Raw genomic sequence first — 70,745 nt, forward strand, 5'->3', positions numbered from 1 at the left:
CCGTTATCTGGTTATAAGGTGTTCATTGCTTGTAGGTTGTTTTTGTTGGTAGGACATTTCAGTGAAGAGACCTAGGAAATACATGCTTTTTAGAAAGAAAAAAAGAATTTATTGCCAAGTGCGATGGTGCATGCCTGTAGTCCCAGGTAGTTGGAAGGCTGAGGCAGGACAGCTCGAGCCCAGGAGTTCTGGGCTGCAGTGCACTGTGCCAATGGGGTGTCCACACTAAGTCTGGCACCAATATGGTGACCTCCCTGGAGCAGGGGACAACCAGGTTGCCTAAGGAGGGGTGAACCAGCCCAGGTCAGAAATGTATCAGGTCAAAACTCCTGTGCTGATCAGTAATGGGACCATGCCTGTGAATAGCCACTGCACTCCAGCCTGGGCAACATAACGAGGTTCTGTCCCTAAAAAAAAAAAAAAAAAAAAAAAAAAGACTTTATATATTTATACTGATATTCCTAAATTTATGATTACAGGGTTTTTTATCTAGCTTTGTCAATTTTTTTTTTTTCTTTTTTGAGACAGGGTCTTGTTTTGTCATCCAGGCTGGAGGGCAGTGATATAACCACGGCTCACGGCAGCCTTCACCTCCCCGGCTCAAGCAATCCTCCCACCTCAGCCTCCTGAGGAGCTGGGACCACAGGCATGGGCCACCATGCCTGGCTAAATTTTTATTTTTTGTAGAGATGAGGTCTCATGGTATTACCCAGGCTGGTCTCAAAGTCCTGGACTCCAGTGATCCTCCCACCTCAGCCTCCCAAAGTGCTGGAATTAAAGGTGTCAGCCATGAAGCACAGCCTGGTTTTTAAATTTGGATCTCTGTTTTTTATGCTGAAAACCTTGTTAGTAAGGACATTAACATCATTGTTTGTGCACATATAGTAGTAGAGGATAGTAACTGCACACACACACAATTTCAAAATAACAATACCAATATAATTATTAAGAGGATTCCTAAGTACTGTTTAAGATTCCTTGGTACTTCTTCTTGTCCTTAGGATACACTGCACCAGGTAGGTAGATGAAAACTACTGTGTCTAAAATAACATGAAAAAATCCTTCAGTGTTTCTGTCACCAGCCCTAAGTACAATTGTTCAGTTGTTCCGCTATATTTTTATGTTGAAACATAACTCGCGTTTTATGTTTCAGGAATGCTTTTTTCCTTACTTACTTAATTTTGCTTTGCAATTACATAAAGCCTAATGTTCCAAAGTCAAAACTACCAAACAGGGTACATCCAGAAAACTCTACCTTCCCACCCCACCCTCCGCACCTTCCCCTGCCTTCTCTTTTTAGGAAACCATTTTAAGTTATTTTTGATTTCTTTCTCCCTTGTTTGTGCTTGAAAACATAAACAAATACTTAACTATTTTCGTATTCCTAACTCTTCTTGTGCCATCTGTAAAATTGCTTTTTGCAGGCTTAAAAATGTAGCCTACAGTCCAAGCGCAGTGGCTCATGCCTGTAATCCCAGCACTTTGGGAGGCCAAAGTGTGCAGATCATATGAGGTCAGGAGTTCGAGACCAGCATGGCCAACATGGCAAAACCCCTTCTCTATTAAAATTACAAAAATTAGCCAGGGCGTTGGTGGCATGCACCTGTAATCCCAGCTTCTCAGGAGGCTGAGACAGAAGAATCACTTGAGCCTGGGAGGCAGAGGTTGCAGTGAGCTGAGATCACGCCACTGCACTCCAGCCTGGGTGACAGAGCGAGACTCCATCTCAAAAAAAAAAAAAAATGTAGCCTAGAGATTATTCCCTATGCAGTTCTCTGCTGTATGAATAGTCCTGGTTTAGTCAACCAATCCCCAGCTGATGGACATTTGCAGTGTTTCCTGTATTTTCCTGTAAATAAGGTCAGCATGAATGGCTTTTTTGCAAGTCTCTTTCTTTCTTTTTTTTTTTTTTTTTTTTTTTTGAGACGGAGTCTCACGCTGTTGCCCAGGCTGGAGTGCAGTGGCGCTATCTCGGCTCACTGCAAGCTCCGCCTCCCGGGTTCCCGCCATTCTCCTGCCTCAGCCTCCTTAGTAGCTGGGACTACAGGCGCCCACCACCGCGCCCGGCTAATTTTTTGTATTTTTAGTAGAGACGGGGTTTCACTGTGGTCTCGATCTCCTGACCTTGTGATCCGCCCGCCTCGGCCTCCCAAAGTGCTGGGATTACAGGCTTGAGCCACCGCGCCCGGCTCTTTTTTTTTTTTTTTTTGAGATGGAGTCTCACTCTGTCGCCAGGCTGGAGTACAGTGGCACGATCTTGGCTCACTGCAACCTCTGCCTCCCAGGTTCAAGCGATTCTCCTGCCTCAGCCTCCCGAGTAGCTGGGATTACAGGTGTCTGCCACCATGCCCGGCTAATTTTTTTGTATTTTTAGTAGAGACAGGGTTTCACCATGTTGGCCAGGATAGCCTCAATCTCCTGATCTCATGATCCACCCACCTCGGCCTCCCAAAGTGCTGGGATTATAGGTGTGAGTCACCGCGCCCGGCCACAATTCTCTCTTAAGGATAGACTTTCAGGGGTGGGAGGGCTGGATCCCTGAGCGCAGGTGAGTGTAATCCCATGTTCATCTTCATTTCCTTGTCTCCCTCCCCACAGGAATATAAGTAAGCTCTTTGGCTGTACGGTCCACTCTTGCATCTCTCATTCATTATAGACACGCATTATCTGGTGGAAAGAATGAATCTCGCCATGTCATTCCCCTGCAGAAACCCTGCAGTCTCTGCCATCACCCACAGGGTAAAATCCGAAACCCTTTAGTGGCACAGAAGATACTAGTGATGGCCTGACCTCCCCTGGCCACACCCCCGCTTTCCGTGCCAGCATCCTTGAACTTGGTCCTCTGACCACGCCAAATCGCTTCCACTTCCCTTTCCGTCAGCACATGCTACACTCTCGGGTTACAATAACCCCGCCCCTCTCTGACTTGGTTCCCCAGGTGAACTCTTTTTCAGCCTTCAAAACCTAGGCCAAGCACCTGGATTTTAAACGTAGGCGTTCCCTCCACAGTACGGAGATACGATGATTGCTTATTTCAGTGTCTGTCCTGCTCACCAGACTCGAGCTGTAGGAGTGTGGGAGCTGTCCTCACCCATCTCTGGAACCCCCAGCAGTTAGTGCTATGTCGGGCTCAGAGCAGGTGCACAAGAAAGCTTGTTGAGAAAATGAAAGGGAGGCTTCCTATAGTTAAAACAATGTGGGTACAAAAGACCTGAGTTCAAGTGCTGGCTTTTCATCTGCCACCTAGGAGATCTCGGGCAAGTCGACATCTTGGTTTGCTTTCTGTAAACTGGGGATAATGCAAGTTCACTGAGGGTGGCCGTTGGGGCTGAGGGCAGTCACATGTGGTGGAAGTGCTTAGGATATCATAAATAATGACATGGAAAAATAAAGGTGGTAACAAGAGCAGAAGAAATTCAGAAGAGCCAGAGCGATCTCAATCAGAGGCGAGGAGGAAGCTAGGGCGTGGGTAAGGAAGGGGCATCGATGAAGGGAATGCATAAGTGACCAAGAAAAATAGTAGCAGCCAGGTGTGGTGGCTCACGCCTATAATTCCAGCACCTTGGTAGACCAAGGTAGGAAGATTGCTTGAGCCCAGGAGGCTGAGACTACCATGAAGCTAGGATCACTACTGCTCTCCAGCCTGGGCAACAAAGCTAGACCCTGTCTCAAAAAAATAAAACTAAAAATAAAAAATATTGGTCACTCTCAGTGTTATTTAATGAAGCCACAGCCCTATGGGCCCTGTGGGGTCATGTTATCATCCCACATAACTAATGGGATGCCTGAACCTGGGTCTGGTAACAACACCCAGGCACTATTTGACCAACAAGGTGGTTTGCAGTGAGGTCCCCTCTCTTCCTTCCTTCTGTCCTGGGAGCCCTTCTTCTTTCTCATCTCCTGTTTCTCTTTGACTAACAGCCCCTGCTCCAAATTCCCCCACTGATAAATTCTCAATGTAAGAATCTCTTCCTAGACCAGGGGCAGTAGCTCATGCCTATAATCCCAACACTTTGGGAGGCCAAGGCGGGAGGATCACCTGAGATCAGGAGTTTGAGACCAGCCTGGCCAACATGGTGAAACCCCATCTCTACTAAAAATACAAAAATTAGCTGGACATGGTGGTGTGCGCCTGTAATCCCAACTACTCAGGAGGCTAAGGCAGGAGAATTGCTTGAACCCAGGAGGCAGAGGTTGCAGTAAGATTGTAACACTGGATTCCAGCCTGGGCAACAAAGTGAGACTCTGTCTCAAAGGAGAAAAAAAAAGGCTGGGCGCAGTGGCTCACGCCTGTAATCCCAGCACTTTGGGAGGCTGAGGTGGGCGGATCACAAGATCAAGAGATCAAGACCATCCTGGGCAACATGGTGAAACCCCATCTCTACTAAAAATACAAAAAATTAGCTGGGCGTGGTGGTGCGCACCTGTAGTCCTAGCTACTCAGGGAGGCTGAGACAGGAGAATTGCTTGAACCCAGGAGGTGGAGGTTGCAGTGAGCCGAAATAGTGCCACTGCACTCCAGTCTGGCAATAGAGTGAGACTCCATCTCAAAAAAATAAGCAACAGCAACAAAAAACACCTCTCTCCTTTTTATTAATCTTATTAATTTATTAATCTTTATTAATCCCTCCCACCTTGATCTCTATGCCTTCACCTGTGTGTGGTGTTGGAGGGGGGGAAGTGGGGAGGGAGTGGGGGGGAGAAGGGGGGCAGTGGGAGGTGGGCAGGACAAAAGAAGGGATATTTGAAGTGATACAAAATAATAGAAATTTTTTAATGACAAATTTCCAAAATTATTTTATTACGTCTAATGCTAAAGGAAAGGTCAGGCTGGTTTATAATTTAGACAGGTCAACATATATGATTTGATAGGAGAATAGTTAGGGTTCTATTTCCTTTAACTTTCTATTCCAATCAATTTCCACTGGTGATGTCTAACTCAGATCCCTTCTCGTGAACTGAAGCCACCTCACTTCCTGTCCAGGACGATAGCATCTCACTTCCTGTCCAGGACGATAGCATCTCACTTCCTGTCCAGGATGATAGCATCTCACTTCCTGTCCAGGATGACAGTTTCCTCTCTTTTAATCGGAAGCTCAACAGCTGCCCCAGGGGGAGCAGCCTGTTCCAGACACACATGGTCTCTTAGACAGGGCAGGGTGTGGCTGCAGGGGACAGGCGCCTCTTCTGGTTAGGTCAGACTTCAAGCTAGTTAATATTGAATATTCCTCTTAGCTTTCCTCAGTTCAATGCTCTTCTTAAGTACTCAAGAATTTCCTCAATCTTACGTAGGTAAAACTGGAATTCGGAGCCTAGAGTATATTCTGTGAAAAGAAGAGTTAGTTGGAAATGGTTAAACCTTGTACAGTCCTCACAAAAACAGAGAAGGGGGACGGCCAGTTACCATACCCACATCGTATTTTTGGGAAGTCTTTTGATTCCTTAGAATGCTCTCCGTGTGCCCAGTACATTGTCTTTATGCGTCTTCACTGTGTTTGAACTCAGGCTTCTAGGCTGCCGGGAGCCAAGGGGTGGCGTGTTGACGTGAGCTTTACTCTTGGATTTTGTTTTCTCCCGTGATGCCAGGTGGCCCTTGCCTGAGGGGATATAGTATAGAGGTGTTTTCTAGTAAATAAATTGCAAGAGGTCCGTATTTGGCCATCGTCTTGTTTTTGTAGCTGACCTTTGGTTTCTCAGGTCATGCCTTCCGGACGGGTGAATCCTATCAACCCCACTGGGGTACAGTTCTCTACAGAGCAGTGCAATACCATGAGTAATGCAGCTGGATTGACCAGAGCCAATCACCGCTACATAGAAATCTGGGCCTGGCCAGGCGCGATGGATCATGCCGGGTAATCCCAGCACTTTGGGAGGCTGAAGTGGGTGGATTGCTTGAGCTCAGGAGTTCGAGACCAGCCTGGGCCACATGGCCAAACCCCATCTCTACAAAAAAATACAAAAATTAGCTGGGTGTGGTGGTACATGCTACTCCCAGCTACTTGGGAGGCTGAGGTAGGAGGACTGCTTGAGCCCTGGAGGTCATGGCTGCAGTGAGCCAAGATCAAGCCATTGCACTCCAGTCTGGGCAACAGAGCAAGACTCTGCCAAAAAAAAAGAAAAAGAAAGAAAGAGGGAGAGAAGGAAGGAAGGAAGGAAGGAAGGAAGGAAGGAAGGAAGGAAGGAAGGAAAAGAAAGAAAGAGAGAGAAAGAGAGAGAGAGAGAGAAGAAAAGAAAAGAAAAGAGAGGGAATCTGGGTCTGAGGGAAGGTGGGCCAAGATGATGCCCAGTTCTCTGTTCTATAATGAGCAAAGGGAGGCCACAATTCAGGTTCCCTGGGGGTAAGGAAGCCCTCTGATGCTGAACTGGGAGTTGAAGTAATAAATCCTGAACAGCGATTCTCAGTGGACCTACAGACAAATCACCACATGGAGTACCTCAGTCTGGGGCCGGTACCTAGAACATCTGAGCCCCCTCGTGAGGAGACGCTAGAGTGACCCTCTAATGGAGAAAGCATTTCAGATGTGGCATATTGAAAGATACGCAGTCTGTTGGTGCCTATTGCCAGAATAGTGTAAAATTGTTTTAGGGAAAGCAGGGGAAACGTGGCAACATTTAGAACAAGAAGACAGGCCAGGCACAGTGACTCACACCTGTAATCCCAGCACTTTGGGAGGCAGGGCAGGCAGATCACCTGAGGTCAGGAGTTCAAGACCAGCCTAACCAACATGGTGAAATCCCATCTCTACTAAAAATACAAAAATTAGCCTGGTGTAGGGGGGCATGCCTATAATTCCAGCTACTCAGGAGGCTGAGGCAGGAGAATCGCTTGAATCCGGGAGGCAGGGGTTACAGTGAGCCCATGAGATTGTGCCACTGCACTCCAGCCTGGGCGACAGAGTGAGAGACTCCAAAAGAATTAGGAGACAGATGCATGAGTCTAAGCTCCCTTTGGTCAGCCTGCTTGCAGTTGGACCTGTTAAAGACGACATTGCCTTTGGAAAAAAGAATTCTTGCTGTTAATGTTGTATATAGCACAGTATGGAGAAATGATCACTATAGCTGACGTCAGTTTTTTTCCTCTGCTAGTATTGTAATGGAGGAGTGAATTGTATTGGAGGATTGAATTGTGTTGGAGGAAACAATATAGAAAACACCTATATCCCCTGTTAATTCAATAAGTGAACCAGGAAGGAAAGGTGGGGAGAAAATCACAAATAGGCCTTATTGGGGTGGGGGGTGGAAATTTAAGTTTTTTTTTTTTTGAGACGGAGTCTTGCTCTGTCGCCCAGGCTGGAGTGCAGTGGCGCCATCTCAGCTCACTGCAGCTCCGCCTCCTGGGTTCACGCCATTCTCCTGCCTCAGCCTCCCGAGTAGCTGGGACTACAGGCGCCCGCCACCTTGCCCGGCTAATATATTTAGTAGAGACGGGGTTTCACCATGTTAGCCAGGATGGTCTCGATCTCCTGACCTCGTGATCCACCTGTCTCGGCCTCCCAAAGTGCTGGGATTACAAGCGTGAGCCACCACGCCCGGCAGAAATTTAAGTTTTAAAAGGTACATATAAAGGTGGGATAAGGCCGAATGAGGTGGCTCGTGCCTATAATCCCAGCACTTTGGGAGGCTGAGTGGGGAGGATTGCTTGAGGCCAGGGGTTTGAGACCAGGCTGAGCAACATAGTAAGATTTCATCTCTACAAAAAATACAAAAAAAATTAGCTGGCTGTGGTGGTGTGTACCTGCAGTCTCCATTACTGGGGAGGCAGAGGTGGGAGGATCGCTTGAGCCTAGACGGTTGAGGCTGCAGTGAGCTGTGATTGTGCCACTAAGCACCAGCCTGGGTAACAGAGTAAGACCTTGTCTCAAAAAAGAAAAAAAAAAAAAGTGGGATAATATTGAGAAAACAATATTGATAGGATACTGATTCTACTGTATTGAAAAATATAAAAGTATCAGGAATGGTTAACAGAATGGGCTATAAAGACAATGGATTCACCACAACTTTACAGAAAGCAGACAAAATAAAGATGAGGAGGCTGTGAAATATTTACATTCTTGCCAACACAGAAACAAGGTGAGCCAAGGACACAGTTGGAGCCTGATCCAAGGAACTGGAGGCTGCAGCAGAGGCTGGCCTGCCTGCACCTACTTCCAGCACGCTGGGGTCTGGGGCCTGCGCCCCAGGCAGATGCCGTGAACAATATGTGGTCTAGTTAACTCCACCTTGAGAGAATGTATAGGAGGCGTTGGGGGTGGGTTCATAACACAGACTACGATCAAGCGGTGCAGGAAATAATCTCAGTGGGGTTAATAAGGTTAACTTGGCCAGGTGCAGTGGCTCACGCCTGTAATCCCAGGACTTTGGGAGGCCGAGGTGGGCACATCACTTGAGGTCAGGAGTTTGAGACTAGCCTGGCCAACATGGAAAAACCCCATTTCTGTTAAAAAAAAAAAAAGCTGGGTGTGGTGGCAGGTGCTTGTAATCCCAGCTACTGGGGAGGCTGAGGCAGGAGAATCACTTGAACCCAGGGGGCGGAGGTTGTAGTAAGACGAGATTGTACCCCTGCACTCCGGCCTGGGTGACGGAGCGAGACTCTGTCTCAAAAAAAAAAAAAAAAAAAAAAAAAAGGTTAACTTGAACCTACACTCTTATGAGAGCTTCTGGATGTTGTGGTCTTTTTGCTTCTCCTGCTGTCTCTAGCCAAGGCTATGTAGGTAATAAATCACGTAGCTGTCTCTCCTGATCGTCTCTTGTGTTCTACTCACTGGCATCCCTGCCTGGACTGGGAAAAAGTGATCACCCTCTGCCCAAGCCCCGTGCAGCTTGGCCCACCTGAGCCTCCCGCTACTGAAATGACTCTCCTTCCCTTACTATTGCCGGAAGAGATGGGTCCACCTAGAGGAAGGAGCAAAACAGGAGTTAAACTGCAGAACATGATCCAGAATCAGTCTCACTCACCCTGATTTGGGAAGCTGGATTCCACTACTCTGTGGTTCAGGGGCTGGGTCCTGCGGTAATCGTTTTGGATGGTCTTGTTGTGGTGATCCAGTAAGGAATTCTCCAGCTTCCAAACCTGGGGGCAACATGAGTGCATGATGGAGGGGAAGAGGCACTGGGTAATTTAAAAGAAATAACAATTGGCCGGGCGAGGTGGCTCACGCCTGTAATCCTAGCACTTTGGGAGGCCGAGACGGGCGGATCACGAGGTCAGGAGATGGAGACCATCCTGGCTAACATGGTGAAACCCCGTTTCTACTAGTAATACAAAAAAATTAGCCAGGCGTGGTGGCGGGCACCTGTGGTCCCAGATGCTGGCAAGGCTGAGGCAGGAGAATGGTGTGAACCTGGGAGGCGGAGCTTGCAGTGAGCCAAGATCGCACCACTGCACTCCAGCCTGGGCGATAGAGCAAGACTCTGTCTCAAAAAAAAAAAAAAAAAAAAAAAAAGCAATAACAATTGGCTGGGCACAGTGGCTCACACCTGTAATCCCAATACTTTGGGAGGCCAGGGTGGGTGGATCACTTGAGCTCAGGAGTTAGAGACCAGCCTGGCCAACATGGTGAAACCCCTTCTCTACTAAAAATACCAAAATTAGCTGATCATGGTCATGTGCACCTGTAATCCCAGCTACTCAGGAGGCTGAGGCAGGAGAATCACTTGAACCTGGGAGGCAGAGGCTGCAGTGAGCCAATATCACACAACCGCGCTCCAGCCTGGGAGACAGAGCGGAACTCTGTCTCAAAAACAAAAGAAAAAGAATTAACAACTGGGCTAGAACTCGGATTTATATAACCCTGATGAAGCAACTGTAAGAAGATCTCAAGTCCAGGGGAGGTTCTGGGTGCTGTGTCAGGCATTATTCCAGAACTAATCTATCCGTGCATTCTTCCAACAGAATCTCTCTTTTCAGCTTTTTATATGAGTATTTGTCCAATAGTAGAAAGGAGAGAAAGAAGTAAGCAGAAATACATCAAGTGGCAAACTCAATTTTTGTTTTTCTGAAAATATCAGGGTTTTTTTGTTTGTTTGTTTGTTTTTGAGATGGAGTCTCGCTCTGTCGCCAGGCTGGAGTGCAGTGACACAATCTCAACTCACTACAACCTCCACCTCCCGGGTTCACATTATTCTCTCCTGCCTCAGCCTCCTGACTAGCTGGGACTACAGGCACCCACCACCACACCCAGATAATTTTTATATTTTTAGTAGAGATGGGGTTTCACCATGTTGGCCAGGCTGGTCTCAAACTCCTCAGGTCATTCACCCTCCTCAGTCTCCCATCGTGCTGGAATTACAGGTGTGAGCCACCTCACCTGGCCTGAAAATGTCCGTATTTTGTCTATATCCTTGAAAAGCATTTTTGCTGCACATACAATTCTATATTGGCTATTTTTTTCCCTCAGCACTTTGAAATTATGTTTCCACTCCCTTCTGACTTTCACTGTCGCTATGTTGAATCAACTCTCTGTCTAATAAGACTCTTTTCATGATAATCTGTCTTTTCTTTCTGGCTAATTTTTAAATTATTTCTTTGTCTTTGATGATTTCACTGTGATGTGTTTAGTACAGGGTGTTGTGTACACAAACACACACACATATATATATATATATATACACACCTAGAGAGAGAGAGAGAGAGAAACTAATTGGCATTCTTGAATATATGACTTGGTATCTCTTCCTGAAAATTGGCAGTCCATATTTTGTCAAATCACGACTCTTCCCTATTCTGCCTCTCTTCTCCTTCTAGGATTTCGATTAGACATTTACTAGACCTTTCCAGTACACTATGTCTCTTCACTTCTTTTCATAGTTCCTTCTCTTTCTCTCTGTGCTGCATTCTAGATGGTGTTATTGGCCGTCTCCAATTTACTAATTCTCTCAAACTGTATCTAACATGCTATCAAACCCATTCATTGGGTTATTTTTTGTTTTTGTATTTTTGTTTTTTTGAGATGGAGTCTTGCCCTGTCACCCAGGCTGGAGTGCAATGGTGTGATCTCAGCTCACTGCAACCTCTGCCTCCTGGGTTCAAGCAATTCTCCTGCCTCAGCCTCCTGAGTAGCTGGGATTATAGGCTCGCGCCACTGCGCCCAGCTGATTTTTTGTATCTTTAGTAGAGACAGGGTTTCACCATGTTGGCCAGGCTGGTCTAGAACCCCTGACCTCATGATCAGCCTGCTTTGGCCTCCCCAAGTGCTGGGATTACAGGCGTTGAGCCACCATGCCTGGCCAATTTTTTGTTGTTTTGTTTTTGTTTTTGTTTTTGTTTTGAGACAGGGTTTTGCTCTGTTGCCCAGGCTGGAGTGCAAGTGGTGCGATCTCAGCTCACTGCAAACTCCAACTCCTGGGTTTAAGTGATTCTTCCACCTCCCGAGTAGCTGGGATTACAGGCGCCCACCACCACGACTGGATAATTTTTTGTACTTTTAGTAGAGATGGGGTTCCACCATGTTGGCCAGGCTGATCTCAAACTCCTGACCTCAGGTGATCCACCTACTTTAGCCTCCCAAAGTGCTGGGATTATAGGCATGAGCCACCGCGAGTGACCTGGATTATTAATTTTTGATACTGATTTTCCATTTCTAGAAATTCTATTTGTGTTTTTGTACCAAGTCTGGATGTCCATTTTTAGACTTTTTTGTTCTTTGCTCATATTTAAACCTCTTATTTATTTATACATATTAAACATTCTTATGTCCTATTAATTGTCTGATAATTCCACTAAGTGAAATCTTTGTAGGTCCGATTCTGCTGGTTCTCATTTATAATGTCTTTTTTTCTCATATGTTTTGTATTTTTTTTCTTAATTGAGCTAATTTCAGGTAACTTGCTTTGTGAAAATTCTTCCAGGTCTGGATTTAAGCTCATTTTTTCCAGAGACAATTTACCATTTGCTTGTCAGGTGTCTGGGGGCACTTCCAGCCTGACTGGCAACATTGTGGGGTGTGGGTGTCCTTGAGCAGGGGTCTCTTCCACCTTTCTCTAAGGAAATGAAAAGTTTAAGAAAAGGAGATGGCCAAGCGCAGTGGCTCACACCTGTAATCCCAGCACTCTGGGAGGCTAAGACAGGCAGATTGCTTGAACCCAGGAGTTTGAGACCTGCCTGGGCAACATGGTAAAACTCTGTCCCTACTGAAAACAAAAACTAGGGCTGGGCACGGTGGCTCAAGCCTATAATCCCAGCACTTTGGGAGGCCGAGACAGGCGGATCACAAGGTCAGGAGATCGAGACTATCCTGGCTAACACGGTGAAACCCCGTCTTTACTAAAACGTACAAAAAAACTAGCCGGGCGAGGTGGCGGGCGCCTGTAGTCCCAGCTACTCGGGAGGCTGAGGCAGGAGAATGACGTAAAAAAGCCGAGATTGCGCCACTGCACTCCAGCCTGGGTGACAGAGCGAGACTCTGTCTCAAAAAAAAAAAAAAAAAAAAAAAAAAAAAAAAAAACACAAAAACTAGCCGGGCGTGGTGGTGCATGCCTGTAGTCCCAGCTACTTGGGAGTCTGAGGCAGGAGAATTGCTTGAACCTGGGAGGCGGAGATTGCAGTGAACCAAGACTGTGCCATGGCACTCCAGCCCGGGTGACAAAGTGAAACTCTGTCTCAAAAAAAAAAAAAAAAGGTTGGATAGATGAGGCACAGTAGCCCTGCACACAGAAAACACCGTAGGACCCCCCAGTTGTTGACGTTCGTTGAGATGCTGGGGAGCACCCTTGTTAACCAGGCAGTCAAATGGGAAGGCTTCGGCAAAGCCATGCCATACGTTACCTGTGTCCTGGAGAGCTTGACAAAATCCACCAGCACAAACCAGTGGACGTTCTCGGTACAGGGAGGCGTGGTGAGTGAGCCGTCGTAGCTGTAGTAGTGCTGGAGGTTCTTGGGCAGCATGTCCCGAATGTCAAGGCCAGTCAGGGTTGTTGTTTGTCCTGACCAAGAAGACAGAAGGTAACAGAATGTCAGGGACCACCGCTGCCCCTCAGGAGGACAGCTCAGGCCCAGGCCTCGCCAGGTTCCAATCTCTCGAGTTCAGCAGAATATAGAAGCTGATGATTAGGAAACAATTTCCCAGTTTACTTCTCCCTGGAAGGGATTGAGGGGAGAGACTTTGGGGATAGATGCACTCAGACACCTCCTCCTGGCTGAGTGCTCTTGGCTGCGTGCTCGCTCTGCGGCTGTTTTCTCATCTGTGGAATAGTCAGCAGGATTGCTGTGAGGGTAAGGAGGTAACGTCTGGAAAGCAGCTGGCATTGAACCACTACATAGGGAAGGACTCCTAAGTGTAACTGCTGCGGTCACCATTATCATGGCTAGGCAGAGGACACATTTTATGATTAATGAAAGAAATAAATATGGCCCCTGGAGACTTCTGGGTAAGTGCCCACAAAGAAAGACCAAAATGCCTTGGTTTGGGCTCATTGAGAAGTGGGTAGACAGCAGTTGTAAATGCAGAATCAGGCCGGGTGCAGTGGCTCACGCCTGGAATCTCAACACTCTGGGAGGCCAAGGCGGGGAGGATTGCTTGGGGCCAAGAGTTCAAGACCAGCCTGGGCAACACAGGGAGGCCCCATCTCTACAATAAGTTTAAAAAAACATTTTTTTTTAAATAATAAATGCAGAATCAGAACCAAGCCAGGGTCCAGGTGTAGGCATTTGGTCCTGAGCTCCTCCTGCCACGCCTGCTGGGAACCAAGCCCAGCCATAGGTGGGGCGTAGGGAGGGGCCACTTCCACCAGGGCCTGCAAAGCTCCTACAGGAGCCACATCTGCTCCTGCTCTAGAGTGGCCCTTGTTCCATTCATGTCAACGACGCTGAGCCCCTGAGCTCAGCACGAGACTCTCGAGGCAACACAGGATTGAGCTGGGTTTTGCTTCACTTTCCCCGAGCGCTTTTGCGCTTCTTAAAGGCAGAGAATATAGTTTTGAGACATATGTAGATAGGCCTGTTCAACCAAGGCCACAATGTCTCAGGGTGCACAAGCCCATGAGTAGGCAAAAGAGTTCTAAGTTTTATCATTATTGGAAGATTTCAAGACATAACCTCCAAAAGGACTCTGTGGTAGAGATTTATTTTTGTAACTCTAACGTATTTAAGTGAAAGCCAAGAATTCCAGAATCATGATGCAGCCACTATAGAAAATAGTATAATGGTTCCTCAAAAAATAAACATATGGCCAGGTGTGGTAGCTCACACCTGTAATCCCAGCACTCTGGGAGGCCAAGGCGGGTGGATCACTTGAGGTCAGGAGTTAGAGAACAGCCTAGCCAACATGGTGAAATCCCATCTCTACTAAAAATACAAAAATTAGCTGAGCATGGTGGCACGTGCCTGTAATCCCAGCTACTCGGGAGGCTGAGGCAGGAGGAGTGCTTGAACTTGGGATGCGGAGGTTGCAGTGAACCAAGATCGAGCCACTGCACTCCCACCTCAGAGAGACTCTGTCTCAAAAACCAAAACAAAACAAACAAAAAAAAAATTAAAAAAACATAAGTTCCCACATGACTCAGCAATTCAACTCCTATCTCCCCAAAAGAAATGAAAGCAGGAACTCAAAGAGATACTTGTACACCCATATTCATATTCATTGCAGCGTCACCTCGCTAAAAGATGGAAGCCACCCAAATGCTCACCGGTAGATAAATGGATAAACAAAATATCATACTCCCTTCAGCCCTTTTTTTTTTTTTTTTTTGAGGCAGAGTCTCACTCTGTCCCCCAGACTGGAGTGCAGTGGCGCAATTTCAGCTCACTGCAACCTCCGCCTCCCGGGTTCAAGCGATTCTCCTGCCTCAGCCTCCTGAGTAGCTGGGATTACAGACACCTGCCATTAACACCCGGCTAATTTTTGTATTTTTAGTAGAGATGGGGTTTCACCATGTTGGCCAGGCTGGTCTCAAACTCCTGACCTCAAGTGCTCCGCCAGCCTTAGCCTCCCAAAGCACTGGGATTACAGGTGTGAGCCACCTCACCCAGCCACTTCAGCCTTAAAAAGGAATGAAATTCTGATAACATGCTATAATGTGGGTGAACCTAAAAGACATTATGCTAAGTGAAATAATCCAGACCAAAAAAAAAAAAAAAAAAAAGATAAATACTGTATGATTCTACTTATATGAGGTACCTAGAATAGTCAAATTCTTAGAGACAGAAACTGTGGTTACCAGAAGCTGGAAGGGGAGATGGGGAGTTACTGTTGAACGGGTACAGAGTTTCAGTTTAGGAAGATGACAAAAGTTCCAGCAATGGAGGGGTGTGATGGTTGCACCACAATGTGAAAGTACTTAATGCTACTGAACTGTACATTTAAAATGGTTTAAGTTGTAAATTTGTTGTTGTTTGAGATGTTGTCTCACTCTGTCACCCAGGCTGGAGTGCAATGGCACAATCTCAGCTTGCTGCAAACTCCACCTCCCAGGTTCAAGCGATTCTCCTGCCTCAGCCTCCCAAGTAGCTGGGATTACAGGCACCCGCCACCACGCCTGGCTAATTTTTGTATTTTTAGTAGAGACGGGGTTTCACCATGTTGGCCAGACTGGTCTCAAACTCCTGACCTCAGGTGATGGGCCCGCCTCAGCCTCCCAAAGTGCTGGGAGGTGTGAGCCACCGCTCCCGGCCTTAAGTGGTAAGTTTTAATTCAGGCTGTGGGACTGCGTGGAGTCACTGAGATGAGACAGAGCCTGACTCCACCCAACACTTAGAGCAGGAGCCAGAGAGTGAGAGGGCGGAGCTGGGGTGCTGCGGACCACCCTTTGAAGGTAAACTAAGACAAGAGAAGAAGAGTGGCCCATAGATTTGCCCACCACTCCGGCTCGGTGGAGCAGGGGCAGCTCAGGGTGGGGTGGGTGAGAAAGGAGAACAGGACTATTCTATGACCTTTCAAGGGGAGCCAGAGAACTGGGGGGCAACTGGAGAATGGTAAAGTCAGGAGATACATTTGTTTGCTTGTGTTTGGAGGTGGGAGGCATTAGGGCAGATGTGTGTGCTGAACAGTAGGCTTTTTTTTTTTTTTTTTTTTTTTTTTTTTGAGACGGAGTCTCGCTCTGTCACCCAGGCTGGAGTGCAGTGGCCGGATTTCAGCTCACTGCAAGCTCCGCCTCCCGGGTTCACGCCATTCTCCTGCCTCAGCCTCCGGAGTAGCTGGGACTACAGGCGCCCGCCACCTCGCCCGGCTAGTTTTTTGTATTTTTTAGTAGAGACGGGGTTTCACCGGGTTAGCCAGGATGGTCTCGATCTCCTGACCTTGTGATCCGCCCGTCTCGGCCTCCCAAAGTGCTGGGATTACAGGCTTGAGCCACCGCGCCCGGCCTGAACAGTAAGCTTTAATAAAGAGTAAGACATCAACGATGCAGGCCGGGCGCAGTGGCTCGCGCCTGTAATCCCAGCACTTTGGGAGGCTGAGGTGGGCAGATCACGAGGTCAGGAGATCGAGATCATCCTGGCCAACATGGTGAAACCCTGTCTCTACTAAAATACAAAAAATTAGCCAGGCGTGGTAGTGTGTGCCTGTAATCCCAGCTACTCAGGAGGCTGAGGCAGGGGAATCACTTGAACCCGGGAGGCGGAGGTTGCAGGGAGCTGAGATCGTGCCACTGCACTCCAGCCTGGTGACAGAGCGAGACTCCATCTCAAAAAAGAAAAAAGAGAAATCAGTGATGCAGAAGAGAGGGGAGAGAATGGCAGGAAAGGAGGCCCTGAGCGTGGAAGAGGAGTGGGGTTGGGGCCCACATGGGAGGGGTGGTGTTGACAAGAGCAGGGATTTGTCATCCATTGCAGCTAAAGAAGGGACGTGGAATTTGGTCCAGATGCACATGGGTTAAGGAGTGGAGTGTTTCTGGCCTGTGGCTTCTGCCTTCTCAATGGAGTGAGCGTGGGAGCATCAGCTCCAGGGGAGTTGCTGGAGCCCGGGCACAGGGGCTTCAGGAGAGAGGAGAAAGCGTGTGACAAGAATTTGGGAGGTCAGAAAGAAAATGCCCAGGGTGGTACTTTAGGATTTCTGGGCACTGTTCATATTTGTAGCTATAAATAAAAAAATAATACCAGTTGACCAGGTGCAGTGGCTCATGCCTATAATCCCAAAACTCTGGGAAGTTGAGGCGGGCGGATCACTTAAGCCTAGGAGTTGAAGACCAGCCTGAGAACATGGTGAGACCCTGTCTCTACTAAAAATACAAAAAAAACAGCCAAGCATGGTAGTGCACCTGTAGTCCCCGCTACTCAGGAGGCTGAGGTGGGAGGATCAACTGAGCCCCAGAGGTCGAGGCTGCACTGTGTCATGATCCCACCACTGCACCCCAGCCTGCACGACAGAGCGAGACCATGTCTCAAAAATAATAGCGATAATAATACCAGTTAGATGTCTATGGATTCCTGTCCAACTGCATCCAGCTTTTTGGCTGCCAGCTCTGAGTTGGTCTGGAGCTTTGCCAGTGAGTCTGTGGAGGGGTAGAGGAGTGACGGCATAGAGGGTGTTTGCATGGGAGTGTTGAGGGAGACTTCAGAGTGTTGGGGTGGAATCTCAGCTGGGAGACAGATGAAAGAACACAGGCGTCACTAGGAGCGAGAATGTGGAAGCCCCAGGTTTGGAGGACTCGGGTCAGGTGAGTTGCAGGAGGGGCTGGGTGCTGAAGTCAGAGGACTGGGAGCCTGGGAGGCTGGGAGGTGCGGGCGGAATGGGACACGTGAAGTCGAGAATGCAGAGCTGATGTGGTTATAGCTCAAAGTCAAGGGTTGACCCTGGGCGGGAGATGGCTCTTACAAGAATGCTGCCTTCTGGAGGCAGAGGGGACGGAAGAACACCCCGAGTGTCTGTATGTCCAAGCGGGATGACGAGGGCTTCCCTCTTGACATTCATCTCAGCCTGGAGCCAGGTGGACATCTCTCTAGCCGCCAGGACTGTCACTGCCAGCTGAGGTGACAGTCATCGAAGCGAGGATATCCCTACTTAGTGCAACTCCAGCCAGAAGTTCCAATCATAGGAAGTGACACATCGAATTTATGCACAGCCTTTTCAGAGAGGTTTGCTGCCTAAGCCAACAGCAGAAATCACTGGAACAAGTAATCTGGCACAGGGAGGGGTGGACTCCCTTGGCAGGGCCCACTGGCCACCCTCCCCACCAGCATCAATCCCCTGCCCCCTGGGCACACCTCACTCTCACACTCACACTCATTCCCTTTCCCTCCTGCAGCCGCAGTTGGCTTCCCTTACCTGGGTACTTGATGTTGGCCAGATGAGAAATGAAGCTGCTGTAGTAAGTGTTTTCAGGGTAATCCTTCACCTGCAACGAAGCGCAGAGCACTGAGCATAAGTGAAGAAGAGGCCCCAGCACCATCTCTACTCATCCAGCCGCTCAGCTTTCTAGCTGATTGGGCCGAGCCTAGAGAGTAAGGAGAGGCAGCCTGTGCCCTGTTGTGTTTTGGCAGAGACAGTCTGACTGTTCTTTGCTACCAACCACACAGGTTCAGGAGTCCCTCCAGAAAGGCACTATCTTAAGTATTTTGGCAGCTTCCAGGGAAAGAAGCTTCTCAGTCATTGGTGATGCCCTCAGAAATGGCCAACACTTACTCTAAAAAAGTCCCCTGCAAGCTTGTTTTTGTTTGTTTGTTTGTGGGTTTTTTGTTTGTTTGTTTGTTTGTTTTTTGAGAGGGCGTCTTTCTCTCTTGCCCAGGCTGGGGTGCAGTGGGGTGATCTCAGCTCACTGCAACCTCCGCCTTCCGGGTTCAAGCTATTCTCCTGCCTCAGCCTCCTGAGTAGCTGGGATTACAGGTGCTCACCACCACGCCTGGCTAATTTTTTTGTATTTTTAGTAGAGACGGGGTTTCACCATGTTGGCCAGGCTGGTCTCGAACTCCTGACCTCGTGATCTGCCCACCTTGGCCTCCCAAAGTGCTGGGATTACAGGTGTGAGCCACCACACCCAGCCTGTGTGCTTGTTTTGGGCAGTGTCAGCCACAGTCAGATTCTTTGTGATGAGGAGGGCTTGATCTCACGAGCTCACTTCTTCATCCTCAGGACTTCCGACAGAGAGCCAAATGTCCAAGGCAGAACGACTACAATTCCCCCAACACCAGATCACTCTTTCTGAATGAGTATTGGCTTTAAAAGTCAGAAAAGTTGCTTTGGGTGAAAAAGGTCTATATTCAATGGTTCTTTTCAGTCAAGTGGTTGATCTCTTTCACTGTGCATGAATTTGGCTTTCTTGGCTTTCTGACTGCATTTGCTATTTGTTTTCTAGATGTCTCGTGCCTTTATTGTTGCATTGGTCCACCTTTACTGCCTTCTTTTGTGTTAAGCAAATACTTTTCATGTACCATTTAATCATTTTTAGTTATTTTCTTAGTGGTTGCTCAAGTGATTACCATATACAACTCAATCACAATCTATGTCAGGTTAATATTAATTTAATTTCAGTAAAATATAGCAACTTTGCTTCAAAAGAGCTCTATTTCTTCCTTGTCCTTTCTTCTATTTTTGTCATATGCATTACATCTACATATATTATAAGCCAGTGGTATATATAGTGGTATAGTCATTGCTTTAAATAATCTTGATGGTTTTTAAAAAGAAATTGAAAGAAGAAAACACAAAAAATATATGTGTGTAGTCTTCTCTGTTCTCCATTTCCAGTACTCTTCACTTCCTTCTGTGGATCGGAGTTACTGTCTGGTATCATTTTCTTTCAGCCAGAAGAGCATCCTTATATATGACTTGTAAGACAGGCCTGCTAGCAATTATACTGGTTCTTGTATATCTGGGAATGTCTTTGTTTCACCTTCATTGTTGAAGGGTGGTTGATTGGATATAGAATTGTTGATTGACAGTCATTCCACCATGTTCTGATGACTTGAAAAGTCAGCCATTAATTGGACGGTCATTTCTCTACATATAAGAAATCCCTTTTCTCTTGCTGCTTTCAGCAGTTTAATTTTTGATGTATCTAGACTTGGGGTTTATTTATCAGATTTGGGGTTTTTTTAGTTTCTTGGATTGGTAAATTTATGTTTTTCCTCAGATTTGAGGCTTTTTGGCTATTGTTTTGTTTGGTTTTTTACTTCCACTTTCTCTCTCTCCTCTCCTTCTGGGACTCCCATTATATATATATGTGTGTGTGTGTGTGTGTGTGATGCTATACTTGATGTTGTCCCCGTGAGTCTACAAGGCTGTTCATTTTTCTTCTGTCTTTTTTCTCTGTTTTTCAAATTGGATAACTTCATTGCTCTATCTTCAAATGAACTGATTCTTTTTTTCTTCTGCTGCCTCACATCTGCTTTGGGCCCATCTAGTGATTTTTTTCATTTTGTTTATTATACTTTTCAACTCTAGACTTTCCATTTGGTGCATCTTTAAAGTTTCTATTTCTCTATTGAGATTCCCTTTTTAAGTCATTGTCATCATATTTTCCTTCAATTCTTTGAACATAGTTTCCTTTCATTCTTCAAACATTTATGATAGTTGGTGGTTTTTGGGTTTTGTTTTGTTTTTTTTTTTAACTTAGCCACAGCATTGATAGTTGTTTTAAAGTCCTGTCTGCCTAATCGCTCTGGGTCCACTCAGGTCAGTTTCTGTTGATTGATTTGAGTTATTTTTTTCCTCCTAAATATGGATTACATTTTCCTGTTTCTTTGCATGCCCAACTTTTGTTTTGTTTTGTTTTTAAGATAGAGTCTCGCTTTGTCATCCAGGCTGGAGTGTAGTGGCATTATCTTGGCTCACTGTAGCCTCTGCCTCTTGGGTTTGAGTGGTTCTCATGCCTCAGCCCCCGCAGTAGCTGGGATTACAGGCATGCACCACCACGCCCTGATAATTTTGCATTTTTAGTAGAGATGGGGCTTTTCCGTGTTGGTCAGGCTGGTCTCAAACTCCTGACCTCAGGTGATCCGCCTGCCTCGGCCTCCCAAAGTGCCAGGATTACAGGCATGAGCCACCATGCCTGGCGTTTTTGTTTTGTTTTGGTTTTGGTTTCACTCTTGTTGCCCAGGCTGCAGTGCAATGGCACAGTCTCAGCTCACTGCAACCTCTACCTCCCGGGTTCAAGTTATTCTCCTGCCTCGGCCTCCCAAAGTGCTGGGATTACAGGTGTGAGCCACCGTGCCCAGCTTTTTTTTTTTTTTTTTTTTTTTTGAGACGAAGTCTAGCTTTATTGCCCAGGCTGGAATGCAATAGTGTGATCTTGGCTCACTGCAACCTCCGCCTCCTGGGTTCAAGTGATTCTCCTGCCTCAGCCTCCCAAGTAGCTGGAGTTACAGGTGCCCGCCATCATGCCCAGCTAATTTTTATATTTTTAGTAGAGATGGGGTCTTGCCATGTTGGTCAGCCTGGTCTTGAACTCCTGACCTCAAGTGATCCACCCACTTTGGCTTCCCAAAGTGCTAGGATTACAGATGTAAGCCACCGCGCCCAGCCCCACCGTCTAGATTTTCTTAGAAATGCAGAGGTGTTGACCGGGTATGGTAGCTCACACCTGTAATCCCAGCACTTTGGGAGGCCGAGGTGGGCGGATCACCTGAGGTCAGGAGTTCGCGACCAGCCTAGCCGATATAGTGAAACCCATCTCTACTAAAAATACAAAAATTAGCTAAGCATGGTGGCAGGCACCTGTAATCCTAGCTACTTGAGAAGCTGAGGCAGGAGAATCGTTTGAACCTGGGAGGCGGAGGTTGCAGTAAGCTGAGATCGTGCCACTACACTCCAACCTGGGCGACAAGAGTGAAACTTTTTCTCAAAAAATAAAATAAATAAATAAAGGAAATGCAGAGGTGTTGCCTTTGTCTGATTGGGTTGCAGGTTTCCCCTTGCCCTTCGAACAATTTGTGTCTACGCAACCCCTCTGGGATTCCAGCTCTTGTAAGTCAGCTTGTCCATGGTAACTAAAGTCTGGAGATTGACAGCACAAAAGCACAGTGATCTTCCATCCAGTCAATGTTTCCAAGAACTGTGAGCTCAGGAAAAGATGGAGAGTGATAATGAAGAAGACTGTTCAACTAGATTTTGCAGACACACGTGGGTAGTTTCTGCTTACCTCAACGAAGGCTGCCAGTACAGCCAAACCATCCGGCGCATCTTGGGCTGTCTCATAGCTCTTGTATTTAGAATTGTAGTGAACAACGTGAATCTGTAAGAGCAAGGTAGGGTGCGTCAAGGGCAGTTCATAGAAATTTGGATGCTGAAGATTTCCAGGGAAGAAGGAAGAGAAAGGAAGGTGCTCCATCTGAGGCCTCAGACTGTTCCACACAAGCAACTTGGACCTCTATCTCCCTCCACTTGGGCTGCAAATCCCATGAATCAAGAGCAGAAACTTCCCAAAGAATGGAAAGAGCAAGAGTGGGATTCTGGAAGATGGCAGTTTCAGGCCATTTCCCAACCACACCCTCCCTCCAGGCAGACAAGCTGGCAGAGTCTGAAGGGGTCACATGAGGACATAGGGTTCTCCTGGGGTGTCTGGGGACTTTGCAGGGAGAGTGAGCTTGTGCCCCTTGTCCCAGGCAACCACTGTTAACGTGTAGTCATCCTTTGGATGGATTCTGGCAAAAGAGAGAACTCAGAAAATCTAACACAGTCCAGGCGCAGTGGCTCATGCCTGTAATCCCAGCACTTTGGGAGGCTGAGGCAGGTGGAACACTTGAGGTCAGGAGTTTGAGACCAGCTTGGCCAACATGGTGAAACCCCGTCTCTACTAAAAATACAAAAATTAGCCGGCCATGGTGGCAGGTGCCTGTAATCCCAGCTTCTCGGGTGGCTGAGGCAGGAGAATCATTCGAACCCAGGGGACAGAGGTTGCAGTGAGCCAAGATCACACCACTTCACTCCAGCCTGGGCAAAAGAGCAAAACCCCGTCTCAAAAAATAAAAAAAGAAAATCAAACACATAAAAATCCAGCTGAAACAAAGGAGGGCTTGCCACACCCTGTGGGCTGTGAAGTCCTGCCCACCTGAGTCCTGTAAGGGCAGGACCTTGCCTGAACCCCTGCCACAAAGTGGTGATCCATCAACAGTTGCTGAGTGAATAAAAAATAAACTCAACTTCAGGATAACTTAACTGCTACCTTTGCACAAAGTCTTTTGGCTGTTTTTGTTTGTTTTGTTACTCAGACTGGAGTGCAGCAGCATGATCAGGACTCACTGCAGCCTCAACCTCCTGGTCTCAAGCCATCCTCCCACCTTAGCCTCCTTAGAAGCTGGAACTATAGGTGTGCGCCACCACTCTGGCTAATTTTTTTTTTTTTTTAGTCACAGGATCTTGCTACGTTGCCCAGGCTGATCTAGAACTCTTGGGCTCAAGCAATTCCCCTACCTTGGCCTCCCAAAGTGCTGGAATTACAGGTGTGAGCCAGTGCACCCAGCCTTGGCTATTTTAATAAGAAAAGTGATGGCCGACACTGTGGCTCACGCCTATAATCCCAGCACTTTGGGAAGCCAAGGCGGGTGGATCATCTAAGGTCAGGAGTTCAAGACCAGCCTAACCAACATGGTGAAACTCCATATCCACTAAAAATACAAAACTGAGTCGGGCATGGTGGTGGGTACCTGTAATCCCATTTACTCAAGGGACTGAGGCAAGAGAATTGCTTGAACCCAGAAGGTGGAGGTTGCAGTGAGCTGAGATCGCGCCACTGCACTCCAGCCGGGGCAACAGAGCAAGACTGTGTCTCAAAATAAATAAATAAAAAGGAAAGTGACTACAGGATTTGAAGGAAAGAGTACACAGTGGGAGTCCTCAGGTACCTCGATCACATGTCTGATCCCGTCCACAGTGTGCTCAGAGCCCCTGATCTTCGAGGACGCTCCTCCCCAGTGAAAGTGCATCTGCTGGGCTATGTACACAGTGCCGTCGGCTGCTGTCATGCGCATGGTGGAGGGCAGGCTGATCTGCACTGGAGAGAAAAGGTGGGGCTGAGAGCAGAGTAGGTGAACACAGAGGGGTCAGGCCTACAGGCTGGGTAGCTTCTCTGCTCACCTCCCACCTGTCTGAGCCTAGGGCAAGTCAATACCATAGACTGGCTTAGCATGCCATGAGCAGGGTCGCCAAAGGAGAAGAGGCGTTTGCACGCAGGGCACAGGGTGAGGTCAGGATGGAGGCCAGGCACCGAGTAAACCAGACCGGGCAAGTGCTTCTCCCCAGTACACACCTTCCCGCTCAGAAGCAACAGGCCAAAGACACGACCACATAGTGGCAGGTCCGGCTTGCTGGCCCCAGAGAAAGGGAAGGTCCTGAAAAATTACGGTCAATGGGCATGGAAACTAGAATTCTACTCTCTATCTCTGGCTGATTTTGGAATTTGCCGAAGGTATAAGAATAGGAAATGGGGCCTCTTAGGACTGTTTTCTTTTCTTTTTTTTTTTTTTTTCAGGCTCCCTCTGCTGCTTAGGCTGGAGTGCAGTGGCACGATCATGACTTACTGGAGCAACTCACTGCAGCCTCCAACTCCTGGCTTCAAGGGATCCTCCCACCTCAGTCTCCCAAGTAGCTGAGACTACAGGTGCCCGCCACCACGCCTGGCTCATTTTTGTATTTTTAGTAGAGATGGGGTTTCACCATATTGGTTAGGCTGGTCTCGAATTCCTGACCTCAAGTGATTCACCTGCCTCGGCCTCCCAAAATGTTGGGATTACAGGCGTGAGCCACCACACCCAGCTGAAATCTCTGTCTTTTGGAATGAACTACACAAAAAGGAAAAATGGACTCAGTTACTAAGAAAAGTGACTAAGAAAAATACCCATGAGGATAGAACTTTGGCATTGGAAACGGCCAGGCAGCATGTGTCTCATGAGCAAGCTCTTCCCATTTATTTATTTATTTATTTATTTATTTAGAGACAGAATCTTACTCTGTCACCCAGACTGGAGTGCAGTGGCATGATCTAGGCTCGCTGCAACCTCTGCCTCCTGGGTTCAAGCGATTCTCCTGCCTCAGGCTTCCCAGTAGCTGAGATTACAGGAATATGCCACCACGCCTGGCCAATTTTTGTATTTTTAGTAGAGACGGGGTTTCACCATATTGGCCAGGCTGGTCTCGAACTCCTGACCTCAAATGATCCGACCTCCTCAGCCCCCCAAAGTGCTGGGATTATAGGCATGAGCCACCATGCCCGGCAAGATCTTCCTATTTAAAGTCATCAGTGGTGGCTGTAAACAAGAACATTTTCTTAAAAGACAGCAAATATGAGGTATTTAAAACCCGTCAGATGCCCCCCTTCTTCCTTTCCAAATTGTCTAAAGGAGCAGGGAGCTATGATTAAATTCATAACGTAATGTGCTGTAACGCAGTAATCTGGCCTGAAAGGTTTTCACCGGCCGTTTGGCAGAACAAGTGCTTGGTATGTAGAGCTTGAGATGTGGCTGGCCTCAAAAATCAATGCTTGCAAGAAAAGGAGGCATGCAAGGTCAGCAATGCTAAAAGCGGATGGGAGCTGAGGAACTGAGGACCCGAGCAGAGCTCCCTAAATGGACAGTCAGCACCACAGAAGAAATGAGAGAGGTCCTCACAATTTCCCCAAAACACAGCCCCCGGGAGACAGAATGTGTTACTTCTGGTTACACTGACAGGCCCACACAGGCCCAGTTGGAAAAGAGCCACAAACCTGAGCCTGTTGCTGTGCTTTTTTTTTTTTTTTTTAGACAGAGTTTGCTCTTGTCGCCCAGGCTGGAGTGCAACGGTGAGATTTCAGCTCACTGCTTCCTGGGTTCAAGCGATTCTCCTGCCTCAGTCTCCCCAGTAGCTGGAATTACAGGCACCCGCCACCATGCCTGGCTACTTTTTGTATTTTTAGTGTAGACAGGTTTCCACCATGTCGGCCAGGCTGGTCTTGAATTCCTGACCTCAGGTGATCCACCTACCTCAGCCTCCCAAAGTGCTGGAATTATAGGCATGAGCCACCGCACCTGGCCATCGCTGTGCTTTTGAAAAGGCAAGGCCAAAAGTTAACTGGCTGTTCCCAAAAGTCAACTGGCTGAAACTTCCAGATCTGCAAATCAACTCAACTTCCAGAAGAGGCTGCTCCCCTTTATGGGAACCCAATGTAACCAGTTTCTTATCAGAAGAGAAAAGCCACATAATCCAAGAATTTGCTGTGCTCAAGAAACAATCAGCAAACTGTCAAGGTCGTGGAAGTCAAAGACTGAGAAACTGACTGAGATTGGAAGAGACTTAAAGAGACCTGACAGCGAAGTGCAATGTGGAATCCTGGGTTAGACCCTGGACCAGAAAAATATAGGAGTGAGAAAGTCATGTCATTCAAATGAGGTCTGGAGTTAACTGTGTTATATCATTTAAATTCAATAATAATTGTACCATGGTGGCCAGGCATGGTGGCTCACACCTGTAATCCCAGCACTTTGGGAGGCCGAGATGGGCAGATCACCTGAGGTTGGGGGTTCGAGACCAGCCTGACCAACATGGAGAAACCCTGTCTCTACTAAAAAAAAAAAAAAAAAGTAGCCAGGCATGGTGGTGCATGCCTGTAATCCCAGCTACTCAGGAGGCTGAGGCAGTAGAATTGCTTGAACCTGGGAGGCAGAGGTTGCAGTGAGACAAGATTGTGCCACTGCACTCCAGCCTGGGCAACAGAATGAGACTCCATCTCCAAAATAATAATAATAATAATAATAATTGTACTATGGTTATAAGATATTAGTGTTAGGGGAAGTGGGCAAAGAGCATGTGGAAAATCTCTGTACTACTTTTGAAATTTTTCTAGTGAAAAGCTATTTCACTAGAAGTTGAGGCCGGGCACAGCGGTTCACACCTGTAATCCCAGCACTTTGGGCGGTCAAGGAGGGCAGATCACTTGAGGTCTAGAGTTCGAGTCCAGCCTGGCCAACATGAAGAAACCCCGTCTCTACTAAAAATACAAAAATGAGTCGGGCATGGTGGTGCGAACCTGTAATCCCAGCTACTCGGGAGGCTGAGGCAGGAGAATCGCTTGAACCCAGGAGGCAGAGCTTACAGTGAGCCAAGATCATGGCCATTGCATTCCAACCAGGGCGACAGAGTGAGACTACATCTCAAAAATAAATAAATAAAATTGAAAAAGAGAAAGGAACAACCAGCCTCCTGCCTCCCTGTGGAGCATTAAAAAATCAAAACCTGTGTAGAATTCTGTGTCACTCATGGGTGCCTGTTTGAGGACTTATCCTTTTATATTCAGGTCTTTTCTGCTCAAATGCACCATTCAGTGAACATTTTGAATTTGCTCTGTCAGGATCTGTGGGAAGTACCGTGATGAAAAGATGAATACATGATTATCTGTATCTTCAAGGAACTTCATAAAAGAAGTAGCCAATAGCAATTATTAAGAAAATAGTATATATTAAGAAAACACTGAACACTAGAGGCCCAGTACCTCAGGCATTTAAGCTTTTCTGGAGCCTATCAAATGTATTTTGGAAAATTTAAATATATATTTTGTTGTTGTTGAGACAGGGTCTTACTCTGTCACCCAGGCTGGAGTGCAGTGGCGTGACCTCAGCTCACCGCAGCCTCTACCTCCCAGGCTCAAACAATCCTCCTGCCTCGGCCCTTCAAGTAGATAGGACTACAGGCACACACCACCATGTCCAGCTAATTTTTAAGTTTATTTGTAAAGACAGAATTTCACCATGTTGCCCAGGCTGGTCTCAAACTCCTGGGCTCAAGCAATCTGCCTGCCTTAGCCTCTCAAAGTGCTGGGATTATAGGAGAGCCACTACACCTGGGCAATATGTATTAATGGATCAGTGCCGGCCCACCAACTGTTACTAGTCTACAGCAAAACAGATCAATTGGGAGTTAGTTTTAGAAATTTTGTAGCAATTTGTGTGTCTCAACAGCCTGTGTTTCAATTTGAATTTCTCTTTATTGAAATGTTGAATCTAATTTAAATTTAATTTTAAAATGAGGAGGCCAGGCCTAGCAGGTCATGCCTGTAATCCTAGTAATTTGGAAGGCCAAGGCAGGCAGAGCACCTGAGGTCAAGGGTTCAAGACCAGCCTAGCCAACATGGAGAAACCTCGTCTCTACTAAAAATACAAAAATTGCCCAAAAATATGGACAAAATCTATATACAGAAAATCATAAAACTAATGAAATAAATCAGGAAGAACTAAATAAGTGGAGAAATATTCCATGTTCACAGATAGGAAGACTTAATACTATTTCAACGTCCATTCTTTCCAACTTGGTCTATATGGTACCAAAAAGGGGTCCCGATCCAGACCCCAAGAGAAGGTTCTTGGATCTCACACAAGAAAGAATTTGGGGTGAGTCCACAGAATAAAGTGAAAGCAAGTTTATTAAGAAAGTAAAGGAATAGGCCAGGCGCGGTGGCTCATGCCTGCAATCCCAGCACTTTGGGAGGCCGAGGCAGGTAGATCACTCGAGGTCAGGAGTTCAAGACCAGCCTGGCCAACATGGCGAAACCTCGTCTCTACTAAAACTTAACATGGGCATGATGGTGCACGCCTGTAATCTCAGCTACTTGAGAGGCGAGGCACGAGAATCACTTGAACCGGAGGCAGAGGTTGCAGGGAGCCAAGATAGCACCACTGTACTCCAGCCTCAGAGCAAGATTCTGTCTCCAAAAAAAAAGGAAGTAGTGGAATAAAAAATGGCTGCTCCATAGGCAGAGCAGCCCCAAGGGCAGCTGGTTGCCCATTTTTATGGTTATGTCTTAATTATATGCTAAACAAGAGGTGGATTATTCATGTCTCCCCTTTTTAGACCATATAGGGTAACTTCCTGACGTTGCCATGTCATCTGTAAACTGTCATGGTGCTAGTTGGAGTGTAGCAGTGAGGACGACCAGAGGTCACTCTCGTGGCCATCTTGATTTTGGTAGGATTTGTTGGGCTTCTTTATTGCAACCTGTTTTATCAGCAAGATTTATGACCTGTGTCTTGTGCCAACCTCCTCTTTCATCCTGTGACTTAGAATGCCTTAACCTCCCGGGAGTGCAGTTCAGTAAGTCTCAGCCTTATTTTACCCACCCCCTGTAAAAGATGGGTCAGTCTGGTTCAAACGCCTCTGACATTACTATACAATCAAGCAAGCTCTTGGTATTTACCCACATGAATTGAAAACACACAAACCTGCACATGGAATTGACTGATTGATTGATTGAGAGAAGGTCTCGCTGTCACCCAGGCTGGAGTGTAGTGGTGCAATCATAGCTCACTGCAGCCTTGACCTCCCAGGCTCAAGCGAGCCTCGCACCTCAACCTCCTAAGTAGCTAGGACTGTATGTTTGAGCCACCATGCCAGGCTAATTTTTTGATTACTTTTGTAGGTCTCACTACATTGCCCAGGCTGGTCTCGAATTCCTGGGCTCAAGTGATGCTCCCACCTTAGCCTCTCAAAGTGCTAGGGTTAGAGGCATGAGCCACCGTGCCTGGCCTGCACACAGGTTTTATAACAGCTTTATTCATAACTGCCAAAACTGAGAAGCAACCCAGATGTCTTTGGATAGGGGAATGGATAAACTGTGGTTCATCCAGGCAATAGAATATTCAGCACTAAAAAGAAATGAGCTATCAAGCCATGAAAAGACATGGAGGAACCTTAAATGCATATTACTCAGTGAAAGAAGCCAGTGTGAAAAGGCTACATGCTGTATGATTCCAACTATGTGACATTTTGGAAAAAGAAAAACTATAGGTCAAATAAAAAGATCAGTGATTGCCAGGGTTTAGGAAGGAAGGGGGAGATGAAACAGGTGGACCACAGGGTTTTCATGACACTGAAACGATTGCTCGATACATGTGATTAGAAACCTGTCAAAATCTGACTAGGCGTGATGGCTCATGCCTGTAATCCCAGCACTTTGGGAGGTGGATCACTTGAGGTCAGGAGTTCGAGACCAGCCTGGCCAACATGGTGAAACCCCATCTGTACTAGAAATGCAAAAATTAGCCAGGCGTGGTGGCACGTGCCTGTAATCCCAGCTACTGGGAAGGCTGAGGCAGGGGAATCAATTGAACCAGGGAGGCAGAGGTTGCAGTGAGCTGAGGTCGTGCCACCCCACTCCAGCCTGGGCGATAGGGCAAGATTTCGTCTCAAATAAAAGAATCTTGCAAAACCAAAAATCAACAAATCTTTAATACATCACGTCAACTTTATTGTTAAGCTTAGTATTCATCAAACTCTCATTAGAATCAAAGTTTGTAGGTTATTTTTTTTTTCCCCTTCAGTAGAATTCCTGAATGTGCTTGGAGCTTGCTGAAAAGTAGCCAGTGGCAATATAGCCAAATAACTTCAAAAGCTAAATTATAAAAATCTTTCAAAATACATTATATCAGGCCAGGTGCAGTGGCTCACGCCTGTAATCTCAACACTTTGAGAGGCCAAGGTTAGTGGATCACTTGAGGCCAGGAGTTCAAGACCAGCCTGGCGAACATACTGAAACCCCATCTCTACAAAAAATACAAAAATTAGCTGGGAGTGGTGGCACACACCTGTAATCCCAGCTACTCAGGAGGCTGAGGCATGAGAATTGCTTGACCCTAGGAGGCAGAGGTTGCAGTGAGCCAAGATCATGCCACTGCATTCCAGCCTGGGTGACAGATCCATCTCAAAAAAAAACCCTTTACATCAAAAAATAGAATTATGGCCAGTCACGGTGGCTCATGCCTATAATTCTAGCACTTTGGGAGGCTGAGATGGGCGGATCACTTGAGGTAAGGAGTTCGAGATCAGCCTGGCCAATATGACAAAACCCCATCTCTACTAAAAATACAAAAATTAGGTGGGCATGGTGGCACACGCCTGTAGTCCCAGCTACTGGGGAGGCTGAGGCAGGAGAATCGCTTGAATCTGGGAAGTGGAGGTTTCAGTGAGCCAAGATTGCACCACTGCATTCCAGCTGGGGCAACAGAGCAAGACACCGTCTCAAAAGAAAATTTTTAAAAAATATATATATAATTAACGTGAACTTTGGGTCCACTCTAATGTCCGGCATGCTGTCGTGTGAGGTGAGAACCCCAAAGGAACAGGCTTCTAGACCACAGAAATTTGGGCACAGCCCCAAAGGAAGAAAGGACAGGGTCCTCTGGAAATTGGGAGGAGCGAGCCACTGCAAGCCCCTTGGGAAGCTGGGCTCTTCTCTTCCTTATGCCTTCCCTCTCCCAGGCCCTCAGCACGAACCCCGCACTCAGCAGGGGCTGCCCGTGGAGATCCCTCCATCACTGATTGCTTCCCGCCCGCTGTCCAGGGAGGGTGAACAAAGCCACTGCCTTTGGCCTTTGTGCTTCACCCTTTCTCTACAAGGAGAGGACAGGCCGGGCGCGGTGGCTCAAGCCTGTAATCCCAGCACTTTGGGAGGCCGAGACGGGCGGATCACGAGGTCAGGAGTTCGAGACCATCCTGGCTAACACGGTGAAACCCCGTCTCTACTAAAAAATACAAAAAAAAAACTAGCCGGGCGAGGTGGCGGGCGCCTATAGTCCCGGCTACTCGGGAGGCTGAGGCAGGAGAACGGCGTAAAAACCCGGGAGGCAGAGCTTGCAGTGAGCTGAGATCCGGCCACTGCACTCCAGCCTGGGCGACACAGCGAGACTCCGTCTCAAAAAAAAAAAAAAAAGGAGAGGACAAGGAGAGGAGGAAGAGTTCAGCCTGCCAATCTGGAAGCGTCCAAGAGTAATTTTGGAAACAAGAGCATGATGTTATAATGAAAATGAAGCTTTTGTTCATTCTTTGTGTATTTCAGGGCTCTTGGCCACATAAACCTGAGTCCTTTTACAGACAAAGCTTCATTCTCCAATTTGCTACTTTCACCAGTCCTATAAAGGACAATTGGTTTTCTTTCTTTTTTTCTTTCTTTTTTTTTTTTTTCTGAGGTGGAGTTTTGCTCTTGTTGCCCAGGCTGGAGTGTAATGGCATGATCTTGGCTCACTGCAACCTCCGCCTCCTGGGTTCAAGCAATTCTCCTGCCTCAGCCTTCCGAGTAGCTGGGATTACAGGCACACGCCACCACGCCCAACCAATTTTGGTATTTTTAGTAGAGACAACGTTTCACCATGTTGGCCAGGCTAGTCTCGAACTCCTGACCTCAGGTGATCTGCCCACCTCGGGCTCCCAAAGTGCTGAGATTACAGGTATGAGCCATCTCACCAGGCCAGTTTTATTTTCTTGATTGTGCAAGATAAGAAAACTAAGTCCTGTGACCTTTCTTTTTTTAATTTATTTATTTAAAGAAACAGGGTCTCGCTCTGTTGCCCAGGTTCAAGTACAGTGGTGATCTCGGCTCACCACAACCTTAACCTCCCAGGCTCAAGTAATCCTCCCACCTCAGCCTCCCAAGTAGCTGGGACTACAGGCACTCACCACCACTCCTGGCTAACGTTTTGATTTTTTGTAGAGATGGAGTCTCACCAAGTTGCCCAGGCTCGTCTCAAACTTTGACCTCAAGTGATCCTCCCACCTCAGCCTCCTAAAGTACTGGGTTTGCAGGTGTGAGCCACCATGCCTGGCCAAGTCCGGTGACTGTTGTATTGCTGTGTGGCAGGCAGGGAACTGTCTCAACCCAGGCAGGAGTGAGAGAGTGCAATACCTAAGAAGGATGTGGCCAAGAAACCTGACATCTGGGGGTGTGAGCCCATCTTGGCCGTCAGACACTGTGTAGCCTTGGGTGAGTCCCTCGACCTCCTGAGGCCTCAGACTTCCTGCCTGAAAAATGCCGCCTCCTGGGGTGGTCATGAGGCTCAGAGGAGTCGAGCCAACTTGGAAAATCAGGAGGATGTTCTGTACAAGTAAAGCACAGATTTCAGTTTCCAGGCCAGGCGCGGTAGCTCGTGCCTGTAATCCCAGCACTTTGGGAGGCTGAGGTGGGCAGATAACTTTGAGGTCAGGAGTTCCAGACCAGCCTGGCCAACATGGTGAAAGCCCTGTCTCTACTAAAAATACAAAAAAAAAATCAGTTGGGCGTGGTGGTGCGCGCCTGTAATCCCAGCCACTCAGGAGGCTGAGGCAGGGAAATCGCTTGAACCCAGGAGGTAGAGGCTACAGAGAGCTGAGATCATGCCACTGCACTCCAGCCTGGGCAAGATAGTGACACTCTGTCTCAAAAAATAAAATTAAAAAAATTAACAGTTGCTCATATTGGATTCCTGAAGTGGGGCATCCCCACGGCCCTGCTTTTTCTGTCTGACCTTCACCTTCTTTCTTGTAGGGAGCAGAAAACCAGAGCTTCCTTCTTAAAACTCTGAGAAACCCTGGTCCTACCTGTCAGGTGCTTTGAGCTGAATAGACTGAAATAGGAACTGTGGAAAAGCTGACCCCAGCTGATGGACAGAGAGTCCCCGTGGGAAAAGTGGCTTCAGCAGCACGGCCTGTCCTGCCTGTCGCCTGCTGCGTGGGTTGGGTGAGCTCGAGTAAGAGGATAACATGGCAGGAAGGGACCAGCAGGGAGCTGAGTGGAAAGACAGATGCTGCCCTCTCTGGAAGAGCCACCAGGTTTCCGGGCCGCTCAGCCCTCATGTTCGACCCTCATGTTCGAGGCCTCCAGTTCTGAGGCCATGCTTTGTGTCTCTGTGTAAGCCACTCCTGGCAGGGACACGTGTCGCCTGCCTTCCCCTGCAGGCTGCCAGGGGCTGCCCGTGGATTGGAGCCCCTCGCCACCCCTTCCCCTTACCTGTGTGGCCGTTGTTGACCATGGGGAACTCGCCCTCCTGGGTCTCATAGCCCGTCAGCTTGAGCCCCTTCAAGGCGGGGTTGTACCGCACCTTCGTCCTCTGCAGGTTGATGGGCGACTGTCTCTGGCCCCCACAGGCGGGGTAGTGCTGTGGCCAGTGCGCTTCGTCCAGTGCTCCTTCTGAGACAGGAAAGAGACAGTTCAAGGGGCTGCCTGGCTGAGCCCACTCTGCAGGAACCTCACCGGGCCAGAGGCCAGGGCCCGCTGGGCAGGGACCCACGGCGGCACCTTCCAGAAAGCAGAAGCAGGGCCCCCAGAAGGAGGCCAAAAAGACAACGAGGTCAACTCCAAGGACTCTGGTGTTTGAGGGGCTTTGGTCCTAACCTCTAACTTTCCTGTGGCAACTGCTGGCCCTGGGAGCAAGACAGTGTTTTGAAATCAATGAAAGTCTTTTTTTTTTTTTTTTTTTTTTTTTTTTTTTTTTTTTTGAGACAGGGTCTCGCTCTGTCACCCAGACTGGAGTGCAGTGGTGTGATCTTGGCTCACTGCAACCTCTGCCTCCCAGATTCAAGAGCTTCTCCTGCCTCAGCCTCCCAAGTAGCTGAGATTACAGGCATGCATCACCACTCCTGGCTAATTTTTGTGTTTTTATTAGAGACGGGATTTTGCCATGTTGGCCAGGCTTGTCTCTAACTCCTGACCTCAGGTGATCCACCCACCTTGGCCTCCCAAAGTGCTGGGATCACAGGCGTGAGCCACTGCGCCCGGCCTGAGAATCTTTTATACAGAACGTTTTGCTCTCCTTTGACTTATTTCCAGCTGATGAATGCATGGAGGGATCCTTGGCTTGCCATTCCTGTGCTATTCCTGAGGCCTCTTCCTCATTTCCTCTCAAGGGCCCCATTGTCCTTCCATGCCCCCAACAGGAACATAGCCCGCACCTCCCCATGCTGCAGGAACCCCCCACCACTATTTTCTTGCTCCAGCCCCTTTTATGGATTCCCAGTATGGTAAAGACCATCTAGGTGTCTACACTTATGGATTCAGGGAAACTAGGGAAGCATCAGGTTCCAGGACAACCCAGAGTGAGTACTTTTTTAGAACTCATAAGGAGAAAGTTGATCTTTTCAGAGAGGATTGATAATCATAGGGGACAGAGTAACACAGGTGAGTCATTATCATAGGTGACTTGGCCCCCAACCAGCTGTGGAGCTTGGTGTCAGCCATGTGGCATGGAGAATCTCTCCGCTGCTCCCTGTGCGGGGGTAGCTGCGTGGTGAGTACACAGCTTGTTTTAAGAAAGGTGTTTGTGGCTGGGCGCGGTGGCTCACGCCTGTAATCCCCGCACTTTGGGAGGCCGAGGCGGGCAGATCACCTGAGGTCGGAAGTTCGAGACCACTCTGACAAACATGGAGAAACCCCGTCTCTACTAAAAATCCACAACAATCAGCCGGGCGTGGTGGCACAAGCCCTTAATCCCAGCTACCTGAGAGGCTGAGGCAGGAGAATCGCTTGAACCCAGGAAGCAGAGGTTGTAGCGAGCCGAGATCGTGCCTTTGTACTCCAGACTGGGCAACAAGAGTGAAACTCTCAAAAAAAAAAAAAAAAGGTGTTTGTACCGGGGCCTCTCAGCGCTTTTTGGTTTGTAATCAAGCAAGAGGCCTCTAGCACAACCCCTTCTCAGAGCAAGATGCTTTGGCCCAGGCCACTGTCAATACTGGAACATCTCTCAGGTGTCCCTGAAAGTCATTTACAAAAGCTACGCTACTCTCAGGTTCTCCCAGAGTCCCTAGTAGCTTTCCGGGAAGCCCAGACTTTCCAGGAAGCCCAGGAAGTCTCAGAGGCTGGGCAGAGCGTGGGGAGGACAAGGACTTCATTGTCTGAATTCTCTCTTCTTTCACCTCTGAACCACCTGCCTGCACCGCTTGGCCAAGTGAAGCAGAATGCCCCAGGCTTCTGAGGCACTGCCATGTGTAAGATCACTGTGCTCAGGAACACAGCGGTTGGTCAGAGCTGGCTGGACTTTCTGAACCTCCCAGGATGTCCCTAATTCCGTTGCCCTTGACTTAACAGATCATCCCCTTCATCCTGAAGGAATGCTTCTGGAGCAGCTGAGCTGGGGCGGACTCTGCAGGAAGCAGATGTTTGTCTCACTTCCTGCATCGGCCAGTGGCCACCAGCCTCCTCATGGACCCCAGTCCATGGTCCTGTACAGAAAGGAGGGGGACGCGGGAAGAAGCTCTCCTCACTGCCCCTGGAAAGGGCCATTTAGTGTCCACACACCCCACAGACACAGCCTTCTAGCTTTGGCTCACATGTGGACCAGAACCCATGCTGAATCCCAGGATTTTACATTTCACATTTTAAAAGTCTGGTTTGGGGCCTGGTGCGGTAGCTCACACCTGTAATCTCAGCACTCCGGGAGGCCAAGGTGGGCAGATCACTTGAGGTCAGAAGTTTGAGACCAGCCTAGCCAACGTGGTAAAACCCCATCTCTACTAAAAATACAAAAGTTACCCAGGCATGGTGATGAGTGCCTGTAATTCCAGCTACTTGGGAGGCTGAGACACGAGAATCGCTTGAACCCAGGAGGCAGAGGTTGCAGTGAGCCGAGATGGCACCACTGAACTCCAGCTTGGGCAACAAAGCAAGACTCTGTCTCAAAAAAAAAAAAAAAGTCTGGTTTTGGCCTCCCACAGACCAAAGGGAACTGGGTTCTTATGTCAAGATGTTCTAGGTAAACTGCCTACCATGAAATTTCCAAGAAAGAAGGTCTCGTAAACCCCACAGCACCTTCCGTGAGGTTAGCGAGAGTCTTTTCTAAGAACTTTATTTTCCACTTACACAGACCAACAAAGCAAATGTCTTTACGAAGAGAAGCAGTGAGTGTGCTTTCGAACCAGCCAACACTGTGAGTGGAAAAAAAAAGCAAAAAGCCTGTAAATAAATCAGGAGTTTGTGAAGGGGAAAGCTATTTCCTTCTTTTCCTTATTTGAAGTTTCAGTTCAGCTTGTTCTCCATACCTTCTGAGACACTGCAAAGATAACATCTGAAGCCACAATGAGCAGATCCCCAACAGATGGCAGGTGGGCTCCCTGGCCATCCTGGGAAATGCCCTAAAGGAGGAGTCTTGGCTGGGCGTGCTGGCTCACGCCTGTAATCCCAGCACTTTGGGAGGTGGGCAGATCGCCTAAGGTCAGGAGTTCGAGACCAGCCTGGGCAACATGGTGGCACCCTCTCTCTACTAAAAATACAAAAATTAGCCAGGCATGATGGCAGGTGCCTGTAATCCCAGCTACTCGGGAGGCTGAGGCAGGAGAATCACTTGAACCTGGGAGGCGGATGTTGCAGTGAGCGGAGATCACGCTACTGTACTCAAGCCTGGCCAACAGAGTGAGACTCTGTCTAAAAAAAAAAAGAAGGGCGCTTGTCCTGTTGTAAGGGTGTGAGGGTAACTGAGGGAGTGTGCAGGGGCTAGGGGCTTACCTGAGTAGGTCCAGTCAGACCCATGCTGGGCCTGGCCACCCAGCAGGAACAGGGACAACAGAGGCACCAGGGCCCTCATGGTGCTGCACATCTGGAATGAAGACTGATTCCCGCGAAGCTCTTCTTTTAAAGGATCAGAAACTGTAAATAACAATTTACAAGTGATCCGCCCAACTGGCTAAGCCACTCGTTGCTGCACCCACTAAAACAATAACACCCTCCCCACAACAGCCCTTCTGGCTCTGTGCATTGGGCCAGGCAGCCCCAGCACCTGCCTGATCTCCTCCCACGTCAGTTTCATATCCGGTCAGTCCATGGGTCTGGTTGTTCAGTGTCAGGAGCACCTGCAGGGCCGCACAGTGCAGCCATTGTGGACAGGTGACCGTGGAAATGGGAAAAGGCCCAAGGCAGGGAGAAGCAGGATGAAGGACTTTCCTGGACAGTGGGACTTCCTATGCCCTTTCGCCTGACGTTAGAGATCTGGGGACTGCTGATGGATTACCGCTGCCTGCAAACTCTGCCTGTCTCAGTCGTGGACACATGCCACCGCTGCAGACACGTGGCTGCCCTCAGCCAGGCACCCGGGGAGACAGCCTGGAATCCACGTTCGGGCATTTCACGGTCCTCTCCTTAAACCAGCGGTTGATCCCGGGTCCCAGCTCATGAGCCACGTTCCAATGCGTGCCTTTAGGCCATCCGAGCTGGTGTGGGCGTCCGCGTTTCTGCATAGATTTGTTCTGACACCTACAGGCACTTGGGCACACCTAAGTCAATCAGCCAACTTCCCTCACAGGATCCATGGATTACCTCATCCTGTGTATCTACTTGGCTAGACCGTCCCTGAAACTAGCTGAAGGAGAAACTTTTGAGTTTATGCCTGCTGACAGGCCAGCGTTTCCCATGCCCTTCCACAAGGTCAAACACAAAGGGCAACTGGAGCTCCTGCACGGGGACTACCATGCTGCCGGACACAAAGGGCTGCCCCTGCCTTGTTGTGGGGAGCTGAACCCCCTCCCAGCCTAGCTTAACTCATTATCCACTTGGTCCTAGAATGGCAAATGGCAGCAGGCCTTCACAACAAGGATGTTAGCAGTGAACCCAGGCTCTCTTGAATATTTCAAAGACTCCCCGCTGTCATTTAACAGAGAACATCAGCTGCTGCAAAGAACTTGCTGGAAACTTCAATTTCTAAAGCTCAAGAGCTGAAAGAATCTCAGAGAGAGAGAGCAAAGCATGGTCAAGGGCAAGAATTCTGAAACTAGACCGGATCTCTGCCACCTGCTAATTGTGTGACCTTGGGCAAGTTACTCAGTGCTTTGTGCCTCAGCTTTCCTTTCTTTTCTTTTCTTTTTTTTTTTTTTCCTCTTTCTTTCTTCCTTTATCTCTTTCTTTTCTTTCTCTCTTTCTTTCTTTTTTGAGACAGGGTCTCTCTCTGTCACCCAGGCTGGAGTGCAGTGATACGATTTCAGCTCACTTCTCCTGGACTCAAGCAATCCTCCTGCCTCAGCTTCCCAAGTAGCTGGGACCAGAGTCGCATGCCACTACGCCCTGCTAATTTTTGTATTTTTTGTAGATACAGGTTTTCACCATGTTGCTCAGGCTGGCCTCAAACTCCTGAACTCACGCGATTCTTCCGCCTGGTGCTCCCAAAGTGCTGAGATTACAGGTGTGAGCCACCGCACCTGCCCGCCTCCTTTCTTTAAAAGGAGTTAGTGATAGCACCTCCTTTGTGGAAATTCATCAATAAATGTGCCTGCAGTAGTTGGAGCAGTGCCTGGTGTGTAGCAAATGGCATTAGCATCTATTCAGACCCCTCATTTTACAGGAAAAGGAAGTGACTTACCATTGCCACCCAGCTGGTTAGTGAGGGAACAGGAGGAAAAATGCTGCAATCTCCAGCTTATGGACCATTTCTTTGCAAAAATGAGAAACCCACTCACCTGTCCTTGCTAAATCAGTGACGCACACCTGCTGACTCCCAGCCCTGGGGAAAGGGCTACCTTGTAAATCACGAGACCCCACCTCTGCTGAGGAGAGCAAGACCCTTTACAAGCCCGGGCGGGACCCTTGACATCGAACTGGCAGGAAAACACAAACTCGGTCATCTGAATTTTTTCTTGGGAATCTGAATTGGGAGACCCAGAAAGAATCAGGGAGCAGCAGACGGGCAGAGACTGAAATGTCAGGCTGTCATGGAAGCCTGGGAGGACTGGATGAGCCCAGGCGAGGGGGACTGGAGCAGGAAGGAGCTCAGAGAAAGCCTGGGCCACGGGGGAGGGGAAGACTGCCCAGAGAGGGAGGGAGGAAGGAAAGGGCCCTGGAGAGTCAGAGAGAGGAGTGTTCCGGGAAGAGCACAGTGAAATGGAGAGGGCCCACCACTCCTGGCAGCTCCCAGCCCCATGGGTCTCACTGCCCTGCCGCAGGCATTTGGGGCTGGCTTCCCAGGAGGGCCCTGGGACTTTCCTTGCCTCACACAGCTCCTTAAAACACAGTGCACATGGCCGGGCGCGGTGGCTCAAGCCTGTAATCCCAGCACTTTGGGAGGCCGAGGCGGGCGGATCACGAGGTCAGGAGATCGAGACCATCCTGGCTGACACGGTGAAACCCCGTCTCTACTAAAAAATACAAAAAACTAGCCGGGCGAGGTGGCGGGCGCCTGTAGTCCCAGCTACTGGGGAGGCTGAGGCAGGAGAATTGCGTGAACCCGGGAGGCGGAGCCTGCAGTGAGCTGAGATCCGGCCACTGCACTCCAGCCTGGGCGGCAGAGCGAGACTCCGTCTCAAAAAAAAAAAAAAAAAAAAAAACACAGTGCACATACTGCATCTGTGTGGCTATGATGACAGCAGCCCTGCCGCAGAACTGCTGTGCAGCGTATCCACCCATCACATCTGACGCTTTGCCCTGGTTCTGCCTGTCTTTCGCTCAGGCAAGAGCCTGGGCTGGCTGGCAACCTGTTGACCTGGCTGGTGTTGAGAATTGGTGTGAAAGTGAGTGATTAAGGCAATAAGGGGGTCAGATCAGATGATGGACTCTTGGAGTAGCAAGGCCATCTGCCAGCGAGGGCACATTTCTAGAGAGAGGGTCACTCACGTCCCTTCACCGTGCAGCACCCTGCCAAGGACGTGCTGGACCCAGAATCGGGTATGGTAAGTAGGGTTGCCTATTTTCTGACTCCTTGTCTACTTCAACCCTGAAATTTTCCATCACCTTTGAACGTGAGTCTTCTTGGATTTGGAAGACACGTTGTTTGTTCGGGTTTGCTTTTGTTGGTGGTGGTGGTGGTGGGTTTTTGTTTTTGTTTTTTGGGTTTTGTTTTCTTTGTTGAGACACAGTCTCACTCTGTTGCCCAGGCTGGAGTGCAGTGGTGCAATCATGGCTCACTGCAGCCTCCCAGGACTCAGGTGATCCTCCTGCCTCAGCAACCTCCCCCCACTTCGTCCTCTCCAAGTAGCTGGGACAACAGGTGCATGCCCTATGTCCGCTCTGTTTTTGTTGCTTTTATTTTTAGTGAGTCTCTCTATGCTATGAGCTTCCTTCTGCCTTCATCCAACCACATCCTTGGCTGATCAAGGTTGTTTTTTTAATTCTAAACTCCTATTTTTCTAGGGCCTATGGTTGGATTGGCTGTCCGAGATGAGTTGACAAGCGTATCATTATTACAACATAAGGTCAAAGGGAGAAAGGAGCCTTTGTTCTTCCTTGGTTCTACCACTGCCCCTTGATAAGGCCCACTGAGGCAAGGAAAAAGAAGGGGGCAGGGCGGCATGGCCAGTCCAGGTGGATAAGAAGGCACCATCAGCCCAGGTGAGCAGGGAAGCACTGTCAGCCCAGGTGAGCAGGGAAGCACTGTCAGCCCAGGTGAGCAAGGACAGATGATGAACCAATGACTAGGGAGGCACCATTAGCCCAGGCTGCACAGGACCAGCATAAAAGAGTGAGTCTGGTGGGCCAGACGCGGTGGCTCACACCTGTAATCCCAGCACTTTGGGAGGCCGAGGTGGGTGAATCACCTGATGTCAGGAGTTCAAGACCAGCCTGGACAACATGGTGAAACCCCGTCTCTACTAAAAATACAAAAATTAGCCGGGCATGATGGTGTGTGCCTGTAATTCCAGCTACTTAGGAGGCCGAGTCACAAGAATCACTTGAACCCGGGAGGCAGAGGTTGCAGTGAACTGAGATCGTGCCATTGCACTCCAGCCTGGGCAACACAGCGAGACTCTGTCTCAAAAACAACAATAAAAACAAAGAAACAAACAAACAAAAAAGAATGAGTCTGGCTACACAAGAATATGCATATTTTGGCTGTAAGTAACACACAAAGGCTATTGTTCTGTTTCATGCAGGAGTGTGAGCTCATCCTGAAGAATGAGTCACTCTGAACAAGTGAGTTCTGATGGTTACAGGCTCAATCCTTTGTAAGCACCAAAATGATTAAAACCTCTAAAATGCATGGTACATTTTTAAATAGATAAAACTGAATGTTATTAAACTTTTCTTAATGACTGAGTTCCACTAATATGAACATCAGTTATTCTCCTGCATTGTAATATATTGATGTCCGCTGGGCCTATAACATATATGTATATAAAATTCTCTGGGCAAGAAACGACCCTGGTCAGGCACAGTGGCTCACACCTGTAATCCCAGCACTTTGAGAGGCCAAGGGGCGGGGGGCATATCACCTGAGGTCAGGAGTTCGAGACCAGCCTGGCCAACATGGTGAAACCCGCCTCTACTAAAAATACAAAAATTAGCCAGGCATGGTGGCATGTGCCTGTGATTCCAGCTACTTGGGAGGCTCAGGAAGGAGGCTCTGTCATCTCAAAAAGAAAGAAAGAAAGAGAGAGAGAGAGAGAGAGAAAGAAAGAAAGAAAGAAAGAAAGAAAGAAAGAAAGAAAGAAAGAGAGAGAGAGAGAGAGAAAAGAAAAGACCCCTAACTATGATGTTTTTGGATTTCTTTTACCAGGTATTGAGAGGGGAAAGTTAGCTAACTTAATTGATTACTAAAGTAATGCACATCTATGCTCACGGGTATCCATAGGGCCGGGGCATAACCAATCACAACAGAAGCCAGACTTGGTGTGGAAGAGAGTCTGGAAGCTCCCTGCTCTGCCAGGAGTTAACCCTGGATTGGTGGATTGTAGGGAGATTGGGAAGTTCTTGGGAAGGGCTGAGTGGCAGGAGCAGCTGGAGGTACTATTGTGTGTGTATTGATTTGTTTTTTCATTGTTAGCATTTCCCTTTCTTGCTTGCTTGCTTGCTTGCTTTCCTTCCTTCCTTCCTTCCTTCCTTCCTTCCTTCTCTCCTTCTTTCCTTCTTTCTTTCTTTTGAGATGGAGTTTCACTCTTGTTGCCCAGGCTGGAGTGCAATGGCATGATCTCAGCTCACCGCAACCTCCACTGCCCAGGTTCAAGTGATTCTCTGACCTCAACCTCCCAAGTAGCTGGGTTTACAGGCCCCTGCCACCATGCCTGGCTAATTTTTGTATTTTTAGTAGAGACAGGGTTTCACCATGTTGGTCAGGCTGGTCTCGAATTCCTGACCTCAGGTAATCCACCTGCCTTGGCCTCCCAAAGTGCTGGGATTACAGGTGTGAGGCACCGTGCCCGGCCCACTGTTAGCATTTCTAACATAGGCTTCCAGCTGTTGCCTCTGAGGGTTGTCTGTCTGTCCGTTCTCATCTCCTGGCTTCCTCATCTGTTTGGCAGAAACCAGATGACCACACTTCTTAGAATTACATATACAAGAAGAATGGAGAGAGCTAAGTCAACAGCCCAGAGACTGTCCTCTACCTAAAGTACACACACTCTGACATGCCTTCGGCATTTCGATGCTAAACTCACAGATTTCTATTTCCTTTCTGACTTTCAGCTATATCCATATAAATGGAGCATCAACATGAGTAAGTCATTGTGTGAACTAACCCACTTGCAGAATATCCAGCCACAGTCAGGTCCAACTCCATGGGGGTACCCTTGCTTTCTCTCACTAGCCTTCTGGTGATGAATTTCGCAGTCTTAGAGAGCATCTCCAGCCTCACACATCCTCCTGGAATTCAGCACCTGTCGGGTAGGGGTGTCTCCCAACAGGCATCTCCTCCTGTGTCTCAATCCTCTTCCCCACTGGGTACCAGTAACCCACATCCAAAAACAATCAGACCAAAACCCTAGTGGAAATCCTCTTTTCTATCATTAATTTAGGTATAAGCAAAATAGGAACCAAATACCTAAAAATATTTACAGCTCAGCCTGCCATCAACATCCTGTGCCCCTTCTCTGTGCAAACTCACCGTCCTCCTGCCACGAGAATTGGATGTTCTGTTTGTATCTCCTGCTGGCACTACCTTCTACTTCCTAGAGTAGACCAGAGTCTTGCTTATATCTCTTCAGCATGCTCCACCCCTAGTTTACATCTGCAAGGCAGGTTCGTATGTCTTTCAGCTCTGGTCAATAAGCAGGTCAAATCTACCCTTCCTGGTCAAATCCATAATGAGTCCTCACCCTCCCCTCATGCCTAAGGGACCCATTAGGCAAGCAGAGGACTATATTGGTTTCCTGCTGCTGTAACAAATTGCCAAAAACTCAGTGCTTAAAGCAACACAAGTTCATTCTCTTACAAATCTAAAGGTCAGAAATTCAGAATCAGTTTCATTGGGCTACAGTCAAGGTGTGGGCAGAGCTGGCTCCTTCAGAGGTTCTGAGGGGACCATCTGGTTCCCTTGCATTTTTCAGCTTCTAGTGGCCACCTGCATTCCTTGGCTCATGGTCTCTTCCTTCAATCACTCCAATCTCTTGCTTCCTTTGTAGTTTTCTTAGTCCTTAGTGCAGCTAGGTCTGAGTTCTTACTCTGCAACCAAGAAGAATAAGGCACACAGACAGTGGAGAGGGAGTAGAATAGAACAGGATTTATTAAACAAAAGGAAAACTCTCAGCAAAGAGAGGGGTCCTGAAAGTGAGGCAGAAATTTAAAAATAATATTAATAATAAGTACTGCACTTATTCACTCCAAGAAAAGCAAAAGCTAAGGCCCAGAATGTGGCAAGGCAAGGTTTCAAAAGAAAAAGAAAAGAACAAGTTTTCCTCTGCCTAGCAAGCTCATTTCAAGGACAGTTATAATGCTGTTGAAATAGCCAAGGCTAAAGGAATGGGCTCCAGACACTCCCCCGCTTCCAGAGCAAGGCTGAAGAAAAAAAAAAAAAAGAAAAAAGAGACAGAAAGATTCTTTTACTGTTACTCTTTTCTCAGGCTTCTTAAGCATTATTATGTTTTACAAATGTCTGTATTTAGCCAGTTCTTGTTTTTCTTTCAAAGCTGCTACAATGCAGCTATGCAAGGTCACAAGTTATGTTATGCTATAGATTACGTGATCTGCCGCCATATGATTAACTGCTTTTGTTTTGCTTCTCTAAGGCCACTTATAAAAAACCCCGCTCCGTCTTTGTTCAATGCTCAGCTTTTTGGATGTGAGTCCGCTGAGCCAGTGCATACCTAAAATAAACAATCCTCCGGTCTCTCTCCTATTGGTCTCTCCGTTCCTCAGTTTACTGCAACAAAAGCAGGTTGCCAGAAACAGGACTGAGTTCTGTGTCTTTTATGCCGCAACAGCCAGGAAGTCTTCCGTGGGCTTTGCTCCAATGGGAGGGGTAAAATTCCCTCCTAGGAGTGTTGCATCTACCTATGCCTGGGGTTGGCCAGAGCGACTCCATCCTGGCTATTATCCATGAGGGCCTAAACAAAGGGGGGCTAAAACCACAATGCTAATGTTATGTTAATGACATTATAATGAGCTGGGTTAAGTGAAGGACATTTGGGTTGATTTATTGCACCTGCGCCTTAGTTGGGACAGTCACTTTTGAGCAACATCCTGGCACAAGGGGAAATTGTTAACCACATTTCTTCCCCTCAGCTGTTCTTCAGTTGTTCCTGTGAACATTGTCTCTCTCTGTCCTTCTCCAGAGACCCTCCCTCTCTATCTGCCTAACCAGCCCCTAACTGCCCCCTCCCTCACTTCCTCCTTTGGTCTTCTTGACCTCCCTCGTATTACAGTCCTTGTGATTACGTTTACGGTTTACCCAGATAACCCAGGATGATCTCGTCTCCAGAGCCTTAACTTAATCACATCTGCAAGTCCCCTTTGCCCTGTAATGTTACGTACACAGGTTCCGGGGGATTAGGATGTGGACATTTTTGGGGGGTCATTATTCAGCCTGCCACAAAGATATTGGGAATTACCAAGATAAATTAAACCATGAGTTGCTGAAAATTGGATTTAGACTTCAGAGAACGAAGTAATAACCCAGCAATATCATGAAATATACCAGGAATGAAGAGGGTCATAGAGGAGCCAAATGAACAAGGGTTAGCCTGTCCAGAGAATGTACTATTGCCAGGAACTTTTCTGAGCTCTTTTTTATTTTATTTTATTTTATTTTATTTTATTTTTGAGACAGAGTTTCACTCTGTTGCCCAGGCTGGAGTGCAGTGGTGAGATCTCGGCTCACTGCAAGCTCCGCCTCCCGGGATCACACCATCCTCCTGCCTCGGCCTCCCAAGTAGCTGGGACTACAGGCACCCGCCACTGCGCCTGGCGAATTTTTTGTATTTTTTAATAGAGACAGGGTTTCACCATGTTAGCCAGGATGGTCTCAACCTCCTGACCTCGTGATCCACCTGCCTCGGCCTCCCAAAGCGCTGAGATTACACGCGTGAGCCACCGCGCCCGGCCTTTCTGAGCTCTTAATGGTCACAGTGATATGACCAGAGTCAGCTGACCAGACTGGAAAAGTCCTGGTAACCTGCACAACAGTAAAGAGAGAAGCAGGGTCAAAGACCCAATGTGAGCCGGGCTCAGTGGCTCATGCCTGTAATCCTACCACTTCGGGATACTGAGGTGGGTGGATCACTTGAGCTCAGGAGTTAAAGAGCAGCCTGGGCAACATGGTGAAAACCCATCTCTACAAAAAATACAAAAATTAGCCAGGTGGGGCTGGGCGCGGTGGCTCACGCCTGTAATCCCAGCACTCTGAGAGGCCGAGGCGGGCGGATAATGAGATCAGGAGTTCAAGACCAGCCTGGCCAATATGGTGAAACCCCATCTCTACTAAAAATACAAAAATTAGCTGGGCGTGGTGGTACGCACCTGTAGTCCCATCTACTCGGGAGGCTGAGGCAGAATAATCACTTGAACCCAGGAGTTGGAGGTTGCAGTGAGCCAAGATCACCACCACTGCACTCTAACCTGGGTGACAGAGCAAGACTCCGTCTCAAAAAAACAACCAACCAAACAAACAAACAAAACTAGCCAGGTGTGGTGGTTTGCACCTGTAGTCCCAGCTACTTGTGGGGCTGAGGTGGGAGAATCGCTTGAGCCCAGGAGGCAGAGGTTGCAGTGAGCTAAGATCACGCCACTGCACTCTAGTGTGGGCACCAGAGTGAGACCTTGTCTCAAAAAAAAAAAAAGAAAAAAAAAAAAAGACCAAATGTGGTCAGCCTGCCGGGAGCTAGTGGGACCAGCACTCCTTGAATGTGGCCTCCCTCACCCAAGATACAAGAGTCAACTTTTGGCTGAATCACAGTTTGGCATGTAGAGGGAAGCTCCGCATCAGAAATATACAGTCTTGTGGCCGGGCGCGGTGGCTCAGGCCTATAATCCCAGCACTTTGGGAGGCCGAGGCAGGCAAATCACCTGAGGTCAGGAGTTCAAGACCAGCCTGGCCAACGTGGTGAAACCCCGTTTCTACTGAAAATACAAAAATTAGCCAGGTATGCGCCTGTAATCCCGGCTACTCGGGAGGCTGAGGCAGTAGAATCGCTGGAACCTGGGAGGCAGAGGTTGCAGTAAGCCAAGATCATACCGCTGCACTCCAGCCTGGGCAACAGAGTGAGACTCCGTCTCAAGGAAAAAAAAAAAAAAAAAAAGAAGAAAAAAAGAAAAGAAAAAAGAAATATACAGTCTTTTACTTAGTGCCCACACAAACTTCTACCATATTTTTTTCTTTTATTTATTTATTTATTTATTCTAGGGACAGAGCCTTGCACTGTCACCAGGGCTGGAGTGTAGTAGCGTGATCTTGGCTCACTGCAACCTCCACCTCCTGGTTCAAGCGACTCTCCTGCCTCAGCCTCCCAAATGACTGGGATTACAGGCACTCGCCACCACGCCAGGCTAATTTTTTGTATTTTTAGTAGAGATGAGATTTCACTATGTTTCCGAGGCTGGTCTCGAACTCCTGACCTCGTGATCCGCCTGCCTCAGTCTCCCAAAGTGCTGGAATTACAGGCATGAGCCACTGTGCCTGGCCCCATACTTTTTTTTCTTAGAGACAGAGTCTTCCTCTATCAACCACGCTGGAGTACAGTGGTGCAATCAAAGCTCACTGCAGCCTCAAAATCTCAAGTTGAAGTGATCCTCCTGCCTCAGCCTCCCAAGTAGCTGGAACTGCAGGTTTGCACCACCATCCCCAACTAATTTTTAATTGTTTGTAGAAATGGGGTCTCACTATGCTACCCAGTCTAGTTCCAAACTCCTGAGATCAAGTGATCATCCTGCCTTGGCCTCCCAAAGTGCTGGGATTACAGGCCTGAGCCACTGCACCCAGCAAACTTTCACTATATTGATCTAAAAATAAAAAAGATGTAACAGGGAGAGAGACTCTGTCTCAAAAAAAAAAAAAAAAAGAGTCAATATACAAAATACAATTGTATTTCTACAAAACGGCAACAATTAGAAAATGAAATGTAAAGTTTTTTAATTTTAAAAATTATACCACTACAGGATCTCTGTACGGTCTTTGTAACTTTTCTGTAAATCTAAAACTATACTAAAATTAAGTCTCTCTTTAAAAACTTCTACCATTTTACAATGGCATCAGAAAATATCAGATGCCCATGAATAACTAATAAAAGATTATTATTATTTTAGGGTCTCACTCTATCGCCCAGGCTGGAATACAGCGGCATGATCTTGGCTCACTGCAGCCTCTACTTCCTCGGCTCCAGCAATCCTCAGCCTCCTGAGAAGCTGGGATTATGGTCATGCATCACCACACCCAGCTAATTTTTTGGCATTTTTTGTACAAATGGGTTTTTGTCATGTTGCTCAGACTGGTCTGGAACTTCTGCGCTCAAGTGATCTGCCTGTCTTAGCCTCCCAAAGTGTGAAATTACAGGTGCGAGCCACCACACCTGGCCAAAGATTATTGAGAGAAATTCAATACCTGAATAAATGAGGAAATTGGCAAGAATTTTTTTCTTCAGTCTCTGTGCTACTAAAGAATTTCTTTTTTTTTTTAAAGAATTTCTTGGCTGGGCACAGTGGCTCATGCTTGTAATCCCAGCACACTTTGGGAGGCCAAGGCGGGCAGATCACAAAATCAGGAGATCGAGACCATCCTGGCTAACACGGTGAAACCCCGTCTCTACTAAAAATACAAAAATTAGGGTGTGGTGGCACGCACCTGTAGTCCCAGCTACTTGGAGGCTGACGCAGGAGAATCGCTTGAACCCAGGAGGCGGAGGTTGCAGTGAGCTGAGATTGTGCCACTGCACTCCATCCTGGGTGACAGAGTGAGATTCCATCTCAAAAAAAAAAAAAAAGAAAGAAAAAAGAATTTCTTAAACAGAGCTGAGTGCAGTGGCTCACATCTGTAATCCCAGAGCTTTAGGAGGCCAAGGCGGCAGATCACCTGCAGTCAGGAGTTTGAGATCAGGCTAGCCAGCATGGCAAAACCCCATCTCTACTACAAATACAAAAATTAGCCGGGTGTGGTGGTGCATGCCTATAACCTCAGCTACTTGGGAGGCTGAGACAGGAGAACTGCTTGAACCCAGGAGACAGAGGTTGCAGTGAGCCAAAATCATGCCATTGCACTCCAGCCCGGGAGACAGAGTAAGACTCTGTCAAAAAAAAAAAAAAAAAGAATTTCTTAAATAGGATATTAAAAAAAGAGATTATAGGCCGGGCATGGTGGTTCATGCCTGTAATCCCTGCACTTTGGGAGGCCAAGGCAGTGGATCATGAAGTCGGGAGATTGAGACCATCCTGGCTAACACGGTGAAACCCCATCTCTAATAAAAATACAAAAAATTAGCCAGGTGTGGTGGCAGGCACCTCTAGTCCCAGCTACTCAGGAGGCTGAGGCAGGAGAATGGTGTGAACCATGGAGGTGGAGCTTGCAGTGAGCCGAAATCGTGCCACTGTACTCCAGCCTGGGCGACAGATCAAGACTGTCTTAAAAAAAATAAAAGAGAGAGAGAGAGATTATATGAGCAACACAGAAGTTAAAAACTCGAGGGGCATGGTAGCTCTTATCTGTACCCAGCACTTTGGGAGGCCAAGGTAGATCACTTGATGCCAGGAATTCAAGATCAGCCTGGACAACATAGCAAGACCCCAACTCTACCCCCCAAAAAAGAAAAACTAAAACCTTTAGTTCATCAAAACATATCATACCAAGTGAGATGTCAAGCCCTATAGCAGGAGAAGATATTTTCAGTACATATAACCAACAAATGACCCATATCCAGAACATATAAAGAACACTTACAAATAAATGAGAAAAAAAAATCCAGCTCATAGTCAAATAGGCCAAGACTCATAGTACCTTTCAAAAGAGGATTTCCAGATGGCCAATTAACATCTGAAGAGGTTCAACCTCTTTAGTGACAAGAGAAATGAAAATTGAAACCATAGTGATACCACTACAAAGTCACCCTCACCCTGCAGGCAAAAATTTAAAAAGCTACCTGATAATGATTTGGCTGTGTCCCCATTCAAATTTCATCTTGAATTGTAGCTCCCACAATTCCCATGTGTTGTGGGAGGGACCAAGTGGAAGGTAATTGATCATGGAGGAGGGTCTTTCCTGTGCTGTTTTCATGAGAGTGAATAAGTCTCATGAGATCTGATGGTTTTATAAGAGGGGGTTCCCCTGCACAAACTCTCTTTGCCTGCTGCCATCCATGTAAAACATGACTTGCTCTTCCTTGCCTTCCACCATGATTTTGAGACCACCCCAGCCAGGTGGAACGAGTCCATTAAACCTCTTTCATGTATAAATTACCCAGTCTCAGGTATGTCTATTAGCAGTGTGAAAATGGACTAATACACTGACAATACCAAATGTGAGCAAGATTGCAAAGCAATGCGAACTGTCATACATTGCTAGTGAGGGTGCAGGAAATAGGTTCAGCCACTTCAGAAAACACTATCTGCTAAAGTTGATACATCCAAATCCTATGACCTAACAGTTCTGCTCATAGGTATATACCCAACAGGAATCTGTACATTTGGGTGCCAACAGACATGTATAAGAATGCTCGGCTGGGCGCGGTGGCTCAAGCCTGTAATCCCAGCACTTTGGGAGGCCGAGACAGGCGGATCACGAGGTCAGGAGATCGAGACCATCCTGGCTAACATGGTGAAACCCTGTCTCTACGAAAAACTACAAAAAAAACTAGCCGGGCGAGGTGGCGGGCGCCTGTAGTCCCAGCTACTCGGGAGGCTGAGGCAGAAGAATGGCATAAACCCAGGAGGCAGAGCTTGCAGTGAGCGGAGATCCGGCCATTGCACTCTCTAGCCTGGGCGACAGAGCAAGACTCCGTCTCAAAAAAAAAAAAAAAAAAAAAAAAAAGAATGCTCATGGCAGAGCATGGTGGCTCTCACCTGTAATCCCACACTTTGGGAGGCCAAGGTTTATTACCTGAGGTCAGGAGTTCAAACCAGCCTGGCCAACATGGTGAAACCCCGTCTCTACTAAAAATACAAAATAATGTGCCAGGCATGGTGGCGGGTGCCTATGATCCCAGCTACTTGGGAGGCTGAGGCAAGAGAATCGCTTGAACTTGGGAGATGGAGGTTGCAGTGAGCTGAGATCGTGCCATTGCATTACAGCCTGAGGTACAGAGGGAGACTCCATCTCAAAAAATAAATAAATAAACATAAAATAAAAAATAAAGTGGTCACCCACTTCCCAGCCCCTCTGTGGCTAAAGGCAGACATGTCATGCACTTTGAGCTAATGGGATTCGGAGAGGTGCATGCCATGATGAAGACGAAAGTTGGAAATATTACGCTAAGTGAAATAAGACAGGCACAAAAGAACAGACGTTACATAATTCCACTTATATGAGGTTCCTGGAATGGGTATATTCATAGAGGCAGGAAGTAGAATAGTGGTTAACAGGGGCTGGAGACAGAGGGGAATGGGGAGTTATTTTTTGAGGGATACAGGGTTTCAGATTGGGATGATGAAAAAGTTCTAGAACTAGATAGCAGTGATGGTTGCACAACATTGTGACTGGACTTAATGCCATCAAATTGTACACTTAAAAGTGGCTTAAGGCCAGGTGCAGTGGCTCACACTTGTAATCCCAGGACTTTTGGAGGCCAAGGCAGGTGGATCATTTGAGGTCAGAAGTTCGACACCAGCCTGTCCAACATGGTGAAACCCTGTCTCTACTAAAAATACAAAAAATTAGCCGGGTGTGATGGTGGGCGCCTATAATCCCAGCTACATGGCAGGCTGAGACAGGAGAATCGCTTGAACCGGGAAGGCATTGGTTGCAGTGAGCTGAAATTGTGCCATTGCACTCCAGCCTGGGCGACAGAGTGAGACTTGGTCTCAAAAAATAAATAAATAAATAAATAAGTGGCTTAAATGTTTAGTTTTACAAGATGAAGAGTTCTGGAGATTGGTTTCACCACAATGTGAACGTGCATAACTGAACTGTACACCTCAAAATGATTAGATGATTAGGACAGGCTGGGCACAGAGGCTCATGCCTGTAATCTCAGCACTTTGGGAGGCCGAGGTGGGCAGATCACTTGAGGTCAGGAGTTTGAGACCAGTCTGCCAACATGGTAAAACCCCATCTCTACTAAATACAAAACTTAGCTCGGTGTGGTGGCGGGTGCCTGTAATCCCAGCTACTCGGGAGGCTGAAGCAGGAGAATTGCTTGAACCCAGGAGGCGGAGGTTATAGTGAGCCGAGATCATGCCATTGCACCCCAGCCTGGGCGACAAGAGCAAGATTCCGTCTCGGAAAAAAAAAAAAAAAGTTTAGGATGGTAAATGTTATGTTGTGTATATTTTACCATGATTTTAAAAAGTTAATAATGAAAAGTTCTTTATCCATTAATTTGAGAATGTAGATCAAATAGACAAATTCCTACAAGAATATAACTTAACAATGTTTAAGAGGAGACAACCAGAATAATTCTGTATTTATTAAATAAATTGAACCAACAGTGGAAAACTATTCTCATGAATCAAAAACAAGCCCATAACATATTACAGGCAAGTTTTCCCAAACATTGAAGAAACAAACAATTCCAAAATTACATAAAACATAGCTTAGACAGGGCTAGGTAAACCACAGCTTGTGGGCCCAATTTGGCTTTTACGTATCGTCTGTGGCTACTCTCACACTCTAACGGCTGCTTCAAGCAGTCACAACAGAGACACAGGGCCTGGAAAATGCAACGTGTTTACCATCTGGCCCTTTACAGGAAAAGTTTGCCAAAAACAGAGAACTCTCTCCAGCTCATTTTGTGAGGCTCATATATCGTTGGCACCAAAATCTAACAAGAACAGCATGAAAAACAGTTATAAGCCAGTGCCATTCATGAACTTAGATGTAAAAATCCTAACAGGATTGAATAGCAGGAATGAATGAATAAATGGCTGAATGATCTTCCCAAGACTTTTGTAGTTTTCAGTCTATATTTGCTGGGCTTTTTTGGTCCCTTATATAAGTGTCATCTTTTATTGATCAATCTCTTCCATTTACTCAACTGTGGCAGACACCAATCCCCTTCCCTTGCCCCCTTCCCAGCCCCTCTTGTGGCTAAGGGTAGACATGTCATTCACTTTTAGCTAATGAGACCTACAGGGTGCTGGAGACACTTTTGGGCAAGGTTTTGCTTTCTTATCAAGATAGGCAACTGGGCACGGTGGCTTATGCTTGTAATCCCAGCACTTTAGGAGACTGAGGCAGGAGGATCACTTGAGGCTGGGAGTTTGAGACCAGCCTGGGCAACAAAGTGAGACTCTATCTCTACAAAAAAAAAAGTAAAAAATTAGCCAGCCATGCTAGGTGCAGTGGCTCATGCCTGTAGTCCCATCACTTTGGGAGGCCAAGGCTGGTTGATTACTTGAGGTCAGGAGTTCAAGACCAACCTGGGCAACATGGTAAAACACCATCTCTACTAAAAATACAAAAATTAGCCAGTTGTGATGGCATGTGCCTGTAGTCCCAGCTACTCAGGAAGCTAAGGTGGAAGGATCACTAGAACCCAGGAAGCGGAGGTTTCAGTGTGCTGGGATCACACCACTGTACTCCAACCTGGGTGACAGAGCAAGACTCTGTCTCAAAAAAAAAAAAAAAAATTAGCCAGATGTGGTGGCATACACCTGTGGTCCCAGCTATTGGGGAGGCTGAGATAGGAGGATCACCTGAGCCCAAGAGGTAGAGGCTACAGTGAACTGTGATTGTGCCACTGCAGTCTAGCCTGGGCAACAGAACCAGACCCTGTCTCAAAAAAAGAACAACAAAAAACAAGACAGAGGAGAGCAGGGGAGCCTGACAACATTGCTTCTTCTCCCTTCTTTGGTTCTAAAATTAGGTCTGATGCCTGGAGCTGTGGCAGCTATCTTGCAACCATGAAGATAAAAAGCCAGCATGCTGATGACAGTGGAGCAAAGGAGAAGAGGAGCTTGGGTCCTCAAAAGCTTCATAGGGCACCTGAAGCAGTACCAGCAATTGCCACCAGATGTCTTGTCTTCCAAGAAAAATTACTCCTCTTTTTTTTTTTTTAGACAGAGTCTCGCTCTGTCACCCAGGCTGGAACACAGTGGTGCAATCTCAGCTCACTGCAACCTCCATCTCCCGGGTTCAAGTAATTCTCTGCCTCAGCCTCCCGAGTAGCTGGGACTACAGACATGCACCACAACACCTGGCTAATTTTTGCATTTTTAGTGGAGACAGGGTTTCACCATCTTGGCCAGGCTGGTCTTGAACTCCCGACCTAGTGATCCATCTGCCTTGGCCTCCCAAAGTGCTGAGCCACCGTGCCCGGCTACTCCTCTTTTACTGGGTCACTGGTAGTTGGATGTTCTGTTACTTGCATCTGAAAGCATTCCTAAGTGATACAGCCTCAGATACACACTGTTTCAGTGTATATTTTCTAAGCATAACTTAGAAAATACATTGAAGGTAGACCTGTTAGGGTCTGTTAATGGATTGGGCCTGGGATTTCAATATTCCCACCTTCATGAACATGAATCGGCTTTTTTTTTTTTTTTTAAAGAAACAGAGTCTCGCTGTGTTTCCCAGGCTGCTCTCAAGCTCCTGAGCTCAACTGATGCTCCTGCCTCAGCTTCCTGAGTAGCCGGGGCTACAGGCACGTACCACTACACCCAGCTGGGAGTAGTTTTAAAGAATCATTAAAATCCTTAAGACTCACAGATGGACCCACCCATGGGTGTAAATAACCCTGGTTAGAAGTGTTTGCTTAAACCTAGCATGAGCCCCAGGTTACTCTCTTTTTCCTTTTCTTTCTTTCTTTCTTTCTTTTTTTTTTTTTTTTTTGTGATGGAGTCTCACTGTATCAACCAGGCTGGAGTGTAACCTCCGCCTCCTGGGTTCAAGGGATCCTCCCAACTCAGCCTCCCAAGTAGCTGAGACTACAGGCACCTGCCACCACACCCGGCCAATTTTTGTATTTTCAGCAGAGACAGGGTTTCACCATGTTGGTCAGGCTAGTCTCAAACTCCTGACTGTAAGTGTTGCCAAGAGAAAAGACAAGTAGATCCAAAGTCAGGCCAGCAAGTGTATTAACCTGATGGGCTGCTCCTTTATAGTCAGAGGAGGCAGCCCTGAGCTAGCAAAGCGGGGGGTTGATAGAGGGGGAAAAGCTTCGGGATTTTCTAGGTGCGACCACATCCTGGGTCTGTTTGCCAGGCCTCTTGAAATTTTGCAAAAACAATTACTAGCATAGAACAAAGAAGACGGGTAATGGGGGCAGTCTAAGGAGGAAGTTATAGCAGTTTAGCAGCCTCACAGAGGAGTTACAAGAGCTGTTTGTGAGGCTTATGGGGAAAGGGAGGGGTAGCTTTGTCTCAAATATTTCAGCCTTTTAATAAATAATAGATAAGAGAAGAGGGGCGCCATTCTCATTTGGCTACTTCAAGCTGAAGAGGGTCGCTGGTTAAAGGGAAAGGCCGGATGGTGGAGGTTGGGTTTGGAACTGTTGGTAGCCTTGGAGCAGCGTCATGTCTTCTATTGTTCCATGGGTGAATGCTCTGATATGGTTCTGTAAAAACTGGGTAAGGAGACGTAAGAGGCAGGGGCCAAATGCTAAAAGGAAAAAGAGGGTTATGGCAGGACCTAGGAGGGGCAGAAGCCAGGGAGCCCAGGAGTTACTGAACCACTGGGGCGATGTGGATTGACTGTCCCTTAATTTTTGTGCTCGGTATTTGAGTTTTTTCACCGCGTCTCATACTAACCCAGATTGATTGAGATAGAAACAACATTGTTCATCTAAAAAGACGCAGACTTTTTGGCTGTAAGAAGATCAATGCCTCTGCTGTTCTGCAGGGTAACTGCTAGAGAGCCTAATTGATTTTGGAGGTGAGTGATAGAATCTGCAGTCTCTTCTAATGATGCTTGAAAGTCTTTGGAGAGTGACTGAAAATATGAGAATGAAGTTGCTAAGCTTCCAGCTCCTAGTCCAACACCTGCTGTGACCCCAAGGGCTGCTAACAAAGGAATAAATTGTATTGCCTTCTTTGAATGGGCATGGACTATGGCGGGAATAGGGAGTTCTTGGTCTGAGGGAACGAGATTAATATCAGGGGTAAGGTAAATTAAGGTGCAGGTACCTGTCCAGGTAGTAGGGAGACAGAAGTAGGTTGTGGATCTACAGAGGAAAAAGATGCCCAAGGTATTGATACAAACACACAAGTGAATTGAGAACAGATGCTGTAGCATGTACCTTCCTCATTTAGAGGGACTAGGCTTGGCTTCAGCAACCCAGAGTGAGGAGGAGAGAAAGACCCCTTTGAGAACCCCTGTTTGGGGAAGGGGTTTCTGTGTCTGAGAGGCAGGGGGAGAGGTGATGCGAAGGGGCTGAGTGAAGAGACCGTAGGCTTCAGGAAAGACTGAACAACCTACTCGGAATGAGGTGCGGGAAGAAGGGTGAGAGATGGTTTGGGTTGAATTACAGGTGGAAGGAGGGATGGTGCCTATGTGTATGTGTTTGTTGGAAGAAGTGATACATAAGGGGACTTGGCCAATTCTAGTGGTGTCGAGGGTTATGGGACCCTGAATGGCAGGGTGAGGGAGCTTGGAGCAGTCGTAGTTGGCAGTTGGTAGCTCTGTTAGCTAAGGCGGTAGGATAGTTTCCAGTGAGAGTGAGGGCTTTGTCTATAAAGGCAGAGCCCCTTGTTGTAGTAGTGAAGCTCTCTCAGTGAGGGAATACTGGGCTTGGATTGCAGGGACAATGAGGAGGAGAGACGCAGGGGCAGACGAAAGGGAGGCTTCTTTTGCTGTCTCATCAACTTTTCTGTTCCCTCCTGAAATGTTATCTGATCCTGTTTGGTGTCCTTGACAGTGTAGAACTCCTGCTTGAGTTGGGAGGTGTGCAGCCTGAAGGAGTTGGTAAATAAGGGGGCTGTTAGTGATGGGGGTCGTTTTGGCAGTAAGGAATCCCCTCTCTTGCCAGATGGTGGCATGGGAATGAAGGATGTGATAGGCATATTTGGAGTCTGTATAAATGTTGACTCATTTGCCTTTGGAAAGGGTTAGGGCTCCGGTGAAAGCTGTAAGTTCTGCCTTTTGGGAGGAGGTTCCTGGAGGTAGGGGTTTGGCTTCAATTACTCAGTCAAGAGAAACAACTGCGTATCCAGCAATTTTGCAGGAGCCAGTGGACCCAGAAGAGGAGCCATCTATCAATAGCTGGTCATCAGGGTCGCTGAGAAGCTCGGAGGAAATGTTTGGGAAATGTGGCTACCGGTGGTCTAGGATGTCAGTGCAAGAATGAGTAGGAGGAGAAGAGGATACAGGGAGTAAGGTATTCCCAGGAAGGATGCTGGGTTGAGGGTAGCACTCTTGGCAAGGCTGAATTCGGTATTTTTGATAAAGAGCGTGGAGTGATTGAATCCAGGAAGGAGGAAGGGAGCTTAATGCTCGGGAGGAGAGGAGATCTTATAGATTATGAGGATTGTGGATGGTGGTGTTTTGGCTGAATGTTAGTTTACTGCTTTCTAGAGCTAGAATGGCTGCTGCTGCTAAAGCCCTAAGACAAGCAGGCCATCCTTTGTGTTATCGAGTTGTTTAGAGAGGTAGGCTACGGGGGCAAAGGAAGGAGGATTTCTTTTCTGTTACCCTAGTACACCGAGGGCTCTTCCTTGGTTCTCAGCAGTATAGAGAGTGAAAGGCTGGGTGATATCAGATAAGGACAGAGCCAGTGCAGTGACAAGAATGGTTTGGAGTTTGTGGAAATTGGGGAGTATATGAGGGGTTTAGGGGTTCGTTGAGGGGGCCTTTGGCTGCTTCATAGAGGGGGTGAGCCAGAAGGGCAAAGTTGGGAATCTATATTCTAAAAAAGCATGCCAGCCCTAGAAAGGAAAGGACTTTGCTTTTGGAGGAAGGCGGGAGCAGATTGTTTATGAGTGCTGCTCAGGCTGGGGTCATAGCCCGGGCCCCAGGAGAAAGTTGAACTCCTAAGCAAGTCACTTTGGGGGTGGAGAGCTGAGCCTTGGAAGGGGAAACTCTATACTCTTTGGCAGCAAGAAAGTTTAAAAGAGTCACTGTGTGAGTTTGAGAGTCTTTTAGAGAAGGGCTGCAAAGGAGAAGGTCATCCACATATTGAAGGAGATGGCTAGGAGAGAGGTCTAAGGAGGTGAGGTCCTGGGCTAAAGCTTGTCCGAATAAATGAGGGCTATCCCTGAAGCCTTGAGAATGGACAGTCCATGTGAGTTGTTGTGACTGGAGGATGTCAGGGTCAGTCCAGGTGAAAGCAAAGAGGTCTTGGGAATCCAGGTATAAAGGAATGGTGAAGAAGGCATCCTTGGCCAGGTGTGATGGCTCATGCCTGTAATCCCAGCACTTTGGGAGGCCGAGGCGGGTGGATCATAAGGTCAGGAGTTCGAGACCAGCCTGGCCAGGATGGTGAAAACCGGTCTCTAGCCGGATGCGGTGGCAGGCACCTATAGTCCCAGCTACTCGGGAGGCTGAGGCAGGAGAATCACTTGAACCTGGTAGGCAGAGGTTGCAGTGATGGCAGATGGGGCCTGGGGCCCTGGGCCTTGTCAATCTTTAGCAGCCAGGCCAAGTTGCTGTGGGAGTGCAAGCAGCTCTTCATCCTTTGTGTTGCTGAAGAGGTGGAAGTCTGGAGGGACAGGCTTGTCTGCTTGTTGAGGGGACAGTCAGATTTCCAGTGACCTGTCTGTTGACAAACCAGGCAAGGGCTCTTTGGCCCTCGTGAACTAGGACATGCCCCAGCCCAGTGGCCTTCCTTGCCGCACTTGAAACAAGGCCTGGGAGGGATGCTGCTATTGGATCTTTTGTGCCCTTGGGTACTATGCCTAGGCTGATGGATAGGCGTTGCTAGAAGCTGGTATTTAGCACAATCTCTTTGGGCTTTATTTAATTTATTTTGCTCAACCCTGTTATGAAAGACTTCGAAAGCCAGGTTAAGGAGGTCTTGCTGTGGGGTTTGAGGGCTATCCTCAGCCTTTTTAAGTATGCGCCAAATGTCTGGGACTGATTGGGAAATAAAATGAGTATTGAGGACAATAGTCCTTTTACAGGCGGTAGGATCGACATGGGTATATTTTTGGAGAGCCTCTGTAAGGTGGGAAAGAAACTCAGCAGGGTTTTCATCTGCCCTCTGGGAAATTTCTTTGAGTTTTTTAAAGTTTACAGCTTTATGAGCAGCTTTATTAAGGCTTACAATGAGGCAAGTAACCATATGGTCATGGGACACTTGGCCAGGGTCTGTGGGTTGGTATTCCCAGGAAGGCTCTTCCTGGGGTACTGCTGCAGCCCCTACTGGCTTAGTAGGATCTTGCCAATGGAGGTCGTCAGCATGTGCCTGGGCTGAGAGCCACACTCTTTCCTTCTCTTCCCGAAGGAGCGTAGAAAAGAGAATAATATAGAGATCATGCTAAGTAAGTTTATAAGACTGGGTGAGATATTTAAATTCTTTGATATAAGTATCTGGATCAGAGGAGAAGGACCTAAGATGCTTTTTGATTTGGGAAAGATCAGTAACAGAGAAAGAAACGTGGATATGGACAATTCCTTCAGCTCTTGCGACCTCTCGGAGTGGGAGTAAGGAAGCTGGCTATTGGGCATGCTGGGTCTGGGAGCAGGTAAGAAGTGGAGACAGAGAGGACTTAGAGTCTGAAGCCAGGTGGTTTGAGAGAGGAGGAGAAGGGGACAGAGCTGGAGCTGGGGCATATGGTGAAGGGTCGGGGTGATGGGGAGGAGGATTAGGGTACAGTTGGGGAATGGAAAAGTCAGCAGGGTCAAAAGAAGAGGAGTTGTCAGTTGGAGCTGACAGGAGGGAAGCAGAAGATGAGTCAGGCTTGGAGCAGGCAAGGAGGATTTGGAAGGTTGAACAGGACCGGCAAAGAGAAGGGTAGCAACCGAGGGTGAAAAAAGCCTGGACATAAGGAATCTCAGACCAGCTTCCATTGCGGTGGCAAAAGTTATCTAAGTCCCTGAGTACACTGAAATCAAAAGGGCCATTTTCAGGCCATTGGGAACCACTGTCTAATTTATATTGAGGCTATGTGGTGTTACAGTAAAAGATAAGCCTCTTAGGACGGACCTCTGAGCAGAGGCAGAGAGCATTGAGATTGTGCAAGAGACACCCAAGGGGGATAGTCTTGGAAGGGGTAGACTGAGAGGCTCCCATAGTGAAGGGAAGGAGAGGGTAGAGGAAGAAGAGACTGCCAATGACAAGAACGGCGGGAGAAGGTGTCCCCTGTCCTGCTGATCGTGCCAGGAGAAGGGAGGTAACCCCCAAATCAGGCATCCCCGAGATGGAGGAACCAAAGGCCTGGAGGCTGGAGGAAGCCCTTGGCCCAGCGTTGGGTCTTTCAGGCAAGAAATAGTTGGTCAAGGGTTCCGGGTAAATGGCAAGGGTCTCTCTTACTCACCCCTGTGGAGGCCCTGATGGTGGATGCAGTTGCCAGCAATGGAAGAGTCTAGGAGATCCTTCAGGTCTTTGGCAGGTTTGGGAAGGGAAGGTCAGCCGGGAGAGGGGGAGATGGCAGTGGGGAGTAGAGAGAGAGAGAGGGAGAGTCCTTTAAGGATGCCCAGCCAGAGCCTATCCCCTTCCCGGGTTTTGGCACTAAAATGTAAGACAAGTAGACCCAAAGTCAGGCCAGCAAGTTTATTAACCTCCCGGGCTGCTCCTTTACAAACAGTCAGAGAAGGCAGCCCCAGGCTAGCAAAGCGGGCGGTTGATAGAGGGGGAAAGGCTTGGGAATTTTCTAGGTGCGACCACATCCTGGGTCTGTTTGCCAGGCCTCTTAAAATTTTGCAAAAACGATTACTGGCATAGAACAAAGAAGACGGGTGATGGGGGCAGTCTAAGGAGGAAGTTATAGCAGTTTAGCAGCCTCATGGAGGAGTTACAAGAGCTGTTTGTGAGGCTTATAGGGGAAGGGAGGGGTAACTTGGTCTCTAACACTGACCTCAGGTGATTGGCCCACCTTGGCCTCCCAAAGTACTGGGATTAGAGGCTTGAGCCACCACTCCCGGCCTGTTTTTTGTTTTTTGAGACAGAGTCTCACTCTGTCACCCAGACTGGAGAACAGTGGCATGATCTCAGCTCACTGCAACCTCCTCTTCCCAGGTTCAAGAGATTCTCCTGCTTTAGCCTCCCAAGCAGCTGGGATTACAGGAGCACACCACCATGCCCAGCTAATTTTTTGTATTTTTAGTAGAGATGAGGTTTTGCCATGTTGGCCAGGCTGGTCTCAAACACCTGGCCTCAAGTGATCCACCCACCTTAGCCTTCAAAAGTGCTAGGATTACAGATGTGAGCCAACTTGTACAGCCAGATTTCAACACTTTGACCTTCATGAACATAGATAGGCTTTTAAGAACAATTAAGCTGGGCCCAGTGGCACACGCATGTAGTCCCAGCTATTTGGGAGGCTGAGGCAGGAGCATTCCTTGAATCCAGGAGTTCAAATACAGCCTGGGCAACTTAGCGAGACCCCATCTCTAACATAAAATACATTAGAATCCTTATAACTTGTAGGCAGACCCTGTGGGTATAAATGACCCTGGTGTCCTTGGAAGTGTTAGATTTAACCTATCAAGAGCCCTGATTTACTTCCGACTTAACTTGTTGACCTTCCTTCCTAATTAAAAAAACAAAACAAAAAAAGTTGGCAGGGCACTGTGGCTCACACCTGTAATCCCAGCACTTTGGGAGGCCAAGGCAGGCAGATCACTTGAGGCCAGAAGTTTGAAACCAGCCTGGCCAACATGGCAAAACCTCATGTCTATTAAAAATACAAAATTAGCTGGGCATGGTGGCACATGCCTGTAATCCCAGCTACTCAGGAGGCTGAGGTTGAGGCATAAGAATCACTTGAACCCTGGAGGCAGAGGTTGCAGTGAATCAAGATTGTGCCACTGTACCCCAGCCTGGGCGACAGCCTTGACTCCATCTCAAAAAAACACATTATATAAAAAAATGTTGCTGGGCACGGTGGCTCACGCCTGTGATGCCAGCATTTTGGGAGGCTGAGGTGGGCAGATAATTTGAGGTCAGGAGTTTGAGAACAGCCCAGTCAATATGGTGAAACCCTGTCTAAACTAAAAATACAAAAATTAGCTGTGCCTGGTGGCAGACACCTGGAATCCCAACTACTCAGGAGCCTGAGGCAGAAGACCACTTGAACCCGGGAGGTGGAGGTTGCAGTGAGCTGAGATCGTGCCACTGAACTCCAGCCTGGACAACAGAGCAAAACTCTGACCCCACGCCCCCCACAAAAAAATGTTAACAATGTTCTTATAATGGACGATTTTTCACAGCCAAGAAGAATAAATAAAGGTATCGGTTTGCACGTTTAGGCCTCTCTGAGCTATCCCAGCTGAAAGAAGAAACCAAGAGTACTTTTATCAATGAGGAAGTGCTGGTGCCAAAACTTGGTATCACTGAAAATTCATAATCATACTGCTCTGAAGTGAGATCAACTCTGTTCAGGGCGATTGACAAGGAAGTTGCTCTCTAATAAAATTAAAAGACCAGTCATTGGGATATAGATGAGCAACCGCTTGCTTGCTTGCTTGCTTTTTTTTCTTTTTCTTTTTCTTTTTTTTTGAGAAGGAGTTTTGCTCTTGATGCCCAGGCTGGAGTGCAGTGGCGCAATTTCGGCTCACTGCAACCTTCACCTCCCAGGTTCAAATGATTCTCCTGTCTCAGCCTCCTGAGTAGCTGGGATTACAGGCATGCGCCACCATGCCTGGCTAATTTTGTATTTTCAGTAGAGACGGGGTTTCACCATGTTGGTCAGGCTGATCTTGAACTCCTAACCTCAGATGATCCACCCACCTCGGCCTCCCAAAATGCTGGAATTACAGGCATGAGCCACTGTGCCCAGCCTGCTTTCTTTATTTTAACTTTCTAGGTGAACAAGCCCTGTACTGTCTGAGGCCAAAGGGTTCAAGGTTGCTCATTTTTCTTTCAGAGCTGTTTTTTTTAAAGACAGGGTCTTGCTATGTTGCCGAGACTGAAGAGCAGTGGCTATTCACAAGTGCGATCCCAGCACGCTGCAGCCTGAAACTCAGTAGCTGAAACTACAGGCATGTACCACCTTGCCCATCTCTTAGTTACAATTCCTGAGAGGTGTCCCTAAGAATACTTTATTTTAGATTTTTTTTTTCTTTTTTGCATTGATAGAGACAGAGTCTTGCTATATTGCCCAGGTTAGTCTCAAACTCCTGACCTCAAGCAATCCTCCTGCCTCAGCCTCCCAAAGTGTTGAGATTACAGTGGTGAGCCACTGCTCCCAGCCTTACTTTAGATTTTTATATTACTCCCATAACAGCTGCTCCACTGAAATATTATGGAAAACACAAAAAAGCAGCCAGTGCTGTGTTTTTGCTTATCTTCAATTGTCTACATTTTCTTTGCTTCTCAATGTCATGCTTGCAAAAACAAAGCAACTTTTGAAGGGCTTATTATTATTGAAGGCCACATCCCCTGCAGTCAGGAGAACCACCACCATATTGAAGGCAGTCCTGTAAATATGCAGTTTTTCCAGCTGAAGCATTTATTGTACGCTCATGACACCCAGTGGTCAGAAAAATACCATGCAGAATTTTTGTTGTGTTTTTGTTTTTGTTTTTCAGACAGAGTCTTGCTCTGTCACCCAGGCTGAAGTGCAGTGGGGTGATTTCGGCTCACTGCAACCTCTGCCTCCCAGGTTCAAGCCATCCTCCAGCCTCAGCCTCCCGAGTAGCTGGGATTACAGGTGCACACCACCATGCCCGGCTAATTTTTGTCTTTTTGGTAGAGACAAGGTTTCACCATGTTGATCAGGCTGGCCTCAAACTCCTGACCTCAGGTGATCCACCCACCTTGGCCTCTCAAAGTACTGGGATTACAGGCGTGAGCCATTGTGCCTGGCTAATGTTTGTATTTTTAGTAGAGTGGGGTATCACCATGTTGGTCAGGCTGGTCTTGAACTCCTGACCTCAAGTGATCTGCCCACCTCAGCCTCCCAAAGTGCTGGCATTACAGGCATGAGCCACCACTCCTGGCCCTGTTTTTTGGGTTTTGCTTCATACAAGATCCAGGGTGTGATTGCAAACAGCTGGGTCTGTGGAGGGCTGAGGGATGGAAAGATACAAGACCACAAGGAAAGAGGAATGAGCCTGGTGTCTCCCTGCTGCATTGCCAAGGAGACTCAGGGCTGGACCAAGAAACCTACCGGATGGTCAGGAAGCTGCCCAGAAATGGTTGTTTGGATATTGAGGAACTCCCATTTTCCAGACCATCAAATACTTGTTTACAGAGAACTTGATTTGTTTACAAACTTGTATTGGGGTAAAATTAAAGTAATCTAATATAACATTAACCTTTTTTTTTTCCTGTTTTATAGAGACAGGGTCTTGCTATGTTGCCCAGGCTGATCTTGAACTACTGGGCTCAAGCAATCCTCCCGTCTCAGCTTCCTAAAGTGCTACGATTACAGGCATGAGCCCCCTTTTTTTTTTTTTTTTTTTTCTTGAGACAGAGTCTCACTCTGTCGCCAGGCTGGAGTGCAGTGGTGCGATCTCGGCTCACTGCAACCTCCAACTCCCTGGTTCAAGTGATTCTCCTGCCTTGGCCTCCCGAGTAGCTGGGATTACAGGCACACGCCACCACACCCAGCTAATTTTTGTATTTTTAGTAGAGACGGGGTTTCACCATGTTGGCCAGGATGGTCTCAGACTGCTAACCTCGTGATCTGCCTGCCTTGACCTACGAAAGTGCTGGGATTACAAGCGTGAGCCACCATGCCAGGACTTTCTTTTTTTTCTTCTTCTTCTTTTTGAGACATAGTCTCGCTCTGTATCCCAGGCTGGAGTGCAATGGTGCAATCTCAGCTCACTGCAACCTCTGCCACCCAGGTTCAAGTGATTCTCCTGCCCCACCTTCCCAAGTAGCTGGGACTACAGGCGTGTGCCACGATGCCCGGCTAATTTTTGTATTTTTAGTAGAGACAGGGTTTCATCCTGTGGGCCAGGCTGGTCTTGAACTCCTGGGCTCAAGCGATCCTGCCACCTTGGCCTCCCAACATGCTGAGATTACAGGTTTGACCTACTGTGCCTGGACACATTAACCATTTTTTTTTTTTTTTTTTTGAGACAGAGTGTCACTGTTGTTGCCCAGGCTGGAGTGCAATGGCAAGATCTCAGGTCACTGCAACCTCTGCCTCCTGGGTTCAAGTGATTCTCCTGCCTCAGTCTCCTGAGTAGCTGGGATTACAGGCACCTGCCACCACACTTGGCTAATTTTTTTGTATTTTTAGCAGAGATGGAGTTTCACCATGTTGGCCAGGCTGGTCTCCAACTCCTGACCTCAGGTGATCCTCTCACCTCAGCCTCCCAAAGTGCTGGGATTACAGACATGAGTCACCACGCCCGGCCATTAACCTTTTTTAAAAGTACACTTCAGTGACATTTAGTACATTCACAGATGCTGTGTACCAGCTCCTCTATCTTGTTCCAAAACATTTTCATTACCCCAAATAAAATACCGTACTCATTAGCAGTCATTCCTAATTCCCCCCTCGCCATCCCTTGACAACCACTAATCTGCTTTCTGTCTTGATAAATTCACCTATTCTGAATATTTCATATAAATGGGATCATTCATCAATTTCATATAAATGGGATCATGACCTTTGTCTGGCTTCTAACACTTAGCGTCATGTTTCTGAGGTTCATCTACATTATATCACACATCAGTAGTTAATTTGTTTTCATGGCTGGATGATATTCTGTTGTATACGTCTTCACCACATTTTGTTTACCCATTCATCTGTTGATGGAATTTTGAGTAATTTCCACTTTTTGGCTGCTGAGAATAGTGTTTCAATGAACATTTGTGTGCAAGTATTTGTTTGACTACCTGTTTTTGGTTCTTCGGGGTGCATACCTAGGAATGTAACTGCTAAGCCATAGGATAAGTCTGTTTAACTTTTTGAAGAACTGGTGATAGATTTTTAGATCCCTTGAAATTAATAGAGAATTTTATTTAGACTAGCACCACATTTTCCCAAATGAACAGTTGATTTTTTTTTCCCTTGGGCAATTTTCTTTATTATGTATATCTGACTTGTTAGCTCGGTCTCCAAGTACCCACGGGAATGAATGCAGATGGACGGGATAAAAGAACCCATTCAGGGGAAAGTTAATTTGCCTAAAGATTCCCTGTTGCTATCTGTTTAGCTTGAGTGACAGCTCAGCAAACAGAAATCTTTGCTCCAAATCTTTGTTATGATCTCTGTCATAACATTTTGTTTGAAAATCGCCTCCAGACCTAAAATGAATTTGAGCAGCCAATGTGAATTAATTAAGCTGAAAAGAACTCTCAAAACAATGATTTCTCTGATGTGTTTTTTATCCAGACCTTCCAGGTCACTAATTTGTCCTGTTTTCTTTAAAAGGAGAAAATAATGAAGGGGTATATTTGGTGCCGTCTACAGTAAAATATCTTTGACATCAGTGGAGAAGGAGCTGCTTGGCATAAATGAACGTTCTAGAAAACTCGAGATGACCCCTTTAAACTCTCATTATAAATCTGTTAACCATTTTGGATGAAAAATTTTCTAAAACTGAGTGCTCAATTTCCTGGCTTGTTTGGTTTATATGTTACCCGCCATGTTGATAACAACCATTTTTACTTGATTGTTTTGATACAGTCTCGCTCTGCTGCCCAGGCTGGAGGGCAGTGGCATGATCTCGGCTCACTGCAATGTCCGCCTCCCGGGTTTAAGCAATTCTAATGCCTCAGCCTCCCGAGTAGCTGAGACTATAGGCACACACCGTCATGCCTGGCTAATTTTTTGTATTTTTAGTAAAGACAGGGTTTCACCATGTGGGCCAGGCTGATCTGGAACTACTGACTTCAAGTGATCTGCCAGCCTCAGCCTCCCAAAGTCCTAGGACTATAGGTATGAACCACTGTACCCGGCCAATGTCCTGCCTTCTTAAACAGAAGATGCTGTGTGTGATGAACATTATTTGTTGGACTAACTTTGAGCTCAGTGGTCTTCTCAAGAGCTCAGAGCTTGAAAAGGGTGTTATGGTGCCTGTAATTTACTTCAAAACCCTTCAGCACGAGCTGTATGTGTCACTTAGCTTTAATCTGCTTTCTAGGGGCAGTCAGTGCTGCGGAATTGGGAGCGCAAAATTCCAGGGGTGATTAGAACCTACATTTGAAAGACTCAACAAAAGCCACTCTAGCTCTATCTCCAATCCATACCAGATGGTTTGTTAATTAGCACAATGAGATCTAAGAATGATTTTTTCATTGATGAAATGAGTAGTGTTCAAGGCCATTGAACCAGCACAGATTACTGTCTACGGTCTAGATGCCCCTGCCTTTGTATGAGCGAATCCAGTGAGCCCGGATGTCATTTTAATTTTCAAGTAGCAATGGTTTTGAAAAGTAAAAAGAGCTGGGCCTGGTGGCTCATGCTTGTAATCCCAGCACTTTGGGAGACCAAGGTGGGTGGATCACCTGAGGTCAGGAGTTGGAGACCAGCCTGACCAACATGGAGAAACCCCGTCTCTACTAAAAATACAACATGGAGAAACTAAAAACACAAAATTAGCCGGGTGTGGTGGCGCATGCCTGTAATCCCAGCTACTCAGGAGACTGAGGCAGGAGAATCGCTCGAACCTGGGAGGCAGAGGTTGCAGCGAGCCGCGATGGAGCCATTGCACTCCAGCCTGGGCAACAAGAGCGAAACTCCGTCTCAAAAGAAAGAAAGAAGAAAAAAAAAAAGCCGGGCGCAGTGACTCACGCCTGTAATCCCAGCACTTTGGGAGGCCAAGGTGGGTGGATCACGAGGTCAAGAGACCGAGACCATCCTGGCCAACATGGTGAAACCCTGTCTCTACTAAAAATACAAAAAATAGCCAGGCATGGTGGCCCGCGCCTGCAATCCCAGCTACTCGGGAGGCTTGAGTCAGGAGAATCACTTGAACCCGGGTGGCAGAGGTTGCAGTGTGCTGAGATCAAGCCACTGCACTCCAGCCTGGGCGACTGAGTGAGACTCCATTTCAAAAAGAAAAAGAAAAAAGAAAAGTAAAAGTAAAAGTAAAAAGAAACAGGGATGCAAAGGCCCAGACCTCATGTCTCAATTTGGGACCAGAGCTTCATTGCAGAATCGGCCTCAGTTCCAGCAACACTGGGTTCTCCCTCTGCCAGGTCCTGCCTTCCTCACTGCCTGGAGGAGTCTTTTCTGAGAGAGACACCCCAAGGCAGCCTCTGTAGAGTGTTTCAAGGGAACACAGGACACCAGGACTCAGCTTAGTTTAGGAAGTTCTCCCTCTAGGGGGTGAGCTTCTGCAGTCTGCAACACCATCTCCCTACCACGTAGGTAACACGCAGGAGAGGAGCATGCCCGGAGGGAAACCAGGTTTATTTCTCAGGTGGAAACCAATCTCACTCCACGTGTTTGCCAAAGCCAGAATGGGGCTCTGCAGTCCTGACGCTTTGGTCTTTAGAAGGTAGACAATATGAGCTCACTAAGAAAACAAACCAGGGAGTAAGTTATCTGCACTTTTTAGAAAACATGCACACAGCTGGGTGCAATGGCTCACTGCTCTTGGCCAACCTGTTAAATTCCAGGATTTGGGGAGACTGATGGGAGGATTGCTTGAGGCCAAGAGTTTGAGGCTGCCATGAGCCATGATTATGCCACTGCACTACAGCCTGGACAACAGAGCAAGACTCTGATTCAAATTTTAGAAACTTTTTAAAGAAAAGAAAACACACCCACACCCACCCACCCCAACACACACACACACAGAGCAATCAATAAGAATAACACTGGGATGGCCGGGCACGGTGGCTCACACCTGTAATCCCAGCACTTTGGAAGGCCAAGGATGGCAGATCACTTGAGGCCAGGAGGTCGAGACCAGCCTGGCCAACGTGGTGAAACCCCATTTAATTTTTGTAACCCCATTTAATTTTTGTAAACATACAAAAATTAGCCAGGTGTGGTGGCGCACACCTGTAGTCCCAGCTACTCAGGAGGCTGAGGTAGGAGAATCATTTGAACCTGGGAGACGGAGGTTGCAGTGAGCCGAGATCACGCCCCTGGACTTTAGCCTGGGTGACAGAGCGAGACTCAGTCTCAAAAAAAAAAAAAAAAAGAAGAAGAAGAAAGAAGAACACTGGGATGATTTCTGAGGAGTTTCCCACCTGATAAAATGTAGTTTTAAAATACTCAGTGAGAATAGCAAGAACCTTCTAGAGACCTTAATCACCCTGTGTCTTTGGGCCACTTTCAATCAACCGAACCTCAGAGATGACAACAAAGTTGGCCAACCGGTGGACCAGGGTCCCCTGAGGGTCACCCCTGACCCAGCCTCCCACCCACTATGGTCCTCTGAGTTGGCACTGCCTGCCTCCCAGATTGTGGACTCACTCAAGACACCCGAGCTCATGTAAAACCTACCCGAGGGGCCCTCCAGGACAGGCAGAGACATTACTGCTCAGTTTTGGGAGGTTTTTGTTATTTTTTGTTTGCTTTTTTTACCGCCCAGTCTTTAGAGACCCCTCACCGGGAGACGGAGATGGTTAATTAATCAAAACAACACTATTCACAAAATTGGAACTTTCTGTTCGGCCACTGTCCATTTGATTCCTGAACACTCGATTCACCTCTCGAGTCCTTGGGGTTGAATTATGTAAGGCTTTTTCCAAATAATCAAAGGAACTTTTGGAAGCATGCCCTGGCCAGCCCTTAACACCCCACTGGGAAAGACAATGTAAAAAGAGACTGAAGAGAGTGGAGTGCTTGTATTTACCTCCAGAGCCCTGGGACCACTCTGCCTAACGAGAGAACTCCTCCCAAAACAAACCCTTCCCCTTGAAAAAGGGAAAGAAGAGTGGACCCTCCCGGCCTCTGTAGGGGGTCTGCCTAGATTGTGGTTCATAGGCGGAGGAGGGAGGAACTGAAGAGGAAAACCCGGATGTACCACTAGCGGCTCAGTCCCCACCTTCCTGCTCCCCATGGTCCCCTTCTGGGATGTGCCCCAGGGAACACAGGATGTCACTGCCTCTTGCCTGGCCACCCTTGACTGTATCTGATCTGAGTCCCAGCTACAGGCAAACAGGTGTGGGCTCCAGAAATTGTACACTACAAGGAATACATGCCTTTTGTAAAAAACAAAGCAAAATGAAATGAGATAAAATGAAGGAAATAAATAAAATATCCAAGCAATGTGTAGAGAGGCAAAAGCAAATCCCTCCATTTCCTGTCCTTCCTCCAGCTCCCTCTGCAGAGGGAACCGCTGTTGACGTGGCCATGCCCTTCTGTAGACTCCAGATGCACAAAGTCACGCGAACACGCAGTTGGGTTATTACACACATGGTTCAGAGGTTTGATTTTTTCACTTTCTGTATGATGGACACTTTTCCATGTTGTACTGTAGATCAACCTCATTGGTGCTGTGTTTTGTATTGTTTTGTTTTGTTTTGAGACAGAGTCTGGCTCTGACATCCAGGCTGGAGTGCAGTGGTGTGATCTCAGCTCACTACAACCTCTTCCTCCTGGGTTCAAACGATCCTCCCACCTCGGCCTCCAGAGTAGCTGGGACCACAGGCAGGACACCAAGCCCACCCGGCTAAGTTTTGTATTTTTGTAGAGACGGAGTTTTGCCAGGTTGCCCAGGTTGGTCTCGAACTGCTGAATGAAAGTGATCCCTGCCGTACCTCCCCCACCACACTTGTCCAACCTCATTGTTTTAATTGTTGAAATACACTCAGTATTTTGCATGTACCATAATAGAGTATCGATGAGGAAATCGCCCATTTCCTTCTGTGCTCAATGGTGGCACATTCTCTCCTCAGTCTCAGCCAGCTCTGCTGCTTTAAATATCACCTCCCAGAAGTCTGTCTCCAGCCTGACCTCTT

General features: G+C 47.5%; 1 protein-coding gene and 1 long non-coding RNA gene across 3 annotated transcripts; one reads left to right on the top strand and one right to left on the bottom strand.

Moving 5' to 3' along the window:
• Positions 1-229: 229 nt before the first annotated feature.
• Positions 230-37,169, bottom strand: CA6 (carbonic anhydrase 6). Of its 2 annotated transcripts, none has more exons than XM_065530118.2 (8): positions 37,072-37,169; positions 33,586-33,765; positions 23,711-23,859; positions 22,009-22,101; positions 18,198-18,267; positions 12,764-12,921; positions 8,956-9,070; positions 230-407 (listed from the first exon to the last, which is right to left on the bottom strand). In XM_065530118.2, the coding sequence occupies exons 1-8, from the start codon at positions 37,160-37,162 to the stop codon at positions 316-318; spliced, it is 948 nt and encodes a 315-aa protein (XP_065386190.1). In that variant the 5' UTR covers positions 37,163-37,169; the 3' UTR covers positions 230-315. The 2 variants fall into 2 exon arrangements, with proteins under 2 accessions (XP_065386190.1, XP_045237200.2); XM_045381265.2 differs by lacking the exon at positions 230-407 and adding an exon at positions 4,770-5,324.
• A 2,815-nt stretch (positions 37,170-39,984) lies between these two features.
• Positions 39,985-41,527, top strand: LOC141408892 (uncharacterized). The gene is made up of 2 exons (XR_012426436.1): positions 39,985-40,217; positions 40,678-41,527. It is a non-coding gene; the product is annotated as an uncharacterized lncRNA (long non-coding RNA).
• Positions 41,528-70,745: the final 29,218 nt, after the last annotated feature.

The sequence above is a fragment of the Macaca fascicularis genome, chromosome 1 (genome assembly GCF_037993035.2).
Source record: "Macaca fascicularis isolate 582-1 chromosome 1, T2T-MFA8v1.1".
NCBI classification, from domain to species: Eukaryota; Metazoa; Chordata; class Mammalia; order Primates; family Cercopithecidae; genus Macaca; species Macaca fascicularis.

What these genes read in the sequence shown, in the direction of transcription:
- CA6 (XM_065530118.2), bottom strand. Translation starts at nt 37,162, where the DNA reads ATGTGCAGCACCATGAGGGCCCTGGTGCCTCTGTTGTCCCTGTTCCTG. An exon ending in GTCTGACTGGACCTACTCAG is followed by an intron (nt 33,766 to 37,071) that starts GTAAGCCCCTAG and finishes TTCCTGTCTCAG; the next exon opens with AAGGAGCACTGGACGAAGCG. An exon ending in TACTGGCAGCCTTCGTTGAG is followed by an intron (nt 18,268 to 22,008) that starts GTAAGCAGAAAC and finishes GCTTCGTTGCAG; the next exon opens with GTGAAGGATTACCCTGAAAA.